At 47.2% G+C, this 72,089-nt stretch overlaps 1 protein-coding gene across 1 annotated transcript; it reads left to right on the top strand.

Moving 5' to 3' along the window:
* The first annotated feature begins 28,606 nt into the window (after positions 1-28,606).
* LOC122920466 (fatty acyl-CoA hydrolase precursor, medium chain-like) lies at positions 28,607-51,818 on the top strand. Its single transcript, XM_044269985.1, has 13 exons — positions 28,607-28,723; positions 43,249-43,453; positions 43,541-43,679; positions 43,848-43,981; positions 44,172-44,325; positions 44,410-44,523; positions 44,782-44,877; positions 48,852-48,992; positions 49,074-49,151; positions 50,002-50,149; positions 50,274-50,423; positions 50,740-50,812; positions 51,040-51,818. Exons 1-13 carry the CDS (start codon positions 28,663-28,665, stop codon positions 51,215-51,217), a joined length of 1,671 nt encoding a protein of 556 aa, XP_044125920.1. The 5' UTR covers positions 28,607-28,662; the 3' UTR covers positions 51,218-51,818.
* The last annotated feature ends 20,271 nt before the right edge of the window (positions 51,819-72,089 follow it).

The following is a 72,089-nucleotide window of genomic DNA, read 5'->3' as shown; positions in this document are numbered from 1 at the left end:
TCTATTGCCCCCTGTTATCAGCCATTTCAGGGGAGAGGATGACTGTAGGACAGGAGAATACAGTCTATTGCCCCCTGTTATCAGCCATTTCAGGGGAGAGGATGACTGTAGGACAGGAGAATACAGTCTATTGCCCCCTGTTATCAGCCATTTCAGGGGAGAGGATGACTGTAGGACAGGAGAATACAGTCTATTGCCTCCTGTTATCAGCCATTTCAGGGGAGAGGATGACTGTAGGACAGGAGAATACAGTCTATTGCCCCCTGTTATCAGCCATTTCAGGGAGAGGATGACTGTAGGACAGGAGAATACAGTCTATTGCCCCCTGTTATCAGCCATTTCAGGGGGAGGATGACTGTAGGACAGGAGAATACAGTCTATTGCTCCCTGTTATCAGCCATTTCAGGGAGAGGATGACTGTAGGACAGGAGAATACAGTCTATTGCCTCCCTGTATCAGCCATTTCAGGGGAGAGGATGACTGTAGGACAGGAGAATACAGTCTATTGCCTCCTGTTATCAGCCATTTCAGGGGAGAGGATGACTGTAGGACAGGAGAATACAGTCTATTGCCCCCTGTTATCAGCCATTTCAGGGAGAGGATGACTGTAGGACAGGAGAATACAGTCTATTGCCCCCTGTTATCAGCCATTTCAGGGGAGAGGATGTACCTGTAGACAGGAGAATACAGTCTATTGCCTCCTGTTATCAGCCATTTCAGGGGAGAGGATGACTGTAGGACAGGAGAATACAATCTATTGCCCCTGTTATCAGCCATTTCAGGGGAGAGGATGACTGTAGGACAGGAGAATACAGTCTATTGCCCCCTGTTATCAGCCATTTCAGGGGAGAGGATGACTGTAGGACAGGAGAATACAGTCTATTGCTCCATTTATCAGCATTTCAGGGGAGAGGATGACTGTAGGACAGGAGAAGAACGTCTCTTGCCTCTGTTATCCAGCCATTTCAGGGAGAGGATGACTGTAGGACAGGAGAATACAGTCTATTGCCCCCTGTTATCAGCCATTTCAGGGGAGAGGATGACTGGTAGGACAGGAGAATACAGTCTATTGCTCCCTGTTATCAGCCATTTCAGGGGAGAGGATGACGGTAGTACAGGAGAATACAATCTATTGCTCCCTTTATCAGCCATTTCAGGGGAGAGGATGACTGTAGGACAGGAGAATACAGTCTATTGCCCCTGTTATCAGCCATTTCAGGGAGAGGATGACTGTAGGACAGGAGAATACAGTCTATTGCCCCTGTTATCAGCCATTTCAGGGGAGAGGATGACTGTAGGACAGGAGAATACAGTCTATTGCCCCTGTTATCAGCCATTTCAGGGGAGAGGATGACTGTAGGACAGGAGAATACAGTCTATTGCCCCCTGTTATCAGCCATTTCAGGGGAGAGGATGACTGTAGGACAGGAGAATACAGTCTATTGCCTCCTGTTATCAGCCATTTCAGGGGAGAGGATGACTGTAGGACAGGAGAATACAGTCTATTGCCTCCTGTTATCAGCCATTTCAGGGGAGAGGATGACTGTAGGACAGGAGAATACAGTCTATTGCCCCTGTTATCAGCCATTTCAGGGGAGAGGATGACTGTAGGACAGGAGAATACAGTCTATTGCTCCCTGTTATCAGCCATTTCAGGGGAGAGGATGACTGTAGGACAGGAGAATACAATCTATTGCCCCCTGTTATCAGCCATTTCAGGGGAGAGGATGACTGTAGGACAGGAGAATACAGTCTATTGCTCCCTGTTATCAGCCATTTCAGGGGAGAGGATGACTGTAGGACAGGAGAATACAAGTCTATTGCTCCCTGGTATCAGCCATTTCAGGGGAGAGGATGACTGGAGGACAGGAGAATACAATCTATTGCCCCCTGTTATCAGCCATTTCAGGGGAGAGGATGACTGTAGGACAGGAGAATACAGTCTATTGCTCCCTGTTATCAGCCATTTCAGGGAGAGGATGACTGTAGACAGGAGAATACAATCTATTGCCCCCTATTATCAGCCATTCAGGGGAGAGGATGACTGTAGGACAGGAGAATACAGTCTATTGCCCCTGTTATCAGCCATTTCAGGGGAGAGGATGACTGTAGGACAGGAGAATACAGTCTATTGCTCCCTGTTATCAGCCATTTCAGGGAGAGGATGACTGTAGGACAGGAGAATACAGTCTATTGCCTCCTGTTATCAGCCATTTCAGGGGAGAGGATGACTGTAGGACAGGAGAATACAGTCTATTGCCCCTGTTATCAGCCATTTCATGGGAGAGGATGACTGTAGGACAGGAGAAATACAATCTATTGCTCCTGTTATCAGCCATTTCAGGGGAGAGGATGACTGTAGGACAGGAGAATACAGTCTATTGCCCCTGTTATCAGCCATTTCAGGGGAGAGGATGACTGTAGGACAGGAGAATACAGTCTATTGCCCCCTGTTATCAGCCATTTCAGGGGAGAGGATGACTGTAGGACAGGAGAATACAGTCTATTGCCCCTGTTATCAGCCATTTCAGGGGAGAGGATGACTGTAGGACAGGAGAATACAGTCTATTGCCCCCTGTTATCAGCCATTTCAGGGGAGAGGATGACTGTAGGACAGGAGAATACAGTCTATTGCCCCTGTTATCAGCCATTTCAGGGAGAGGATGACTGTAGGACAGGAGAATACAGTCTATTGCCCCTGTTATCAGCCATTTCAGGGGAGAGGATGACTGTAGGACAGGAGAATACAGTCTATTGCCCCTGTTATCAGCCATTTCAGGGAGAGGATGACTGTAGGACAGGAGAATACAGTCTATTGCCCCCTGTTATCAGCCATTTCAGGGGAGAGGATGACTGTAGGACAGGAGAATACAGTCTATTGCCCCTGTTATCAGCCATTTCAGGGGAGAGGATGACTGTAGGACAGGAGAATACAATCTATTGCCCCCTGTTATCAGCCATTTCAGGGGAGAGGATGACTGTAGGACAGGAGAATACAGTCTATTGCTCCCTGTTATCAGCCATTTCAGGGGAGAGGATGACTGTAGGACAGGAGAATACAATCTATTGCTCCCTGTTATCAGCCATTTCAGGGGAGAGGATGACTGTAGGACAGGAGAATACAGTCTATTGCCTCCTGTTATCAGCCATTTCAGGGGAGAGGATGACTGTAGGACAGGAGAATACAGTCTATTGCTCCCTGTTATCAGCCATTTCAGGGGAGAGGATGACTGTAGGACAGGAGAATACAGTCTATTGCTCCTGTTATCAGCCATTTCAGGGGAGAGGATGACTGTAGGACAGGAGAATACAGTCTATTGCTCCCTGTTATCAGCCATTTCAGGGGAGAGGATGACTGTAGGACAGGAGAATACAATCTATTGCCCCCTGTTATCAGCCATTTCAGGGGAGAGGATGACTGTAGGACAGGAGAATACAAGTCTATTGCTCCCTGTTATCAGCCATTTCAGGGGAGAGGATGACTGTAGGAACAGGAGAATACAATCTATTGCTCCCTGTTATCAGCCATTTCAGGGGAGAGGATGACTGTAGGACAGGAGAATACAGTCTATTGCTCCCTGTTATCAGCCATTTCATGGGAGAGGATGACTGTAGGACAGGAGAATACAATCTATTGCTCCCTGTTATCAGCCATTTCAGGGAGAGGATGACTGTAGGACAGGAGAATACAGTCTATTGCCTCCTGTTATCAGCCATTTCAGGGGAGAGGATGACTGTAGGACAGGAGAATACAGTCTATTGCCTCCTGTTATCAGCCATTTCAGGGGAGAGGATGACTGTAGGACAGGAGAATACAGTCTATTGCTCCCTGTTATCAGCCATTTCAGGGGAGAGGATGACTGTAGGACAGGAGAATACAATCTATTGCCCCCTGTTATCAGCCATTTCAGGGGAGAGGATGACTGTAGGACAGGAGAATACAGTCTATTGCTCCCTGTTATCAGCCATTTCATGGGAGAAGGATGACTGTAGGACAGGAGAATACAATCTATTGCCTCCTGTTATCAGCCATTTTTAGAGGACGAGGATGACTGTAGGACAGGAGAATACAGTCTATTGCCTCTGTTATCAGCCATTTTAGAGGACAGGATGACTGTAGGACAGGAGAATACAGTCTATTGCTCTCTGTTATCAGCCATTTCAGGGGAGAGGATGACTGTAGGACAGGAGAATACAGTCCATTGCTCCCCTGTTATCAGCCATTTCAGGGGAGAGGATGACTGTAGTACAGGAGAATACAGTCTATTGCCCCCTGTTATCAGCCATTTCAGGGGAGAGGATGACTGTAGTACAGGAGAATACAGTCTATTGCCCTCTGTTATCAGCCATTTCAAGGGGAGAGGATGACTGTTAGGACAGGAGAATACAGTCTATTGCCCCTGTTATCAGCCATTTCAGGGGAGAGGATGACTGTAGGACAGGAGAATACAGTCTATTGCTCCCTGTTATCAGCCATTTCATGGGAGAGGATGACTGTAGGACAGGAGAATACAATCTATTGCCTCCTGTTATCAGCCTTTTTAGAGGAGAGGATGACTGTAGGACAGGAGAATACAGTCTATTGCCTCCTGTTATCAGCCATTTTAGAGGACAGGATGACTGTAGGACAGGAGAATACAATCTATTGCTCTCTGTTATCAGCCATTTCAGGGGAGAGGATGACTGTAGGACAGGAGAATACAGTCTATTGCTCCCTGTTATCAGCCATTTCAGGGGAGAGGATGACTGTAGGACAGGAGAATACAGTCTATTGCTCCCTGTTATCAGCCATTTCAGGGGAGAGGATGACTGTAGTACAGGAGAATACAGTCTATTGCCCCCTGTTATCAGCCATTTCAGGGGAGAGGATGACTGTAGTACAGGAGAATACAGTCTATTGCCCTCTATTATCAGCCATTTCAAGGGGAGAGGATGACTGTAGGACAGGAGAATACAGTCTATTGCCCCCTGTTATCAGCCATTTCAGGGGAGAGGATGACTGTAGGACAGGAGAATACAGTCTATTGCTCCCTGTTATCAGCCATTTCAGGGGAGAGGATGACTGTAGGACAGGAGAATACAGTCTATTGCTCCCTGTTATCAGCCATTTCAGGGGAGAGGATGACTGTAGGACAGGAGAATACAATCTATTGCTCCCTGTTATCAGCCATTTCAGGGGAGAGGATGACTGTAGTGTTGTAAATACAATGTGCATTGTTCTCTGTTGTCAGCAGGTGCAGATAGTGACCATCCATCAGTGAGCACCAGGTACGGGGGGCTTCGTGGGATACTGGTACCAGTAAGAAAATACAGAATCGCCCACACCTTCCATGGTGTTCCATATGCCAAACCTTTGGTTGGTCACTTACAATTCTCAGGCCCAGAACTCCCTGAGGCTGCGGAACATCCACCTATTTATGTTAAGTGGATACAAGGTTTGGGGTATCATTGGTTTAATACACAGAGATCCCCAAACTCAGTCACCTTAAATAAACCACCTGACCTGTCAGAGAAGGGTGCAGGCTATTACTCCCTGTCAGTAGCCACATCAGGGCTCAGCCCGGATATATAATCTAATATATAAAGCTGAGTGTATGTCTGTGTATGTGTGTGAGTCCGCTAAAGGAATCTGCACTGTCGCATTTACAATCAAAAAAATGTGGCACACAGGTACATCAGGTGTCCGGGAAGGTTTTATACCAGGTCTCAGCTCTCTAGGACGTACCGTTCCTAAAGTATTCCCCAAAAATGCATTAGGCAATAGAAGCTTGGTCACATGACCCTTATCAGCCAATAGAAGCTTGCAGGCCGTAAGACCAGGTTTCCATAACAACCCAGCCATTTTTCTTCACTGCTGTAGGAGAGCTTTAAAGGAAACTGTCACCAAGATAATCGCTATTGAAGTAAAGCCATGGCCTAATAGCACTTAGTACCTTATTTCTAGATGTGCCTTTGTTCCAGCAATAGATGTTTTTATCCTCTGAAAATCCAGTTTATTTGGTATGCAAATGAGCCAGTAAGGTGCTCAGAGGGGCGTCACTCTTGCAGGAAGGAGCCCAGACACGCCCCCTGCCACAATGTGTCCACCCTCAAAAGACGAACATAAAACCCCGAAAAAATTAAGTAAAAAATCAACTTCTGTCAGCTGCAGGGGTGGGAGGGAGGGTGACTTTCTCCCTGCAGCTCACACTTAGACAGCACAGTGCTGCTACATGAGAGTGAGCTGTTCAAAAGAACATCCTTGTGTCTGTTCAGGTCCTGTGCCAGAGAGAGGACAGGGAGTCTGAAAGCCGGACTGTCCGGCCTAAAACCGGACCTCTGGCCACCCTGGGGCACGCTGCTGTGGAGGTCACAGTTAAGGGGATGGTCCGCTATGGAGGTCAGTGTTAAGGGGCAGATTGCTGTAAAGGCCACTGTAAAGGGGGTGGGCCCCTGTGGAGGTCACTGTTAAGGGGGTGGTGTGCCTGTTAAAGGGGCAGGCTGCTGTGAAGGTCAAAGTGAAGGGGGTGGACTGCTGTGGGGGTTCAATTTTAAGGGATAGGGCACTGTGGGGGGTCAGTGCTAAGGGGTGGGGGGCTGTGGAGATCACTGTTATAGTGGATAGTGTTGATATCTTTTAACAACACGCAGTGGCGTAGCATGGGTTGCCAGCCCCCGGGGCAAGTCATGTATTGCGCCCCACCTGTGGACAAGGCCCGTTTTTACTGATAATGTAGTAGATGTCACCTGCAGTCCTATGTAACACCACAGATAACACACAGATAATGTAGTAGATGGGTGTGAGCCCCCAGAATTCAGAACACGCACATTGTGACCTGAAGTCTAGGGCCAGGATGCGGCAGGGTGGGCCATATTCTCAATCAACCCCCCAACCCTACCGTGAAAAAATATGTGACTGGACATTATTATATACAGTACATTACAGCAGCACATACCTGTTACATCCAGTCACGTCTCCTGTCATGTAGACTTTCCTCAACGTCTTCATTCAGAGATAAGACCGCCATGACACCTTCTTTCAGCCGCATCTCATCTCTGCAGAGTTTAACAGAAAACATTCTTAGATTCCTCACTTTACTATCATCCTCTACTATCATTATACAGAGGGGGCCATTATATATACTAATAATACAGAGGGACCATTATATATACTAATAATACAGAGGGGCCATTATATATACTAATAATACAGAGGGGGCATTATATACACTAATAATACAGAGGGGGCCATTATATACACTAATAATACAGAGGGGCCATTATATACACTAATAATACAGAGGGGGCCATTATATACACTAATAATACAGAGGGGGCCATTATATACACTAATAATACAGAGGGGCCATTATATATACTAATAATACAGAGGGGCCATTATATACACTAATAATACAGAGGGGGCATTATATATAGGGAAAATTCTTACCTGGGATTTTACTTTCCTTGAGTCCGTAGGCAGCACAGAATGGGTTAACTTTGTTCTCATCCGATCCCCGGACCGCCCACCTAGATAAAAGGTACAGATTAAAATAATTAACTCATTATCAGTGACCAATAAAAGGCTACCTCCTCAGAACCTCCTTGTGTTAATACAAATAGACTCAGACCAAGAATTATGCCAAGAAGAAATTTATTAGGGAGGGTATACTTGTGCTGCCTACGGACTCAAGGAAAGTAAAATCCCAGGTAAGAATTTTCCCTTTCCCATTTCGTCCTACGGCAGCACAGAATGGGATTTTCATAGATCACAAGGGGGGGTCTCTTCATTGAGAGCTGCAGACAGAACCCCGGTACCAAAGGCTGAGCTCCTAGCGTTAACATCCAAACGATAATGCTTGACGAAGGTCAAGGATGAGGACCAGGATGCTGCATTGCAGATTTCCTCCATCGAGACTTGTGCGACCTCTGCCCAAGAAGTAGCCGTGGCCCTGGTGGAATGCGCTCTCACTGGAAACGGAGGAGGTATGTCTTCCAGAGAATAAGCTTCTAATATTGTGGTCTTGATCCATCTTGCCAACGTATCCTTAGAAGGAGAAGAACCCTTCCTAGGCCCAGAGAAGAGGACAAAAAGGTTCTCCACTGTTCTGAAATCCCTTGTCCTTTGTAAATAGATAAGCAGGGCTCTTCTAACGTCCAACGTATGCAAGAGCTTCTGGTTCTCATCCAGAGGCTCAGGAAAGAACACTGGGGGGAATGATTCTCTATTCTTGTTTGCTGCTGAAGGGATCTTAGGCAAAAAAGCTGGCATAGTACGGAGTAGAACCCCATCTGGCAGAAAACGTAGGTACGGAAACTTTGAAGATAAAGCCTGGAGCTCGCCCAGTCTTTTGGCAGACGTAATTGCTGTCAGGAACAGAGTCTTGCAGGAGAGCCATTTGTAGTCCACTTCCTGTAAAGGCTCAAACGGGGGAGCTGCAAGCCTTCTTAGTACCAGAGAAAGATCCCAGACCGGAACCGGGTCTCTATGAACAGGTTTGAGCCTCTTTATCGCCTTAAAAAAACGGAATATCAAGGGATGATGAAGGAATTCATTCTCTGTTACCGAGTTTATTGCCGTCATATGGGATCTTAATGTATTCGGCTTGAGCCCTTTCTGGAATCCGTCTTGGAGGAACTGCAAGATGGAAGAAATATTGATGGTCTCATGGCCGTTCTGCGACATCCAGGATAGAAATTTCCGCCAAACTTTAGCGTACTTCCTGTTGGTAGAGTCCTTCCTAGATGCCAGCAGGGTGTCAATCACCGATTGTGACAGGCCCCTTCTCTCCAGTCTGCTTCTTTCAGCCTCCAGGCCGTAAGATGTAGATGCTGCAGACTCTGATGATACAGGTTGTCCTGTAGCAGGAGATCCGGCCGCAGGGGAAGTCTCCAGAAGTTCCCCCTGGACAGGTGAAGCAGAAGGGGAAACCACGACCTTCTTGGCCAGAAAGGTGCGATCACAATGGCCTGAGGCTTCTCCTCTGCTATCTTCCGAAGAACCCTCGGGATGAGAGGTATCGGGGGAAATATATAGATGAACAGGCGTTCCCAGCTCATGGAGAAGGCATCCACCACTGTTGGATTGTCGAAGCTGTTCAGTGAACAAAACTGGCTCAATTTCCTGTTCCCCGCTGTTGCCATTAGATCCCAAGCAGGAGAGCCCCACTTCTCCGTAATCTGGTGGAAAACGGACTGATTGAGCTCCCATTCGGCTTGGTTCACCATTCTCCTGCTCAGACGATCCGCTTGCATATTGCAGCAGCCCCTGATATGCGCTGCTCTTAGTTCCAGCAGGTGTGATTCCGCCCAGCTGAAGATAGTCTTGCACAGCTCCAGAAGAAGTCCGCTCCTCGTACCTCCCTGTTTGTTCAGGTAGAACACGGTAGTCAAGTTGTCCGACCGGATCAGAACTGATTTCTCCAGAATATCGGCCTTGAAGTGGCGAAGAGCCAACAGAACTGCCTTCAGCTCTTTGTAGTTTGACGACTTCCCCCTGTCCTCGTGCGACCAGAGGCCCTGTGTCCACTTGTCCAGAAGATGGGCTCCCCATCCCTGACCGGAGGCATCCGTAGTAATGATGACTGGGGACAGGAACCGGAAGTTCTTTCCTCTGACTAAGTTTTCCGTGCGTAACCACCATTTGAGGGACCGAATTGTCGCTGGTTCCAGCCTGATCCTGGCGTCTAATCTGAGTCTGGAGAGTCGCCAAGCCCGTAGCATATTCAACTGGAGATCCCTGCTGTGGATATTCGCCCAAGGGACAGCCTCTGAAACTGATGTCATATGACCCAGAGTCTTCATAACCCTTCGTACTGAAGGGGAGTGGAGGGACATCAGGGTTCTCATCTCCTTCTTCAATGCTTCCACCTTTGGCATAGGAAGATAGAGCTTCATGGCGACAGTGTCTACTAGAAACCCCAGGAAGATTTTGGATGTTGCTGGGACCGTATCCGATTTCTCCCAATTTATCAGGAAACCTACAGATTGTAGGAGGCTCACTGTCTGCTCCAGATGTTGATGCAGAAGCTTCTCCGTAGCGGCCACCAACAACCAGTCGTCTAAGTATGGGAAGATCTGAATCCCCCTGAGGCGAAGTTCCACTGCAATGAATACCGCCATCTTCGTGAATATCCTCGGGGCTGAACATAACCCGAAAGGAAGAGCTCTGAACTGGTACCGCAGAATGGTTCCACCTCTCTTGATGGCAACTCTCAGAAACCTTCTTGACTGTGGGTTTATCGGAATATGCAAGTAGGCGTCTTTGAGGTCTAAAGAAGCCATGAATAGGTTTTTTCTGAGGACAGCAGTAATGGACCTTATAGTCTCCATCTTGAAATGGATCTTTCTTAGGTGACGGTTCAAGTAGCGCAGGTCTATAATTAGTCGACTCTTCCCATTTCCTTTGGGAACGCAAAAAATTCTGGAGTAGATCCCAGAGTCCTTTGAATCGTCTGGAACTGGCTCCAAAGCTCCTTTTTCTATGAACTCTCTTAATAAAAGGAAGATCTGAGGGTCTCTCGGTTTGTTTATAGTGAACCTGTCCCTTGGTGCGTGATGGAACTCCAGACTGTAGCCATTTCGAATGATGCCCAGCGCCCAGCTGTCTGATGTGATTTGGAGCCAGCTCTGGTAAAAACGGGATAAACGACCTCCTACTCCTACAATTCTGGCGTCAGAATTCCTGTTTCTGAGGCCTACTGTCCTCAGTCTTCTTCTTAGTTTTCTCCGAGGAACCCCAAGTTCTACGGTCAGGTCTTCCTCGGTTTGAGCGACCTCTAAATCCTGATCTTCTGGGATCCTGCCTGTAGGAACGAAAACTCCTGGGTTTCTCCTTCCGTTTGGTGTGAGGAAAATTCAATACTTTATCCTCCATATTTGCTTCTAATAGCTTATTCAGGTGAGACCCGAACAATTCTCCTGGCTCAAAAGGGAGGGAACATAAATTGTTCTTCGAAGATGGATCCCCAGACCAGAGTTTCAACCAGAGCGATCTTCGTATGGAGTTGGTGAGAGCCATATTCTTCGCCGTAAACCTAATCGTATCCACTGGGAAATCACAGAGGAACTCTGCTGCCAGCTTCAGGCTAGGTATCTGTTTCAGGAGTTCCTCTCTGGAGACACCGTCTTCAATGTCCCTACCAAGATGGCTTAACCATACTCTGAGGGCCCGAGCCACTGGGACTGATGCCATGGCAGCTTTATTAAGGGATGCAAGGTAGGTGTGTGATCTCTTAAGGAGGCCATCCGCCTTCCTCTCCATGGGGTCTTTTAACAAGGCCGAGTCGTCAGATGGAAAAAAGGATTTCCTGGCTAACCTCGCCACCGCCGGGTCTACCCTAGCAGGGCCTTCCCAGCTTGAGGATTCTGCTGGATCCGTCTTATACACTGCTCTGAATCTGGAGCCTAGGTTCAGCCTTGCCACCGGATGTTCCCACTCCTTACGCATCACCGAATCCAGAACAGGGTGACCTGGAAACACAGACGCCTTCTTCTTCGGGAAGTAGAAGAGATTATCTTCATCATGGCTACTGGCCTTTTCTTTACTGGTCTCCATGATACCTTTCACTTCTTTAATTAGATGATTCGCATCAGACTTGTTGAAAAGAAAGTTATCTTCTAAAACAGGAGCCTCAGAACTAGAGGAGATCTCGCCTTCCGATCTTGATTCCACTGAAGAAGAAGACGGAGACTGACGTCTCCTCTTTTTTGATGACTTCTTAGACTTAGCTTGTTTAAGGAAGGCCTTAAATAGGGACATCATCTCGGCAGTGTCGTCCTCCGACGCTTCACCTGGATGGGAGCATTGCTCACAGATGTTAGAAGTATGATCCCCCAGAAGTGGCTGTAAACAGGAGATGCAGCGTGCAGATTCAGTTCTCTGCTTCTTCTTTGCAGGTACCGGTTCCTGTGTGTCCTGGAAACACCTGAGGCAGAGATCCTGCAGGAAGTCATCAGGGAGAGGTTGTTCACAACCCTGACACAATCTGTGTCTGCTCTTACGAGCCCTCTTGCTGGATGTGGAGGACATCTAGGGAAACAGAAGAAGGGCATAAGTCACTCAAGCAGAGTACAAGGCAGTCAGGGGGTTAAGTGCCTGGCAATAGGACAGGTGATACCTTAAAACCGCTAGAGCTCAGCTGCCTAAGGACCAGGGCAACTGAGCTCTGCAAAAACCCGCTTTTTATACCTCAGAATTAGAATTTGGCGCCCAAGGAGCAGGGGCGCGTACCTATGACGTCAGACGCATCGCGTCTGCGTTCCACGATGCGTTCCAGGAGGAAACCGGAAGTCACTCCTCTGATACAGCGGTACAGCGATCCACAACCAACGCAATGGCCGGACGCTGGAGAACGCAGGGGGAGGTAAGCAGGACGAGAGTGAAGCCAGGAAACATACATGGCTGCAGGAACACTCTCTGGCCTCGACCTGGAAGAACCAGGTACAAACGGCCATCTCCAAGAGGATCATAGGTGGGCTTCATCCTTCCGATGAGGACAATAAAAAAACACAAGGAGGTTCTGAGGAGGTAGCCTTTTATTGGTCACTGATAATGAGTTAATTATTTTAATCTGTACCTTTTATCTAGGTGGGCGGTCCGGGGATCGGATGAGAACAAAGTTAACCCATTCTGTGCTGCCGTAGGACGAAATGGGAAACTAATAATACAGAGGGGGCCATTATATACACTAATAATACAGAGGGGCCATTATATATACTAATAATACAGAGGGGCCATTATATACACTAATAATACAGAGGGGCCATTATATACACTAATAATACAGAGGGGGCTATTATATATACTAATAATACAGAGGGGGCCATTATATATACTAATAATACAGAGGGGTCATTATATATACTAATAATACAGAGGGGGCCGTTATATATACTAATAATACAGAGGGGGCTATTATATATACAAAAAATACAGAGGGGCCATTATATATTATAATAATACAGAGGGGCCATTATATATTATAATAATACAGAGGGGGCTATTATATATTATAATTATAAAGAGGGGCCATTATTCATGGCCCCTCTGTACAATTAAAATATATAATGGCCCTTTTGTAAAATTAGTATATATACTAGCCTGTATAATGTGGCCCCTCTGCATAATATATAATGTGGCCCCTCTGTATAATATATAATGTGGCCCCTCTGTGTAATATATAATGTGGCCCCTCTGCGTAATATATAATGTGGCCCCTCTGTGTAATATATAATGTGGCCCCTCTGCGTAATATATAATGTGGCCCCTCTGCATAATATATAATGTGGCCCCTCTGTATAATATATAATGTGGCCCCTCTGTGTAATATATAATGTGGCCCCTCTGCGTAATATATAATGTGGCCCCTCTGTGTAATATATAATGTGGCCCCTCTGCATTGTGGCCCCTCTGCATAATATATAATGTGGCCCCTCTGCATAATATATAATGTGGCCCCTCTGTATAATATATAACTGCCTTCTTTGTTTTTTCTGCTATTTAAACTGATAATGCCCCCCACCTCCATAGTGCCCCCAGAATGGTATGCCTTAGGGCAGTTACACCCAAAAAAAAATTAAAAATATATAACTTTAGGACATGAATCCAAATCTTCAGAGAACTTCTCTTGCAGTTTATATGTAGACTTAAATCTAGCGCCAAGATCTCTTTCTTTTCTCTGGCTTATCCCAGTCTTTTCTCAGCTTCTCAACAAGGACTGGGTGACCCGGCAGCGACCAGACCTCGGTAGGAGGAAAATAGAATAATATAGATTTTGGACTAGGAGACCTTGTCAGGAGACGGACGCTGCAGGCAGGCTTCAGATGTGAGCTCATCAGGTAAAGGCCGACCACAGCTGATACATAATCTGGGCCTGCTGAGAGCAAGGCATCTATAGGAAAGAGAAAATACCATCAGTATGTGTTGTAGCAGCTAGAAAACATAGGAAACAAAGGGTTAATCAAGGCCGCGTACTCTGCTACAGCAGATTAACACATATAGAGCAGTAAACGAGATAAACAAGAATATAGAGCTGTTAAATTGAACGTCAATCAAATAGTACCGACAGGAAGGAGTTAATCTTTCAAAGATATGTAGTAGTTAAGTCTGCATACACCTTAAGGCCTCCTGCACACAGCCTTTGTGTTTGATCTCTAAAAGCAGACATATAATCAGGACAGGAAGGAGTTAATTCTTCAGGTATAACTCTGCAAACAGCAATGGAGCTTGTGTTCTATAAGCAGACATGTAATAGTGACAGGACGGATCCTTCACTTCCAGCAGAAAGGCTCAGTAAGGAGGCAGATAACAGCACATTGCAAAGGGTTAACCCCTGAGAAGTACCAGCGAGCTCCAGCAGACAGCAGGGCCATAAGACTGGAGACAAGGCATCACAGGCCGGCGGCCATACTTACTCTGACAGGCAGAGGGTTGAGCGGTCTGGCAGAGTTCATCTGCGGATTGAATCTGCCGGTAAGATTTAATCTACACTTCCTGTCACATGACCGCTGGGCTTCCATGCCGGGCCTTCATGCTGGGCTTCCATGCCGGGCCTTCATGCTGGGCTTCCATGCCGGGCCTTCATGCTGGGCTTCCATGCCGGGCCTTCATGCTGGGCTTCCATGCTGGGCCTTCATGCTGGGCTTCCATGCTGGGCTTCCATGCCGGGCCTTCATGCTGGGCTTCCATGCTGGGCTTCCATGCCGGGCCTTCATGCTGGGCTTCCATGCCGAGCCTTCATGCCGGGCTTCCATGCCGGGCCTTCATGCCGTGCCTTCATGCTGGGCTTTCATGCCGTGCCTTCATGCTAGGCTTCCATGCCGGGCCTTCATGCTGGGCTTCCACGCCGGGCCTTCATGCTGGGCTTCCACGCGGGGCCTTCATGCTGGGCTTCCATGCCGGGCCTTCATGCTGGTCTTCCATGCCGGGCCTTCATGCTGGGCTTCCATGCCGGGCCTTCATTCTGGGCTTCCATGCCGAGCCTTCATGCCGGGCTTCCATGCCGGGCCTTCATGCCGTGCCTTCATGCTGGGCTTCCACGCCGGCCCTTCATGCTGGGCTTCCACGCCGGCCCTTCATGCTGGGCTTCCACGCCGGCCCTTCATGCTGGGCTTCCATGCTGGGCTAAACAGCGCATGCACCAGGGTCCCTGCAGTTGCCAGGCAATGCCCGCTCTCAGTCTGGCATGTGTGCACAAACTATGGAGCCTCATACACCGAGGAGGAGGTTAGTGATAGCGCAGTGCGGCGAGGGACATGCCCTGTGTAAAAGATGTGCGGTGGATTACCACCCAGGGAAAGGCGCCATATTCGTACACCTTAAAGCTGAGGGACAGAGAACGCTCCCTGTATACAGCTTGGAAAGTTCTAGATCCTCCAGGACGCAACATCTGTCTCTTCTGAACCTGAGAGAAAGAAGAAATACAAGGATTCTCTGGTGTCAGGGTTTTATGGGTGAACCTGGCGTGTGATTGGTTGATTAATTTAGTTTTATCTAAGCTTGTTAACCTGTTGTACCTAGGGGCGTCTAAGTCATCAGATGCAGAGACTTTCCTCTGACTCTCATATTTATGTGCAGGTTGGATTTCCTCAAACACAGAGTTTAGTTTGTTTTTACACCAAGAAAACCTGGAGCAGAACAGACTGAGGAGACCTTGTCAGGAGACGGACGCTGCAGGCAGGCTTCAGATGTGAGCTCATCAGGTAAAGGCCGACCACAGCTGATACATAATCTGGGCCTGCTGAGAGCAAGGCATCTATAGGAAAGAGAAAATACCATCAGTATGTGTTGTAGCAGCTAGTAAACGTAGAAAACAAAGGGTTAATCAAGGCCGCGTACTCTGCTACAGCAGATTAACACATATAGAGCAGTAAACGAGATAAACAAGAATATAGAGCTGTTAAATTGAACGTCAATCAAATAGTACCGACAGGAAGGAGTTAATCTTTCAAAGATATGTAGTAGTTAAGTCTGCATACACCTTAAGGCCTCCTGCACACAGCCTTTGTGTTTGAGCTCTATAAGCAGACATATAATCAGGACAGGAAGGAGTTAATTCTTCAGGTATAACTCTGCAAACAGCAATGGAGCTTGTGTTCTATAAGCAGACATATAATAGTGACAGGACGGATCCTTCACTTCCAGCAGAAAGGCTCAGTAAGGAGGCAGATAACAGCACATTGCAAAGGGTTAACCCCTGAGAAGTACCAGCGAGCTCCAGCAGACAGCAGGGCCATAAGACTGGAGACAAGGCATCACAGGCCGGCGGCCATACTTACTCTGACAGGCAGAGGGTTGAGCGGTCTGGCAGAGTTCATCTGCGGATTGAATCTGCCGGTAAGATTTAATCTACACTTCCTGTCACATGACCGCTGGGCTTCCATGCCGGGCCTTCATGCTGGGCTTCCATGCCGGGCCTTCATGCTGGGCTTCCATGCCGGGCCTTCATGCTGGGCTTCCATGCCGGGCCTTCATGCTGGGCTTCCATGCTGGGCTTCCATGCCGGGCCTTCATGCTGGGCTTCCATGCCGAGCCTTCATGCCGGGCTTCCATGCCGGGCCTTCATGCCGTGCCTTCATGCTGGGCTTTCATGCTGGGCTTCCATGCCGGGCCTTCATGCTGGGCTTCCACGCCGGGCCTTCATGCTGGGCTTCCATGCCGGGCCTTCATGCTGGGCTTCCATGCCGGGCCTTCATGCTGGGCTTCCATGCTGGGCTTCCATGCCGGGCCTTCATGCTGGGCTTCCATGCCGGGCCTTCATGCTGGGCTTCCATGCTGGGCTTCCATGCCGGGCCTTCATGCTGGGCTTCCATGCCGAGCCTTCATGCCGGGCTTCCATGCCGGGCCTTCATGCCGTGCCTTCATGCTGGGCTTCCACGCCGGGCCTTCATGCTGGGCTTCCACGCCGGCCCTTCATGCTGGGCTTCCACGCCGGGCCTTCATGCTGGGCTTCCATGCTGGGCTAAACAGCGCATGCACCAGGGTCCCTGCAGTTGCCAGGCAATGCCCGCTCTCAGTGCGGCGAGGGACATGCCCTGTGTAAAAGATGTGCGGTGGATTACCACCCAGGGAAAGGCGCCATATTCGTACACCTTAAAGCTGAGGGACAGAGAACGCTCCCTGTATACAGCTTGGAAAGTTCTAGATCCTCCAGGACGCAACATCTGTCTCTTCTGAACCTGAGAGAAAGAAGAAATACAAGGATTCTCTGGTGTCAGGGTTTTATGGGTGAACCTGGCGTGTGATTGGTTGATTAATTTAGTTTTATCTAAGCTTGTTAACCTGTCTCTTCTGGTTGTACCTAGGGACGTCCAGGAAACCGGTATATACACAGCACCATACACTGATATATACACAGCACCATACACTGGTATATACACAGCACCATACACTGATATACACACAGCACCATACACTGATATATACACAGCACCATACACTGATATATACACACAGCACCATACACTGATATATACACAGCATTATACACTGGTATATACACAGCACCATACACTGATATATACACAGCACCATACACTGGTATATACACAGCACCATACACTGATATATACACAGCACCATACACTGATATATACACAGCACCATACACTGGTATATACAGAGCACCATACACTGATATATACACAGCACCATACACTGGTATATACAGAGCACCATACACTGATATATACACAGCACCATACACTGATATACACACAGCACCATACACTGATATATACACAGCACCATACACTGATATATACACAGCACCATACACTGGTATATACACAGCACCATACACTGATATACACACAGCACCATACACTGGTATATACACAGCACCATACACTGATATACACACAGCACCATACACTGATATATACACAGCACCATACACTGATATACACACAGCACTATACACTGATATATACACAGCACCATACACTGATATACACACAGCACTATACACTGATATATACACAGCACCATACACTGATATATACACAGCACCATACACTGATATATACACAGCACCATACACTGGTATATACACAGCACCATACACTGATATATACACAGCACCATACACTGGTATATACACAGCACCATACACTGGTATATACACAGCACCATACACTGGTATTTCCCTCTTCGTCCTCCGGCAGCACACCACCATGGGTTAATCCGACCTCATCAGATCCCAGGACCGCCCACCTAGTTAGACAATTAGAGATAGTTAGTTAGTACCTATATAGGAGGTCCTCTAGCCGCATCCCCTTGTGTTTTTTTTATGTCCTCAGCAGACTGGCCGTCATTCGTGTGGCCAGCTAGGACCGTGCCCGCCTGATTGAAGCTTCTTCTGTGCGCCATGTATGTTCCCTGGCGCGTTTTTTCCATGTTCCAGCGGCGCCCCGGCAGTAACGAAGGGACCGGAAGTCTTGTCCCTAACTTCCGGTGCAGTGGAACGCACCATGTGGAACGCAGGCGCTGGGCGTCTGACGTCACAGGAAGTTCCGGTTTGGGCGCCAAATTTGAATTATATAAGCTGGGTAAGCCTCTAGCTCACTGCCCTTGTGCCTGGCAGCAGAGCTTTTGCGGTTTTAAGGTAAATTGCCTGTCTTGTGTCAGGCAGCCTTCTCCTCCTGCAATTTTAAGACTATAATTTATTTCTTTTTTGCAGATGTCCAGCTCCAGCAGTAAGAGGTCTAGGAAGACCAAACACAGGCTCTGCCGTGCTTGTGAACAACCCCTTCCTGATAGGTACTTGGAAGATGTGTGCCCCGACTGCCTGGAGAGCTCCCCTTTAAGGTCCGCAAAAAAACCTAAGAAGCAGGTTCTATGCATTTCCTGTATCCAGCCGCTCCCTGAGGATGCTGTGTCTAACATCTGCAAGAACTGCGCTCATTCTGATGATGTATCGGATTCCGATACCAGAAAGCTGATGTACTTACTCAAGGCCTTTTTAGAAAAGTCCAGTAAGAAGAAGCTGAAATCAAAGCGTTATGTTTCTCCAGCTTCCTCTGATCAAACTTCCCGGTCTGAAGGAGAAGTATCGTCAGATTCAGATCCAGAATTGCCGGTATAAGAGGACAACTTCTTGTTTAATAAAAATGATGCCAACCTCCTTATTAAAGAGGTCAAGAACATCATGGAGTCTAAAAAAGAGAAGCCCTCTGAACAGAATGAAGAGAACCTCTTCTACTTTCCTAAAAAGAAAGCTACGGTTTTTCCCAGCCATCCAGTGCTGAACACTATTATGCACAAGGAATGGGAACATCCTGTCGGTAAAATCAACCTAGGATCCAGATTCAGGGCCGCTTATAAAACGGATCCGGCCGAATCCACAAGCTGGGAAGCCCCTGCTAGAGTAGATCCTTCTGTTACAAGGCTGGCTAAGAAATCCTTCTTTCCTAGTGATGACTCTTCCTTACTAAAGGACCCTATGGATAAGAAGGCGGATGGCCTCCTGAAGAGACTGCATACTTATATGGCCTCCCTGAATAAGGCAGCTATGGCCACGGTTCCAGTGGCACGTGCACTGCGCGTTTGGCTGAGTCACCTTGGAAGGGATATTGAGGATGGAGTTTCCCGTGACGAATTACTCCAACAATTGCCGACTTTAAAACTAGCTGCGGAATTCTTATGCGATTTCCCTGTTGATTCCCTGAGGCTGACAGCAAAAAATATGGCCTTAGCCAACTCCGTAAGAAGAGCCACATGGCTGAAGTTGTGGTCTGGTGACCCTGCGTCTAAGAGCAACTTGTGTTCCTTGCCCTTTGAGCCTGGCAAGCTTTTTGGTTCCCATCTGGACAAGCTCCTGGAGTCCAACACTGAGGATAAGGTCCTCAACTTCCCTCAAATTAAGAAGAAAGAAAAAGCTAAGTTTTTTCGTCCCTATAGGAGCCAGGATTATAGAAGATCCAGCTTCAGAGGACGCCCTCACAGGGGAAGATCAAGCAATAGGCCGGGTGCAGAGGGTTATAGGAAGAAGTCGGATGACCCCAAGCAGCCCAAAACCGAGTTCTGACGCCAAAAGTCAAGTAGGAGGCCGATTGTCCCATTTTTATTCAGAATGGAAACAAATAACGTCAGACAGCTGGTCTCTCCAGATAGTAAAGGAGGGATACGATTTAGAATTCTGCCGGTCCCCTCGAGATCGTTTCGTCCTGAACGAAAAAAATCAATGTCTCTTCCATCTTCTGCAGGAGTTCCTGGAAAAGGGCGCTCTAGAACCAGTACCCTTCAATCAAAAAGGGAAAGGAGTATACTCCAGAATATTCGCTGTCCCCAAAGCGGACGGGGCAAACAGGCTGATTATAGACCTACGGTACCTGAACCATCACATGAAGAAGATACACTTCAAGATGGAAACAATAAGGTCCATCACAGCAGTACTCAGACGGAATCAATTCTTGGGGTCCTTGGACCTCAAGGACGCATATCTCCATATACCAATAAAGAACTCGGCGAGAAGATTCTTGAGGGTGGCAATCCAGGTCAAGAGGAAAACCCTTCACTTTCAGTTCAAGGCACTTCCGTTTGGTCTGTGTTCTGCACCAAGAGTATTTACAAAGATGGCAGTCGTCATAACAGCAGAGTTACGCCTTCAGGGAATCCTCGTCTTTCCCTACCTGGACGATTGGCTCATTGCAGCAGATTCCAGAGACATTCTGCAAGTGCATCTCAAGACAGCAATAGAGCTTCTTCAATCCCTGGGCTTCTTGATAAACTGGAAGAAGTCGGACATCACCCCCTCTACCTTCAAAAAGTTCCTCGGTCTCCTAATAGATACGAACTCCATGATGTTATACTTAACTCCGGCGAGGGTAGAAGTCTTGAGAAAAGAAATAAAGACTCTAATGACCCTACGTTCCCCCTCTGTCCACAGGGTTATGAAGACCTTAGGCCATATGACCGCGACATCGGATGCGGTACCATGGGCCTTGATACACGCCAGAGACCTTCAGCAGGATATGTTGAGAACCTGGCATTACACTCGGCACAATCTAGAAGCGAGAGTAAATATAAGAACCTCAACCGTACAAGGTCTAAAGTGGTGGCTTTCATCCAAGAATCTCTCCCGGGGGAAAGTATTCCTATTCAGGTCTCCGGTGGAAATCACCACGGATGCCTCCAGCAGTGGTTGGGGAGCACACTTTCAGGACAAATGGATCCAGGGAGAATGGTCGACGCTTCAGAAGAAGCGTTCTTCAAACTACAGAGAACTGAAGGCAATATTTCTTGCCCTGCTCCACTTCCAGCCGTTCATCGAGAGAAAATATGTGATGATCCGTTCAGACAATCTTCCAGCGGTGTTCTACCTGAACAAACAAGGAGGTACAAGGAATGCTGCGCTTCTGAATCTATGCAAGGAGATCTTCCGTTGGGCAGAAGTACATCTCTCAGAATTAAGAGCGACGCATATAAAAGGTTGCTTGAATACTCGAGCGGATCTCTTGAGTCGGAAGAAGATCAGTCAGTCGGAATGGGAATTGAATCCTGTTATATTCCAACAAATCGTAAGCAGATGGGGGTGTCCGGATTGGGATCTCATGGCATCCAAGGAAAACCGGAAGTTGACCAACTACTGCTCCCTAAACAGGAGGGATCGGCCCACAGTGGTGGATGCGTTCTCCATCAGTTGGAAGCACCTATTCGTCTATCTCTTCCCACCTGTTCCTCTCATCATCAGGGTTCTGAGGAAGATCCTGCTGGAGAAACCCCAAGCCATCCTAATAGCCCCATTCTGGCCCAGAAGGTCCTGGTTCCCTCTCCTGCTTCAGATGTCGAAGAGAGAATACTGGAAGCTACCGCTAGTTCCCAACTTACTTCTTCAGAACGGCCTGTACCATCAACATCTGGACAGGCTACACCTTACGGCTTGGAGACTGAGAGAGCCAGACTAGAACGGGAAGGTCTTACCGAATCAGTGATTTCTATCCTACTGTGCTCTCGCAAAAATTCCACTAATATGAAATATGCAAGAATCTGGAAAAAGTTTGTGGCCTGGTCAACAGAATCTAACTATCCAGAAGTTACAGTCAAGTCCATTCTACAATTCCTCCAAGAGGGTTTCCAGAAGGGTTTTAGGCCCAATACCCTAAAGGCTCATATGACAGCGATCAACGTGATGACAGAGAATAAATTTCTTAATCACCCTTTCATATCCAGATTCTTCAAAGCCATAAGGAAACTGAAGCCAACTTTGAGAGAACCTGTCCCTGTCTGGGATCTCTCCCTGGTCCTTAGGAAGTTGTTGACTCCGCCTTTTGAGCCCCTTCAAGATACAGACCTTAAATGGTTGTCTTATAAAGTTTTATTTCTGGTGGCTATTACCTCAGCAAAGCGCCTAGGAGAGCTACAAGCCTTATCCTCGAGACATCCCTATCTTAGATTCCTGCCCGACGGTGTATTGTTGCGTACTATGCCCTCCTTTATACCGAAGATCTCTTCCACGGACAATGTGAATAGAGAAGCTTTCCTACCTGTATTTATGCCTGACCCTGCTAACGATCAGGAGGAACGCTTACATACTCTAGATGTTAAAAGAGCCATTGAAATCTATTTGGAGAGAACAGCAGATTTCAGGAATGCAGAAAGCCTATTTGTGTCCTTTTCGGGATCAAGAAAGGGTCATCAGCCATCTAAAGACACTCTGGCTAGATGGATAAAGTCTACGATTATGGAAGCTTACGAATTAGAAGGTCTCTCTTCTCCGTTCCCTCTAAGAGCACATTCAACAAGAGCTACCGCGGTCTCCTGGGCAGAACAAGCGCAAGTCTCTATCCAAGACATCTGTAACGCTGCGTCCTGGTCCAAGTCTCTCACCTTTGTCAAGCACTATCGGCTGGACATCAACGCTAAAAGCTCAGCCTTCGGCACTGGAGTGTTAAATGCAGCCTTGCAGATTGATGCCCCCCCTTCGTGATCTATAAAAATCCCATGGTGTGCTGCCGGAGGATGAAGAGGGAAAGGAAAAATACGTACCTGGGATTTTACTTTCCTTGAGTCCGGAGGCAGCACATATATACCCTCCCAAATAAAGATCTTTCATTAGCATGAGTTTTTTGTCTGAATCTATTTTTTAAAACACAAGGGGATGCGGCTAGAGGACCTCCTATATAGGTACTAACTAACTATCTCTAATTGTCTAACTAGGTGGGCGGTCCTGGGATCTGATGAGGTCGGATTAACCCATGGTGGTGTGCTGCCTCCGGACTCAAGGAAAGTAAAATCCCAGGTACGTATTTTTCCTATACACAGCACCATACACTGATATATACACAGCACCATACACTGATATATACACAGCACCATACACAGATATATACACAGCACCATACACTGATATATACACAGCACCATACACAGATATATACACAGCACCATACACTGATATATACACAGCACCATACACTGGTATATACACAGCACCATACACTGATATATACACAGCACCATACACTGGTATATACACAGCACCATACACTGATATATACACAGCACCATACACTGGTATATACACAGCACCATACACTGATATATACACAGCACCATACACTGGTATATACAGAGCACCATACACTGATATATACACAGCACCATACACTGATATATACACAGCACCATACACTGATATATACACAGCACCATACACTGGTATATACAGAGCACCATACACTGATATATACACAGCACCATACACTGATATATACACAGCACCATACACTGGTATATACAGAGCACCATACACTGATATATACACAGCACCATACACTGGTATATACACAGCACCATACACTGATATATACACAGCACCATACACTGATATATATACACAGCACCATACACTGGTATATACACAGCACCATACACTGGTATATACACAGCACCATACACTGATATATACACAGCACCATACACTGATATATACACAGCACCATACACTGGTATATACAGAGCACCATACACTGATATATACACAGCACCATACACTGATATATACACAGCACCATACACTGATATATACACAGCACCATACACTGGTATATACAGAGCACCATACACTGATATATACACAGCACCATACACTGGTATATACACAGCACCATACACTGATATATACACAGCACCATACACTGATATATACACAGCACCATACACTGGTATATACACAGCACCATACACTGGTATATACACAGCACCATACACTGATATATACACAGCACCATACACTGGTATATACAGAGCACCATACACTGGTATATACAGAGCACCATACACTGATATATACACAGCACCATACACTGATATATACACAGCACCATACACTGATATATACACAGCACCATACACTGATATATACACAGCACCATACACTGGTATATACACAGCACCATACACTGATATATACACAGCACCATACACTGATATATACACAGCACCATACACTGATATATACACAGCACCATACACTGATATATACACAGCACCATACAATGATATATACACAGCACTATACACTGATATATACACAGCACCATACACTGGTATATACACAGCACCATACACTGATATATACAGAGCACCATACACTGATATATACACAGCACCATACACTGATATATACACAGCACCATACACTGATATACACAACACCATACACTGATATATACACAGCACCATACACTGATATATACACAGCACCATACACTGATATATACAGAGCACCATACACTGATATATACACAGCACCATACACTGATATACACAGCACCATATACTGATATATACACAGCACCATACACTGATATATACAGAGCACCATACACTGATATATACACAGCACCATACACTGATATACACAACACCATACACTGATATATACACAGCACCATACACTGATATATACACAGCACCATACACTGATATATACAGAGCACCATACACTGATATATACACAGCACCATACACTGATATACACACAGCACCATACACTGATATACGCAGCACCATATACTGATATATACACAACACCATACACTGATATATACACAGCACCATACACTGATATACACACAGCACCATACACTGGTATATACACAGCACCATACACTGATATATACACAGTACCATACACTGATATACACACAGCACCATACACTGATATATACACAGCACCATACAATGATATATACACAGCACCATACACTGATATATACACAGCACCATACACTGATATATACAGAGCACCATACACTGATATACACACAGCACCATACACTGATATATACAGAGCACCATACACTGATATATACACAGCACCATATACTGATATACACACAGAACCATACAATGATATACACACAGCACCATACACTGATATACACACAGAACCATACACTGGTATACACACAGCACCATACACTGATATATACACAGCACCATACACTGATATATACAGAGCACCATACACTGATATATACAGAGCACCATATACTGATATACACACAGAACCATACAATGATATACACACAGCACCATACACTGATATACACACAGAACCATACACTGGTATACACACAGCACCATACACTGATATACACAGCACCATACACTGATATATACACAGCACCATACACTGATATATACACAGCACCATACACTGATATATACACAGCACCATATACTGATATACACACAGAACCATACAATGATATACACACAGCACCATACACTGGTATATACACAGCACCATACACTGGTATACACACAGCACCATACACTGATATATACACAGCACCATACACTGATATATACAGAGCACCATACACTGATATATACAGAGCACTATACACTGATATATACACAGCACCATACACTGATATATACACAGCACCATACACTGATATATACACAGCACCATACACTGATATATACACAGCACCATACACTGATATATACACAGCACCATACACTGATATATACAGAGTACCATACACTGATATACAAACAGCACCATACACTGATATATACACAGCACCATACACTGATATATACACAGCACCATACAATGATATATACACAGCACCATACACTGATATATACACAGCACCATACACTGATATATACAGAGCACCATACACTGATATACACACAGCACCATACACTGATATATACAGAGCACCATACACTGATATATACACAGCACCATATACTGATATACACACAGAACCATACAATGATATACACACAGCACCATACACTGATATACACACAGAACCATACACTGGTATACACACAGCACCATACACTGATATATACACAGCACCATACACTGATATATACAGAGCACCATACACTGATATATACAGAGCACCATATACTGATATACACACAGAACCATACAATGATATACACACAGCACCATACACTGATATACACACAGAACCATACACTGGTATACACACAGCACCATACACTGATATATACACAGCACCATACACTGATATATACACAGCACCATACACTGATATATACACAGCACCATATACTGATATACACACAGAACCATACAATGATATACACACAGCACCATACACTGATATATACACAGCACCATACACTGGTATACACACAGCACCATACACTGATATATACACAGCACCATACACTGATATATACAGAGCACCATACACTGATATATACAGAGCACTATACACTGATATATACACAGCACCATACACTGATATATACACAGCACCATACACTGATATATACACAGCACCATACACTGATATATACACAGCACCATACACTGATATATACAGAGCACCATACACTGATATATACACAGCACCATACACTGGTATATACACAGCACCATACACTGATATATACACAGCACCATACACTGATATATACAGAGTACCATACACTGATATACACACAGCACCATACACTGATATATACACAGCACCATACACTGATATACACACAGCACTATACACTGGTATATACACAGCACCATACACTGGTATATACACAGCACCATACACTGATATATACACAGCACCATACACTGATATATACACAGCACCATACACTGATATATACAGAGCACCATACACTGATATATACACAGCACCATACACTGATATATACACAGCACCATACACTGATATATACAGAGCACCATACACTGATATATACACAGCACCATACACTGATATACACACAGCACCATACACTGATATATACACAGCACCATACACTGATATATACACAGCACCATACACTGATATATACACAGCACTATACACTGATATATACACAGCACTATACACTGATATATACACAGCACCATACACTGATATATACACAGCACCATACACTGATATATACACAGCACTATACACTGATATATACACAGCACCATACACTGGTATACACACAGCACCATACACTGATACACACACATTTACATCCAGCGATCTCCTCCACAGTATAGGTAGCAGTGATCACTAACATTCTCGCTCGTCCCTATACTGACTCGTTTGCCAGCGGCAGTTGTGTGTTTACACAGCACGATCAGCCGCCGGCAAACAACGATTTTTGTGTACGCACAAACGATCAGATTACCTAATGAACTAATGTTTAAATTGTACAAGGCGTGAAATATTGGGAGGGGGGCGCCCACTTGGTCAGCAAATTATGGACACCTTGCAATATTTTTCTCACTCCCGTTACTAGAAATGTCTATTCTTGTCCGTAACACAGAATAAGAATTGGGCGCGTTCTACAATTTGCAGCACGGACGCACGGATCGAGTGTTGTAGCACTTGAAGGGTGGTGGGATTCATGGGAACAAGGGGGCGTCTCAGGTTACAAGAACAGGCGCACCATAAGCAGGCAATCATTCAGCGCTCCTCATCCGGTCCCAGTCATTGGCGAATTCCGTCATCACTGAAATCCTCCAAACATCGTGAAGCTGCTGTGACCATAAGAAATGTCAGAGAGCACAGGTGAGCGCAGCGCAGGTACCGGCGCCTGCACCTCACAGAAACGTTACTACAACACGCTGGGGCATCCATGTAGGTTATTTTACAACACGCGCAGGGAGTCCATGGTATCTGAGTCGTGAATAAAACGCCTGTACTACAGTAAACACTGACACACAATCCAGCCTCCAAAGCCTGCTCTGCAGAGTGAGCCTGTGTAACACTAGGGCTATCTGTGGCACCAAAATCACAGGTCAAGTACTGATTGGAACGTGGTTTGGGTACAACGTGGCAAGATGCCATCGCTACAAGATGCCACAACAGTCCCAAAAAAAAATCCAGTACCCACCGGATATTTGGTCACAAATTGCATACAGTTCAGTGTAAGTCGTGTGCACTACAGATCCCAGCCATACTGTACCCTAAAATAATTAAGTGACGTCAGCAGCAAGTCACACACCTCGTCAGGACACTTATATGTAATTTCATGTCGTCAGACCAAAGTCGCGGCACGATCCTGATCTCATAGATGATACTTCTCCGCACCTACAGATACAGGCTGGGCCATCCCACCGTGATTGACACCCCCAGCAGCCAATCACAAGACTAGGGCTGGCCCTGCCCCTCCTCAATGCACTCAGCCCAGGCAACTGCCTTATTCAGAGCTCTGCACATTCTACACCGATGGAGGCTCTGATGAGGGTAGTTGTGCTGTGCATCCTGGCTCTGGGGGTCCTGGCATCAGGTGAGGAGACATTACAATGAGGGGGTAACAATACACTGGACAGAACACAGACGGTTAATTGTGCAATGAGCTGTTTCATAATGACACATTACAATGAGAGCAGGAAGAGCGGCAGAAGTGGTTGTTAGGCTCCTCTCTCTCCTGTAGAGTGTAAGCTCTTATGGTCAGTGGGGTCCTCTCTCTTCTGTAGAGTGTAAGCTCTTATGGTCAGTGAGGTCCTCTCTCTCCTGTAGAGTGTAAGCTCTTATGGTCAGTGAGGTCCTCTCTCTCCTGTAGAGTGTAAGCTCTTATGGTCAGCGGGGTCCTCTCTCTCCTGTAGAGTGTAAGCTCTTATGGTCAGCGGGGTCCTCTCTCTCCTGTAGAGTGTAAGCTCTTATGGTCAGAGGGGTCCTCTCTCTTCTGTAGAGTGTAAGCTCTTATGGTCAGTGAGGTCCTCTCTCTCCTGTAGAGTGTAAGCTCTTATGGTCAGCAGTGTCCTCTCTCTCCTGTAGAGTGTAAGCTCTTATGGTCAGCGTCCTTTCTCTCCTGTAGAGTGTAAGCTCTTATGGTCAGAGGGGTCCTCTCTCTCCTGTAGAGTGTAAGCTCTTATGGTCAGTGAGGTCCTCTCTCTCCTGTAGAGTGTAAGCTGTTATGGTCAGTGAGGTCCTCTCTCTCCTGTAGAGTGTAAGCTCTTATGGTCAGTGAGGTCCTCTCTCTCCTGTAGAGTGTAAGCTCCGAAGGTCAGTGAGATTTTCCCAGCTTTTGCAGTACGATCAGATGTTGCTCAGTATACTGGTGACTCTGGCTGTACAGCTCTATGGACTATGTTAGTGCTTTCTAACTAGAGGTGTAATGCAGCATACGGGTAGGCTACCCGACACTGCTAGATTTGAATGTGTAGTTCCCTTTAAGCCAGTCAGGCCGGTTACCGGCAATCCTTATCACAGCCAGCAGAGGGAGCCCCCAGTTCAGTATAAATAAGCTAGGGCCTAGCTCAGGAGAGTAGAAGTTTCCAGACTCAGTGCAGAGAGGGTTCCCCTCCTGAGTCCGTATGCATAGAAGTCAGAAGGGCATAGCTAAACAGCCTGAAGACACAGAATACCACAGAGGCCGATCAGATAAAGCAAGAGGTACTCAAGAGAACAGAGGAGGTACTAGATAATGACAGCTTCAAGGATACGCCAGCTATAGGGCATTAGACCTTGTAGAATAAGTCACATGTTTCAGGACCAGTCAGGAATAGTGTGCAAGCCGCCTGTACTGCATCTCCTGTAATTAACACTCTGTAAAGAACATTGCTAAGACCGGCCATTCTGTACTTCTAAGAGCCACCTGTATTCAAATAGAAACCAACTGTCTTTCATGGAACGGCGCTTCCAACTGCGTCCATGTATGATTATCACTGACATTCAGTAAAGTTCCAGTTTTTGGTTGGCTATCCTGTGCTTGCTTCATTCTTCTACATTACTATACACGGCGTGTCACCGTTTAATTGACACTGGCGTCACGAACTTTTAATCACCTGCCTGTTCCAGCATTTGCCCTGCTTGAAGACGACAGTGGATCCCAGGTTAGTGGGTTGATCTGCACTACCAAGCCCAGCATACACTACTGACCCCCTGGGACACTGCATCGCCCTTTTTGGCGTCACGAACAGGATCCGCATACTTCTGAAGTGCAGAGAAGTGTGAACTGTGTGCTTTAACTATTCCACCACCGTATTGCGAGGACTGTACCCTTTATTTCCCAGCCGGTGGGTTAAAATTGTGCCTGGGAGGAATCAGAGGCGCTGTACTGTGTTGCGCTACCCCCAGAGGGAAAATCGTATTTGTGGACTGTGATTTATTGGACTTGTCATCACCCTGCTTGCTGTCAGGGAATCGCGGTCAAGATGGCCACCAGCCGCCTGGAGTAAAGTTTCCCGCGCTGCTGAGGACCTTCGTGGGCGGATCCCTTCAAGGACACTGAAAAGCCCGCCCCTCTTCATCATCGCACCGCCGCTGCCCTGTTTCCTCTACGTCACCGCGGTCGCAGGAAGTCCGGAGTCTCTCGAGATTTGGCCTGCGCACACCCGGCGAAACCGGTAAGAACTTGTATCCGGAGGGAAGGGGATTGTTCCGGCCCCTTTAGTCACCAGCGGCCACCTCGTAATAAGGTAACATGTCAGATCCGGGAGTTGCCGAGCGGCCGGACCCGGGAGAGCTCGCGGCTCCTAATCATCCTATAGCCCCCAGCATGATGCCCTTTACCATGCCTTACTATTTTGGGGCCCCATGGTTTCCCCGCTACAACGGAGAGGCCCATACCCTGAGAGACTTTAAAGAAAAGTTGCTGGCCTTATTCAAACTATACCCCATAAATGCCGATCAGCAAATGGAAATCTTGCTAGCGCAACTGGAGGGGGCTGCCCGCAGAGAGGTGTTATCCTGGCCTGCTGCGGAACGGAGTACTCTAGAGCAGATATTCACCCGCCTCAGGGCCACTTTTGAAACGAGGACTGCCTCAGAGATAAAGATGCACTTCTTTGGCAAGAAACAGAAGTCCGGTGAGTCCCTCCGTGACTATGCCCTATCACTTCAGGAGGCTTTGGGGGCTGTAATTCAGATAGATCCCAAGGAAGCTGATAACCAGGATCAGACCCTGAGGGAACAATTTATTACCGGAGTGTCTAGTGAGCAAATAAGGACCCAATTAAAGATGCTGTCCGCCCAACACCCTAACAGTACCTTTCTGGACTTTAAAGAACTGGCTATAAAAATTCTGGGGTCAGCAGTATCCACAGAGTTGAGCACCCCACCTGAGTTATCAGCCTGCAGGTCAAAACCGCTTATCATTAACCGAGCTGAGGCCAGTCAAGCTGTTCAAGCTACAGCTACCGATACTATCGCCATGCTGACAGAGCAAGTAAATCACCTCACTAAAAGCCTAGAGAGAGTGTGCAGAAAAATGGAGGAATGGGAAAAACCCATAATGTCAGAAGAAGAGTTCCTGTCACCCTCTAAGCCGTTCCCACCTCCATACCAAGAGACTCACCCCAGGGATCCTGGGAGGCGCAATAGGGGTCGCAAGCGGCCCGTGTGTACATACTGCAAAAAGGTGGGACACACAGAATCCACTTGCTGGCAGTTAAATGGGCAACCCCTGAGGCTGAGGACCACCCCTCGGGAGGTAGAACACTAGGTCCAAAAGATCCAAATTGGATGCCACGGTATGTAGGATCCCATCCTAAAATCAATGTAGAGATTAACGGGGTCCCCTTTGAAGCCCTATTAGATACTGGGTCTCAGGTCACTACTATTCAGCTGCCCGCCTTTGAAAGATTCTGGGACACCAACCAATTGACCCAGCCGCCTGAATCCTGGGTAGAGATTATCGCCAGCAATAAAAAACCGGTAAAGATCCATGGATACTGGGAACCCACCCTGCAGGTGGGAGAAGTAACCTTGCCTCAACAGGGGGTGATAGTAGTACAGGCTGGCGACAGAGGAGGACATCCTGTCATTCTAGGCACCAATGTCTTCAAAAACTGTTATGCAGAAATCCTTGCCGTATTACACCAGACTCTGCCCACCGCTTCCTCTGCATCCAAGAGGGTGATTCAAAAGACTATCACTGTGTTAAGTGCCCAGCAGAGGTTTGCTAACGGGAAAGGAGAAATTTGTACTGCCAAGATTCGTGATAATAAGCCTGTGACTTTGCCTCCTAATTCCCAAACTCTCTTATGGTGTCGTGCTGTCCTGGGAGTCCAAGGCCAAGATTATCCAGCCCTGGTGGAACCAATCCAGATGGAGAACTACCCTTATGTGAGAGCTGCCAAGTGCCTGGTGAACGTCTCCCAAGGTAAAGTACCTGTCCGTCTGATTAACCTGAGTGATCATCCTGTTGCGCTTACTAAGCATTACCCTGTTGCCCAGCTTTCTCAGGTGTTCTTCCAAGACATCATCCGTCTTCCAGTGACAGAAAAGCCGCCAGCTGCAGTCAGCGGATGTCCGCCGGTGCCCCAGTCACAAGTGCCCTGGTGGGAAGAGCTACATGTCGGGGACGAGACTACACCCCAACATCAACAAGAAGGGATACTACAGCTTGTCAAAGAGCACCACCAGGCCTTCAGTAAACATGCTGCTGATTATGGAGAGGTTAGTGCCATACAACACACCATACCTACTGGCTCTCATCCTCCTATCAAGGAGAGATACCGACCCTTACCGCCTACTTCATATCAGACTGTAAAAGAAATGATCCAAGAGATGAAAGACTCTAATGTAATCCGGGACAGTCGTAGCCCGTGGGCGGCACCCCTGGTCCTTGTAAAGAAGAAGGATGGTGGTATCCGTTTCTGCGTGGACTATAGAAAAATTAACCAAATAACCCACAAAGACGCGTACCCACTACCCCGCATTGAAGAGTCACTAACTGCTCTGGGCTCCGCTGCCTATTTCTCCACATTGGACTTGACCAGTGGCTACTGGCAAGTACCCATGGCCCCGGCAGATAGGGAAAAGACTGCTTTCACCACTCCCATGGGCCTGTTCGAATTCAATTGTATGCCGTTCGGGTTATGTAATGCCCCAGGAACTTTCCAGAGACTAATGGAGCGGTGTTTGGGTCACAAAAACTTCGAAACAGTGCTGCTGTATCTAGATGACGTCATTGTGTACTCAAAAACATATGAAGACCATCTGAAACACTTAGCAGAGGTCTTTGAAATCCTTGTCAAATATGGCCTGAAGGTAAAGCCATCTAAATGCCACCTGCTCAAACCTGCGGTAAAATACCTGGGGCATGTGGTAAGCGGAGAGGGCGTACAACCTGACCCTGATAAGTTAGCGGCTGTCCGTAACTGGCCGGTCCCCACTACCGTCAAAGAGGTGAGGGGTTTCCTTGGTTTTGCCGGCTACTATAGACGTTTCATCCCTCATTTTGCTCAAATAGACGATCCTATCCAGGAACTCTTGAGGGGGCAGCCCAAGAAAAGTCCTAGAACTCCAGTGCTCATTGAGTGGAATGAAGAAAGAGAGATAGCGTTCCAGTTGTTAAAAAAAAAACTGACCGAGCCTCCCGTGTTAGGTTATCCAGACTACAGCAAGCCCTTCCATCTGTATACTGATGCTAGCAAGCGAGGCCTGGGGGCTGTGTTAGCCCAGATTCAAGAGGGAAAAGAAAGAGTGATAGCTTATGCAAGCCGCTCCCTGAAAGGAGCTGAGAAAAATGACCAGAATTATAGTTCCTTCAAACTAGAGTTCCTGGCATTAGTGTGGGCAGTGACGGAAAAATTCAAAGATTATCTAGCCGCTACCCCATTCATTGCATTCACTGATAATAACCCTCTGGCACATCTAAATACAGCTAAATTGGGGGCTTTGGAGCAAAGATGGGCCTCTCGTCTCGCCAACTATGATTTCTCTGTAAAATATCGCGCTGGACGTACTAATGACAATGCTGATGCTTTATCCAGACTTCCCACAGAGACAGCTCCTGATGATGGGCGAGATGCTTGGGAAGATGTAGAAATGCCGGCCTTCTACCATAAATTTGCTCAACAGGATCAGGCTCGGGCTACCAGTAACAGAGCTGCAGTTCCTTCACCCTCCAGTAGGCCTGAACTCAAAGAAGAAAGGTGGGTGAAACTACAGTCTGAAAGTAGAGTGCTGGGTGAATTGTTGGACTTCATTACCAGTGGCAGAGCCCCTGAGAGGATTCGGCGTAAGAGTACAGATCCTGAGCTCATCAAACTGTGGAGACAGCGCCATCAACTCTTCATACAAAAGGGCCTGTTGCTACGGAGAAGCCTAGACCCAGTGTCCAACGAAAGAGTGCATCAAATTCTCATACCCCGACGAGATGCAGGTATGGTGTTGGAGATGTACCACAATCAATCCGGTCACTTTGGGGTCCAAAAGACTGAGGCAAATATCCGCCAGCGGTTTTACTGGGTGGGCATGAGAGAAGACATGGAGAAGTGGTGTCGGGAGTGTGTAGCCTGTGCCTTGAAACGAGGTGAACACCATGATCAGAGGGCACCACTGAGACCCATTGTAAGTACTCGTCCTCTTGAACTTGTCGCCATCGACCATGTGAAACTGGAGCCTAGTCGCTCAGGGTATGTGTACGCTATGACTATTATTGACCATTTCACTAAGTTTGTTGTAGCGGTGCCTGTGAGAGACCAGACGGCCAAGACTACAGCCGAACTGTTCTGGAAACACTTCCTCCTGCCCTACGGTTGTCCAGAAAAGATCCTCACCGATCAAGGTCCTGCTTTTGAGTCCCATCTGTTCCATGAACTGTGCCGCCTGCATAACTGTAAGAAGATCCGGACGACGGCCTACCATCCGCAAGGTAATGGATTATGTGAAAAAATGAATCAGACCTTGATAGAGATGCTGAGGACCGTGCCTCCTGAAACCAGGGGAGATTGGCCTAATCTGTTGCCACAGCTCATGTTCACGTATAATCATACCATACACTGTTCCACCGGGTATACCCCCTTTTATTTGATGTTTGGGCGCCAAGGGTTATTGCCTGCTGACCACTCCTTGGACGTACTCGTACCTGATTGCATCAACCCATTACCTAATACCGACTGGGTTGCTGAACACCAAAGGCGATTGAATACGGCCCAAGCTATTGTTCAGGAACGTATGGACTATGCTAGAGACCGGCAGCAGAGAGACTATGACCAAGCAGCCCATGCAGAACCCCTGAAGATAGGGGCTGTGGTATGGTTAAAAAATAACCGCCGTACCAGTAAACTGGACAGTAAATGGGAGCAAAGTCCTTACGTTGTCACTGCAATCCCAAATGTTGGAACTCACACTTATGAGATCACCCGGGAGGGCAGGGGATCCCAAATTGTACACCGAAACCGGTTAAAGCTCTGCCTGACACCAGGACCCAGTGCCGAGAGTTCTATATCTGAACCCCCTGTGTCAGAGTCATCGATACAGCCCGAGGATCCTATGCAGGCTGTCCGTAATCTAAGGTATGACGCTGATCCCATGCATTGGCTTCTGACACCATGGTTGAACTTGTTGGTGCCCGCTCCGGCACCTACTGTACCTTTACTTCCAGAAGAGCCGGTTCAAGATGCCCCGGATCCAGCTCCCCCTCTAGTGGATCCTGTTGTTCCTGACCAAGGTCTCACGGATGGAGATCCTCCTGTTGCTCCTCTCTCTTCTACCTCGGTGCTAAGGGAAGAGGAAACCCCTGTGTTAAGAAGGTCCACCCGGATGACCAGGGGACGTCCGCCAGTCCATTTAGGAGACTTTGACTATGCTGGTGGTGTCTCCTCCCGAACAGTTACTATCGGAAATAGCCTGCTTGATGTTTGTGCGCAAGAATGGACTCCTCCACGTGAGCCCTTGCCTGTCCTACACCCACGGGGAAACCCTGTGTAGTTCCTTATTATACTTCAGTCAAGAAAAATAGACTAACCTGGTTCACCTTAAGTCCGCTGTGCCAGGTCAGCGGCCGTGCCTAAGAAGAAAGAAGACGCCCCTTTTTCTTGCGTCATTTGTTGCAAATGTTATATTTTTGTGTGAAATAGTTGTTTATCATATTTATAATGTCATGTTTAAATTATGCATCAGCTTATGTTGGTTCAGGCATGTGTGTGAGTACGAGGCCTTACTCACGTTAAAGTCTGGGGGTGTGCAGCATACGGGTAGGCTACCCGACACTGCTAGATTTGAATGTGTAGTTCCCTTTAAGCCAGTCAGGCCGGTTACCGGCAATCCTTATCACAGCCAGCAGAGGGAGCCCCCAGTTCAGTATAAATAAGCTAGGGCCTAGCTCAGGAGAGTAGAAGTTTCCAGACTCAGTGCAGAGAGGGTTTCCCTCCTGAGTCCGTATTCATAGAAGTCAGAAGGGCATAGCTAAACAGCCTGAAGACACAGAATACCACAGAGGCCGATCAGATAAAGCAAGAGGTACTCAAGATAACAGAGGAGGTACTAGATAAAGACAGCTCCAAGGGTACGCCAGCTATAGGGCATTAGACCTTGGAGAATAAGTCACATGTTTCAGGACCAGTCAGGAATAGTGTGCAAGCCGCCTGTACTGCAACTCCTGTAATTAACACTCTGTAAAGAACATTGCTAAGACCGGCCAGTCTGTACTTCTAAGAACCACCTGTATTCAAATAGAAACCAACTGTCTTTCATGGAACGGCGCTTCCAACTGCGTCCATGTATGATTATCACTGACATTCAGTAAAGTTCCAGTTTTTGGTTGGCTATCCTGTGGTTGCTTCATTCTTCTACATTGCTATACACGGCGTGTCACCGTTTAATTGACACTGGCGTCACGAACTTTTAATCACCTGCCTGTTCCAGCATTTGCCCTGCTTGAAGACGACAGTGGATCCCAGATTAGTGGGTTGATCTGCACTACCAAGCCCAGCATACACTACTGACCCCTGGGACACTGCAGTAACATTGTCCCCGGGGCCCTTGATAACCGGCTGCTGACACTGCTGTGCTTTATGGGGTGGCTATAAAGGTTGATGAGGGTTCAGCAGGTGATGTCTCCCGCTCCAGGTCACCGGTCAAGTCCATGGACTTTAGATGAGGATTTCTCATGTGATGAACGGTCTCGTATTGTTCGGAAATCTCACAAAACCCCCTTCTGTGTATTTTTAATTTTAGAGCTTGTTACATTGTATCCATTGAAGAGAATGTAATCTTTACTGATGACAAATTACTTATCCCCTTCCCTGCCACTGCCCAGATCTCTTGCTAATATCCCCGTCTACGTAACAGATTTCATAAGGTGAGCTCAGCCACCACCTGCGGGGTCTTTGGGGTCTTATTGGGGGGGTCGTGGTCAGGTGGTCTTCCTGTTGTGTCGCAGAGGCGTTGGGTGATTGTATAGTGAGGTGGAGCATACTACATTGTATTCTGGTCACGACTGAGGCCACTGGGTGGACAGACCTGTTCTCTGATCCCATACAGGATAACGTCGCTCCGTCTGTAAATGATCTACGGGGAGCTGAGACCATATAAAGGCCTGTAGACATAGAAAGTCAAATGGCAGCGCTCACCTGCGTATCGTATCGGAGGCGCGGATGTGGCCGGGACAGTTTTGCAATCTTTTCATAATTTTGAATGGTGCGATGCTTTCACATGGATTACAGCTGATGTGGTCTCATTAGATACGAATATTCCTCATAATTTGGCGATCTCTGCCCTCAAATGGATTTTGGGAAGTTATAGCAACTATACTGTAGAGCTGCAAGATTCCATCTGTATTTCAGTAGATTTTTTTTTTATTAAACACATTTTTTTTATGTTTGATTGCAGTTATTTTCTCCAGGTTTCCGGTGTTTCTATGGGGGTGAAATTTTCAGCGTCCATAGCAAACATCTTTATGGCATGGTGGGAGAGCAAATTTTTGTTTGATATTATTATTAATCCCTTTTTCCTAACATAAGGTGCTATGGACATTATATCGATGACCTGCTCTGTGTATGGTCAGATGATACAGCGGACACCACTTTTTGGAGATTATCTTGATGGCAACTTGGATTCATAGAATTTTGTTCTACACCTGATCCATTTACTATTGCATTTTTAGATCTGCATTTATATGTAGATGGTGCAAAAACAAAGGTTTCCTCTGTTACTTACAGAAAAGAAACCGCGGGGATCCCCACACTGCTAGCAAATGTCATCCTACACATGTAACGAAAAATATACCATAAGGAGAAATGGTGAGAGCGCGACGTAATCGCTCCACCGCCCAATCTCCTGCTGCTATCAGCTCTAGGTTACACTCCAGGCTATACACTACACAGTCCATTCGGAAAGCCGGACAATGGGCGTTAACATCGGATAGAAATAGACTTGTTTTTCCCGGAAAACCTATGACCGAAACAAATACCCAAGAAAAAATTAAATCCGTTACTTTTACCACACAGGGCCTAGTGGCAGATCCAGAGCCTGGTCTCGGGAGGGGCACTTCCCGGGCAATAGGAGATTATGGGGCCCCTGTGTCCCCGCCCACCATCAAGCCACACCCACACACAGCCCCACCCATATATCGCGCCCATACCTCTTACATCCCGTGACGTCTCATTTGAGGTACATGTTCTCTGTCCTCATCTTCTCCATTCAGACCAGACCACCATGATGATTTCTTTCAGCCATCTCTCATCTCTGCAGAGTTTGACAGACAGAGAGACATCTTAGTTTCCTACTTTTCCTCCCACCTTCTCAACATCCCATCATGCACCCCCAATACTGAGACGCTGCGCCCCCCAAAACTATACTGCAGAAACAGATAAACCCACTGAAAATACTAGTTACACACAGATAGCGCCCCCTTCAATAATTATTGGAACCAATGCTTTAAAAAATAACTGCACCCAGCAAATAGTGCCCCTGACACTAATAGGGTAACCATAATGTCCCCCAAAAATAACTGTGCTAAGCTGATACGGTGCCAAGGTGCCCCCACAGTAATAGTGCTCCCGAAAATCCCAGCAATAGTAATAATTCTGTACCAGAGTGCACTTAGGAGTAATATTGCTCCTACAGTGCCCCCAACAGTAATTGTGTCCCAGAAGTAATAATGCTCCCATAGTCCCTGTGAGGAATATGGATTAATATTTACTGTCAGCCATGTCCTCACACCCCCATCTGCTGACAGATAGCTCCACAGGAGGGCCCTGGTTCAAAGCCCCAGCCCTGATTGTAATTTGATGCACCTCTTGGCATGTTCAGTGTACATGCAAAATAAGTTTCCACCCCTCCCCAGCCACCTGAGTGTCAGTTGGCCAGGAAGAAAGCCCCCAGGGGGTCCAAGCTTCAAGGAGAAGGTCACACCTCAGTGCACCAGTTTGGAGCCACCTGAATCCGGCAGGAAAACCCTCAGCATGGGGTATCCGCCCTTGCCCAGGATCAATGAGACCTCCCAGACATGTTGGCACCTACCTTTCATAAGGAATTTTAAATCGCCTGGCCATCGCAGGCGCAAACCTGATACATATTTGTGTCCCGGTGGCCACGAGGTACGTTCCCATGGTCTTTGTTTACTGGGACGAGGTCAGGGTAGGGAGCTATCCATATCTCCCCATAGAAACCACATAACGGTACCAGGTTTGGGCTCTACTTGTAGCCGGAACCCAGGCAGGTCCATTGGTCCCAGAACCATCTCCCTGTGACCCTCTGGTCTGGAGCTATGAACCCTAAAGGGTTTTGTGGGTCATTTGTTGCCAGCCCAGAAGAGGGGGAGTGGACCCTCCCTGAGGCCGGGAGGGGAGGGGCCGGCTACAGGTTAAAAGTCTGTTGCCAGCAAGTAGGGGCGTCTTTCTCTGAAGAGGGGTCACATCCTAAAAATGTGTTTAGAGGGACCCAGGAAATAGCTGAGCTCACGGCCCTTCATGTGGACTCCAGCAAAGAACATCTCAAAGGAACTTTCATCATACTCGGTAACTGACTTTTACACTGCTTAACCCTGTTGTAACCATATAACCTGTAATCTGTAACCTCAGACCACTGTATATATTGTCTGTGTATATTGTGTTATATCTAGTGTGCTCTTACGGCGATTAAATCTATAATTTAATCTTGTGCTATTTTGTATCTCGATCACGAATCCCCACGTCCGTGTTTTGGCCTAGTTATAAGTTACCGCGGGTTGGTTTCTGACCCTATATAATCCCGTTAGCGGACCGGGCTTATATCAAACGAGAACTGGTGGCAGTTACCCGGGCTGAGGGCGTGCTGTTTTCACTGCGGCAGTGAAAAGGCTCTCTCAGCTTGTTGCCTCTCTGTGCCCGCGTGGACAGGAGGTGTGTGTGTAAACTGTACCAACCTGACCTTACGTGCTCCTCTGGAGGGCATAACTTTACGTTTTTGGTGGCCCCGTGACCATACCAGGTCTCGTGAGCTCGACGTAGTTGACCTCAAGCGGGCACGAGGTGTGGAATTCATCACAGTCCCCCAGTTGTAACAAAGCCCCCTTATAATGTGCGCCAATACAAAAAATACCCTGTTGTGTGGCAGTAAAAAAAACAAAAAACCTCGCTGGCCACTGGAGGACCTTTCATGGGTCCATACTTTAGTAACTAAGTAGCAGGACATGTAGGGCATACATGGGGGATGTCCCTGCACTTATTATTATTTCTGGGCGCCGCTGTGGCCCCCGTTACATTCTCCAGCGCTGTATGCTAAGTAACAGCATCGGAACACCAGAGAGGAAACATCAGCTTTCCTTCTCCCTGTCCAATCGCGGCGTAGAACGTCACAGCCAGGGAGAAGGAACGCCCACAGAGAAGAGCTGATGTCTCCTCCCTGGTGTTCCGATGCATGGAGAATATAACGGGGGCCACAGAGGCGCAACAGAGAGGTGCCCAGAAATAATAGTAAGTGCAGGGACATCCCCCATGTATGCCCTACATGTCCTGCTACTTAGTTAATAAAGTATGGACCCATAAATGCGGCAGCGGCTCTTCTGTTCTCCCTCTTGCCCAGGGTCCAATCAATATTAAAGACGGGCCTGCCGCTGCTGGAAAGGTCAGTCCGCCCCTGGCTCTCACTATATTTTAGGGTGGGGGGCCCTACTTTGGGTCATAGGATCAGTCCCAGCCTTTTCTGTGACCGCCCGAAGGCCAAACCAGTGTGGCTTTCATATCAGGGTAGCTATAAATGCGGCCACAGAAAATACACATGATGTGAACATATGTCCGTTAGTCAAACAGTCACGTCCACAGTAAATGGGTAGAAGTGACAAAATAAAACAATATACACTCACCTAAAGAATTATTAGGAACACCATACTAATACGGTGTTGGACCCCCTTTTGCCTTCAGAACTGCCTTAATTCTACGTGGCATTGATTCCACAAGGTGCTGATAGCATCTTTAGAAATGTTGGCCCATATTGATAGGATGGCATCTTCCAGTTGATGCAGATTTGAGGGATGCACATCCAGGGCACGAAGCTCCCGTTCCACCACATCCCAAAGATGCTCTATTGGGTTGAGATCTGGTCACTGTGGGGCCATTTTAGTACAGTGAACTCATTGTCATGTTCAAGAAACCATTTTTCCAGTCTTCAACAGTCCAATTTTGGTGGAGCTCGTGCAAATTGTAGCCTCTTTTTCCTATTTGTAGTGGAGATGAGTGGTACCCGGTGGGGTCTTTTGCTGTTGTAGCCCATCCGCCTCAAGGTTGTGCGTGTTGTGGCTTCACAAATGCTTTGCTGCATACCTCGGGTGTAACGAGTGGTTATTTCAGTCAACGTTGCTCTTCTATCAGCTTGAATCAGTCGGCCCATTCTCCTCTGACCTCCAGCATCAACAAGGCATTTTCGCCCACAGGACGGCCGCATACTGGAGGTTTTTCCCTTTTCACACCATTCTTTGTAAACCCTAGAAATGGTTGTGCGTGAAAATCCCAGTAACTGAGCAGATTGTGAAATACTCAGACCGGCCCGTCTGGCACCAACAACCATGCCACGCTCAAAATTGCTTAAATCACCTTTCTTTCCCATTCTGACATTCAGTTTGGAGTTCAGGAGATTGTCTTGACCAGGACCACAACCCGACATTGGTTGACTAGATAATCGCATTAATGAGACATAGAACAGGTGTTCCTAATAATTCTTTAGGTGAGTGTATTAACTGCAACGCTGAGTTTGTGGTTTATTTAATTACATGTGTTGAATGCTCTATGCAATATATAGGATGTACCACCAAACAGATCAAATCCAGAATATGGAGACATTATCTGACAGACCTCACTATCCAACACGCAATGCTTCTTCTGCCACTTTGCACTTTCCCATTCTACAGAAGGGTAATACAAAAAGTTTTAGAATTCAGGGTGTGGAGAGGGCAACGCTCCCAGTTAAGGGGGGGGGGGGTGACCATAGACGCAAACTACTAAGTAGAGAGGCATATTGGATGTTCGAACTTGGTAGTTACTTCCCTACAGGAATGAACAACAAAAAATTACTTCATTTCACAGTATCAATAAATTTGTAACGTTTTTAAGTTTTTCTGCACATGTTGGATTTGTCATTCCGTGTTTTGTGATTCGCCCACACCTGATCATCATGTGATGTTGTTTCTATACATGTGATTGGAGGATGTGTGTTTATATGGGAGAGTCACAGACGGCATTTCATATCACGAGTAAGGATCGTTAACTTGAGATCCGAAACGCGCCAATTTTGCATCTGTCTTGTTTCGTATGGATTTTACCGCATTGAATAAAGGATATCCTTTTATCAGACGCTGGACCCCTCTACTTTTTACTATACAGATATAATGGCCTGTAGAGCGGAGGGTGTCAGGCTGATCATGTACAGCCGGGGGTGCTGTTATTGGAAACAGTCAGTAAGACAGAAACTCGGCTCCTATAATGCAGGGGAGGGCAGTGATTTTCCTCCATCAGATGACGGCACATTGTGTCCGGTGCAAACACAACAAATCACCAGAGCCGGCAGTGAGCAGAGTCTGAATGAGCAGGGGATGCCGGCAGTTTGTACTATAAGGCAGGCACTTTTCTGCATGCAGTAATCTACTGCTTTCTGTGACTTTAGCGCAGGCGGATGACCAACCTCAAGTGGAAACACGGTACGGCAAGCTGCGGGGGAAGACCGCGTCTGCAAAGGGAACAGACAGGACTGTCCACACCTTCTATGGAGTCCCCTTCGCCAAACCTCCAGTTGGTTCATTGAGATTTGCCGCCCCAGAACCCCCCACAGCATGGAGCTCAGTGAGGGAGGCCTCAGACTATGCTCCAATGTAAGTGGACGTGGAGGTTGGTGGCAGTGCTCAGCACACATTCATACTGTATCGTCACGTGAAGTGCACGTATTTTATATATTACAGATGTCTACAGAATGTTGACATGATGGAGATGATGGCAAAGGCATTTAAAGCGAAGATCATCATACCTCCAACGTCGGAGGACTGCCTATATCTGAACATCTTCACCCCAGCAGATCGAGTGAAGGAGAAGATGCTGCCCGTGAGTGTTTTGTGTACTTACCTGTATATAAAGAGGTGAATTCAGACCTCCTGGTTGTGGGGTTGACACCGTGCCCATGGCAGTTCCCTTGTGGTGTTGATGTTAGTTTTAGAACACTGTCATCCCATTTTTTCTGACCAGTAATAGACGCTTCCTCTCCTTGTGCAGGTCATGGTGTTCATACACGGAGGAGGTCTGGTGATGGGGGGATCCATGATGTTTGAGGGTTCTGTATTAAGCGCCTATGAAAAAGTTGTACTTGTATCCATCCAGTACCGGCTGGGGCTGCTCGGCTTCATGAGGTAATCAGTACGGTTTCTGTGACTCTCATGCTTGTACATACAAGGCCACATGCTGACACCTGCTTTGCACAATGCTCGACTCAGAGTCCAGGTTTGAGGTCTTTTCGCACCACATCTGCTATCAATGTCGCCCCAATATATCACATCACCCCAGTAAAGGTAACATGAATTACGTGTTTCTTCATCCTAGCACTGGAGATGATAAAGCTCCTGGGAACTATGGCTTGTTGGACCAGGTTCAAGCTCTTCGGTGGGTTCAGGAGAACATTGCAGATTTCGGAGGTGACCCCAACTCTGTGACTATATTTGGGGTGTCTGCGGGGGGACTCAGCGTCTCTGCACTGGTGAGTTGTGGTGAGGCTGATATTTGGGTTCTGATATTGGATAAGTGCACTCCTAATCTCCTGCTGTGTATCTGCTATATCCAGGTGGCGTCTCCCTTGGCAAAGGGCTTATTCCACAGAGCTATTGCCGAGAGTGGGGTAGCCATAATGCCGGGATTGGTGGCCACATCTACTGAAGAAGTTGTGTTCATCAGAAATGTAAGTGACAGAGTGAGGCCGTGGACCGCAGAATATGGGCAGAACACAAGAGGGTTAATACACATACATAGCCTCACAACATGATTACATGAGAGGGGGGGGGGGCAGGGACAGGATCATCACACTACTCTCCTGAAACACTCTGTGCTGCTTGTGTGGCTAGACAACATTTCCTACAGCCCAGTGCATTTTGTGTGCACATATAGCTGAATATCCGGAGTTCATCCCATAATCAGATTTTATGCTTCACCTTTGCAGATTGTGGCCAATATTTCGGGCTGCGGTGTGGACACACTGTTGGACTGTCTGAAGGTGAAGTCTGAGGAAGAGATCCTGTCTATCGGAGCTTCTATGGTACGATCAGCAGGGCGGTATTTGCAAGGCACATAAGGGCACGTGCCTAGGGCATCAGAAAGGAGGGGACGCACTGCATAGAAAAAAAAACCATCTGTGTTGCTTGGTTCACCTTCCTGCTGCTTCTCGGGTCTACAGCTTATGTAACAGCAAATCTCTTCAGAAAGGGGGTGTGAGGGTTAAATCCCCTGATTGTAGCTGCAAGAAACAAAAGCGATGAGGAGACATCAGGGCAGTCAGATGAGGAGACATCAGGGCAGTCAGATGAGGAGACATCAGGGCAGTCAGATGAGGAGACATCAGGGCAGTCAGATGAGGAGACATCAGGGCAGTCAGATGAGGAGACATCAGGGCAGTCAGATGAGGAGAAAGGTGAGGCCGGTGTATGGCCTGTCTGTACAGTATAAGAAATAGTGAATAGAGAGGTCTAATATGGTTCACTGGAAAGTGGACCAAGTTAGACTAGTCAAAAAATTTAACCCCCATGAGAAGCGCCAAATCCCAAAGTGTTCCAGAAAAGGCCACCTCAGAGCTGTTTGTCTACATTAAAGAAGCCAAAGTCTTCATTAATACTACTGAAGTGAAGCCTTTCATACTGGGCAACTATCAGCACTGAAGACTCTACAGGCGCTCCTGGCCGGTGTCTTGAGTTTATCCCCCCCGTGAAGTGAGTTAGGCTACTTTCACACTAGCGTTCGATCGGATCCGTTCTGAACGGATCCGCTCATATTAATGCAGACGGTGGCTCCGTTCAAAACGGATCCGTCTGCACTATATTGGCAAAAAATGGCTAAGTTTGAAATTAGCCTGAGCGGATCCGTCCAGACTTTTACATTGAAAGTCAATGGGGGACGGATCCGTTTGAAGATTGAGCCATATTGTGGCATCTTCAAACGGATCCGTCCCCATTGACTTACATTGTAAGTCTGGACGGATCCGCACGCCTCCGCACGGCCAGGCGGACACCTGAACGCTGCAAGCAGCGTTCGGGTGTCCGCCTGCTGAGCGGAGCGGAGGCTGAACGCCGCCAGACTGATGCAGTCTGAGCAGATCCGCATCCATTCAGACTGCATCAGGGCTGGACGGAAGCGTTCGGGTCCGCTCGTGAGCCCCTTCAAGCTCACGAGCGGACAGCCGAACGCTAGTGTTAAACTAGCCTTAATTACTATCTTTGGCTATTCCAGTTTATATATATATACAGTATATATGGTTAGTCTATGTGAATATATTTCACCAACTGATCTTATAGGTGATACTCTATTAGGGAGTCTACTGTGTGGTTTACAAATTACCCCCTATTCTTGGGTCACCTCTAATAGGGTGGTCACCTCACACTCACATCTACCAGCTAACTCTCTTTTGATCACTTTGCTGGCCATTTCTGGAACATTTTGGGATTTGGCGCTTCTCATGGGGGTTACATTTTTTGACTAGTCTAGCTTGGTCCACTTTCCAGTGAACCATATTAGACCTCTCTGGTCACTATTTACACACCGTTCTCTTTCAGCGTGAACACCCTCTTAGCTGCCTCCCCTGCTATATTTTTCTCTATCCTCCATCCGCTGGCGCCTCCAATTATATCCTATCTCTTGGAGTTCTCCACTAGATTGGCTTTACACCCTGTCTGTACACTGCCTGTCACACCGCAGACCATGGCAATACATGGCATATATATATATATTATAAACCTTAATGCAATAACAATACAAGACTAGAGATAAGCCGAGGCCTGTTTATTTAAACTCAAACCAACTTTAATAGATTAACCATATAAATACCATGAGCCTAGTCATAAACTCAGACTCATTTAAACCATAATACAATCCCGGGATGACTATATCAACCACCCTGCACAGACCTCGACTTTACAAACAAAATGGGGCGGGGGGTGGGGGGGCCAAATTGGTCCAGGCTCCCAGGGTAGGTGAGGCAAACAGGCAAACCAGCCGGCGGAGCCTGGACACTTATAGCCCCCAACCCCACTAATCCACCAATGATTGACTGTCACCAGGGCCCAGGTAAACTTTGCCCGATCCCAGCGACATCATAGGTCAGTGATGGCGAACCTGTTAGAGACCAGGTGCCCAAACTGCAGCCCAAAACCCACTTATTTATCGCAGAGTGCCAACACAGCAATTCATCCTGAATACTACAGTCCAGTATAGTATATTTTCCATGTACTTTATCATTTGAGTATAATGACCTGCCTACATTCAATGTGCTGTTCATAGTGACCACACCGCCTGTCCTCTGCTCCAGTGTCCCCATGACCACACCGCCTGTCCTCTGCTCCAGTGTCCCCATGACCACACTGCCTATCCTCTGCTCCAGTGTCCCCATGACCACACCGCCTGTCCTCTGCTCCAGTGTCCCCATGACCACACTGCCTGTCCTCTGCTCCAGTGTCCCCATGACCACACCGCCTGTCCTCTGCTCCAGTGTCCCCATGACCACACTGCCTGTCCTCTGCTCCAGTGTCCCCATGACCACACTGCCTGTCCTCTGCTCCAGTGTCCCCATGACCACACTACATGTCCTCTGCTCCAGTGTCCCCATGACCACACTGCCTGTCCTCTGCTCCAGTGTCCCCATGACCACACTACATGTCCTCTGCTCCAGTGTCCCCATGACCACACCGCCTGTCCTCTGCTCCAGTGTCCCCATGACCACACTGCCTGTCCTCTGCTCCAGTGTCCCCATGACCACACCGCCTGTCCTCTGCTCCAGTGTCCCCATGACCACACCGCCTGTCCTCTGCTCCAGTGTCCCCATGACCACACCGCCTGTCCTCTGCTCCAGTGTCCCCATGACCACACCGCCTGTCCTCTGCTCCAGTGTCCCCATGACCACACCGCCTGTCCTCTGCTCCAGTGTCCCCATGACCACACCGCCTGTCCTCTGCTCCAGTGTCCCCATGACCACACCGCCTGTCCTCTGCTCCATTGTCCCCATGACCACACCGCCTGTCCTCTGTTCCAGTGTCCCCATGACCACACCGCCTGTCCTCTGCTCCAGTGTCCCCATGACCACACTGCCTGTCCTCTGCTCCAGTGTCCCCATGACCACACTGCCTGTCCTCTGCTCCAGTGTCCCCATGACCACACCGCCTGTCCTCTGCTCCAGTGTCCCCATGAACACACTGCCTGTCCTCTGCTCCAGTGACCCCATGACCACACCACCTGTCCTCTGCTCCAGTGTCCCCATGACCACACTGCCTGTCCTCTGCTCCAGTGTCCCCATGACCACACCGCCTGTCCTCTGTTCCAGTGTCCCCATGACCACACCGCCTGTCCTCTGCTCCAGTGTCCCCATGACCACACCGCCTGTCCTCTGCTCCAGTGTCCCCATGACCACACCGCCTGTCCTCTGCTCCAGTGTCCCCATGACCACACCGCCTGTCCTCTGCTCCAGTGTCCCCATGACCACACCGCCTATCCTCTGCTCCAGTGTCCCCATGACCACACCGCCTGTCCTCTGTTCCAGTGTCCCCATGACCACACCGCCTGTCCTCTGCTCCAGTGTCCCCATGACCACACCGCCTGTCCTCTGCTCCAGTGTCCCCATGACCACACCGCCTGTCCTCTGCTCCAGTGTCCCCATGACCACACTGCCTGTCCTCTGCTCCAGTGTCCCCATGACCACACTGCCTGTCCTCTGCTCCAGTGTCCCCATGACCACACCGCCTGTCCTCTGCTCCAGTGTCCCCATGACCACACCGCCTGTCCTCTGCTCCAGTGTCCCCATGACCACACTGCCTGTCCTCTGCTCCAGTGTCCCCATGACCACACTGCCTGTCCTCTGCTCCAGTGTCCCCATGACCACACTGCCTGTCCTCTGCTCTGGCAGTTCATCCTTGTCACAGGGATCCAAATTGCCTTGACTGCCGCTTTGGGGGTGTAGTCTCACATGCGCACAGGCTTATGGGCAGCTTCCATGGTGTCCACTGCTCACCAGTCACTTTTCTCTACCTGCAGCACTTCATGCCTCTGCCTGCGAGCATCGATGGGGCGTTCTTCCCTAAACCTGTGGAACAGATTCTGGCTGATAAAGAGGTGAACCCTGTGCCATTTATGACTGGAGTCAATAACCAGGAGTGTGGATGGAACATGCTGTCGGTAAGAATGACACAGGAGGACATCCTCGGATAATCCTAATGATCTCCACAATGATGAGAGTTCTACTTCTTTCATTCCCAGGCTCTGAACATCACAGGAATAAGAGAAGGAATGGAGCGAGAAATGGTGCACGAAATCCTGAAGAACTTCCCAATTATGGTAGGTGACCGCGGGTGGATGGGGGTATGGGGTATGGAAAGTCAGCCTTCTTATTATGATTGTGGACAAGACTGTGATAATAAAGACGGCACTTTTTGTACCTTACGGACTGGATTTCTATTGGAGAATTGCCCTTTATATGAATTATTGGAGGACGGTTTGGCGGAGTGGAGTGAGGCTCTACTGTGGGCAATGGCTGAAGTTTATCCATGTGTGGACTCAATTGAGCATCGGGAACTATTTGTATCTCAACTCAACACATGAGAACACACTGCCAAAGCGAATGCCCCAACCTCACATAACAGAGCCTACTAGCCAAGTCAACCTACCTTCTGTACACACCCCTGTTGGCTCCAGTAAAGCATTGGGCACAGGCTGCGATATTTGCACTGGTGCATGTCTTAATGCCCCGCGGCCCCTCGCTGCCCAATGCCACCAAGCTCTGAGGCCTCTGCCACCATCACCCAGCTCTGCGGCCTCTGCCACCATCACCCAGCTCTGTGGCCTCAGCCACCATCAACCAGCTCTGCGGCCTCGGCCACCATCAACCAGCTCTGCGGCCTCTGCCACCATCACCCAGCTCTGCAGCCTCTGCCACCATTACCCAGCTCTGTGGCCTCTGCCACCATCACCCAGCTCTGTGGCGTCTGCCACCATCACCAAGCTCTGTGGCCTCTGCCACCATCACCCAGCTCTGTGGCCTCTGCCACCATCACCCAGCTCTGTGGCCTCTGCCACCATCACCCAGCTCTGCCACCATTACCCAGCTCTGCGGCCTCTGCCACCATCACCCAGCTCTGTGGCGTCTGCCACCATCACCAAGCTCTGAGAACGTCTTCATATATTTCAGGGTATATTCTCTGGCGCCATCAGTCTCCTGCTAGACGAGTATGTCGGAGATGAGACTGACCCTGCTGAAATCCGGAACCGCTTCCTAGATCTGGTCGGAGACCTCGTCTTTGTCATGCCGGCGCTGAGAGCGGCCAAGTATCACAGAGGTATGTGGCACAAGAATGACCTCCTCGTGTATACTGTCCCTGGTACACTGGTCTCAGGGCATTTCACCCTGTTATGTCCCGTGCAGAGCATCGCTCCTGTGACACTAACCTTCTCTCATTGTAGATTCTGGCCATCCCACCTACTTCTACGAGTTCCAGCACCGTCCATCTTTGTTTGCAGACTCTAAGCCGGACTTTGTAAAGGCCGATCACGGGGACGAGTTGTTCTTTGTGATAGGAGGTCCATTTTTGGAGGGCGACATTTTGTTCACAGGTGATGCACTTAGAGAATGGTCGGAGGTCTCCTTTATTACGAACCCTCATGCAGTTTGTACTTTCCTCTATGTTTTGTCCTTATTTTCCACAATGACGCGCCATCATGACACAGGGCTGTAGCACTTTTGGGGCTCAGTGTCCTGTATAATATCACAATATGACCAGCTCGGTTTGGTCACAGTCGGTTCCCCCTTTATGGTGCCTGTTATTATAATGTGCTGACTTCATGCCGTGCCCTGGGTGGTTGTCAGCTCCGGTGTCTTGTACACTTATCCACCACGTTGTTTGGTCTGACTTTCTGGTTTTATTCACAGGAGCCTTCACAAAGGAAGAGGAGGATCTGAGCAGGACCTTCATGAGATACTGGGCCAACTTTGCCCGCACTGGGTATGAGACTAGAGCTGTGTCAGGTGGCGTGTGTGGGTGACGGGCAGATCCTATATGTGGTGTATCGGCTGTAGTGGTGGGTCCACACTGTATCTGATGCACAACGCCCCATGCAGTAGTCCGTGCACCCCCAGACTCCTCCACGGCACCTCCTCGAGCATCAGTCATCGATCACTGTACATTCTCCTTGGTCTGGATGATGCTAATCCATTTCTCCTCTTCCACAGTGATCCTAATGGGCCGGGCCTGGTCCACTGGCCACAGTACGACCACGATGAAGACTTCCTGGAGATTGACTTGGAGCAGAAAGCTTCCAAGCTACTGAAGGCTGCAAAGTACGAATTCTGGTCCAAAGACCTTCCTCAAAAGATGGCGGAGGAAAAGGCAGAGCACACAGAGCTGTAAACGTCTCCAAAGACCAGATCCGGGAGGAAGGACTGTGCCCCGATATGTCCCCACAAACCACGGGTGTGGCAGTAAGGGGGTCACCCCTCACCTCCAATGTTTATTTTCTAAGTGAACAACCAATTGGCCAGAAGTCCACGATGAGGACACGGACTCCTATACCAAAGCCAGCTGTAAGACCGCCCTGCTGACAAATCTTACGTGTCAGCCACATGCGCCCCCCCAGAGGGTACAGAGCACCTTCTGAACCCCAATATATAGAATGAATGGACGTTACTTATACTAAATCACAACAACTTGGCTGAATTCCTGTAATGCAGGGGGGCACAGAGCCAGCTGAAAAGATCACACCGAACCAGAAGGGAATGCAGTGAGATTTCAGCTCTGAGGCTCCAGATTAGAGGGTGCAGCTATGGAGAATAATTGCTGGGGTTACTGTACATTACTCTCTATAAATTGTGTAATGTGGAGAGCAGGGACGCCGCTGTTCTGCACAGCTAGATCTGTCTATGCTGGGAGTTGTAGTCTCACAGCAGCCGAACACCATTGTACCAGCGACTGATCTTCTGATTTGCCATTAAATTAAGGTCCGTATTTGCCACCTGGTCTCTGATGTCGCAGACGCCGACACCTCTTGAGTGCAGAGTTATTCTTGTCATCAAAACCAAGCGATGCGGCCACAAATGTGAACACAGCCTGAGGGTATGCCCGCGTGGCCAAAAACACACTCCAGAAAAATACAACATGTATTCACCACGGAATCTGTGGCAGAAATCCAAGACCCCCGTACAGAGACACGTCTCTGTGTCACCAGACCCCTCTGTCCCCAAGTTATGTCCCAAAAACAAAGGGACTGGGTATGTTCTCTTCTGCTGGCTGCAGGTCCTCATACACGCACTGATTACCGCTGTCGGGGGATCTGGTGTGAAGCCGGGGCCAGGACTCAGTCTGCTGCCCCTGCACCAAGAAGACCTACAGACCGGTCTGACAGGGACACACATACAGGGGTACACAAGGATACCGGGGGATTCAGAGATACAGGGGTACACAGAGATATAGGGATAAGCAAAGAAAGAAGCATACACAAATAAAAGGGTACACAGAGAGGGACGCAGAGATACAGGGGACACAGCTCAGCAGTTACTCATCACCCCAGCGATTATTTGGATGCGCCCACAATCGTTATCGGGATGCACCCCCCACCCACAGTTAACAGAATGCGCCCCACACAGTTATCAGGATGTCCTCCCCCCCCCCCCCCCCCTATACTTGGAGCATGTCATTGTGTATTTCCATAGCACAGCACCTCTCCTCATGTTCCGGGCGATCATCGCCCCCTCCCCCCACTCGTTGGCACATGTTCAGGTTGCACAATGCCAGTTTAATAACAGGGCAGGCAGTGCACGGGCAGCTAGATAGGACACAGTCCAGCTCTCCAGTGGTAAAGGTGCTCTGCACGGATCCGGGCTGTGTTCACACCCAACGTAGACTGCCAAGAAATGTAACCTTGAAAAAACCTGAAAAAAACACAAAGACACCTTCTTTTGTTGGGTGAGAGTTGGTCACAGCTTTATTTAACTATTTATTTTCAACACCAACTTTTCGCTCTCCAAAACATATTAAAACACGGAGTAACAAGAAGCAGTATGCCCTCCGTAGGGAAGTCTGCCTTCTTCTCCATCTCCTTTAATTTGCACCGACCTCCTACACGGCGCTCCGGCCCCCGCCCAACAAGAATAACGCTTGCTTTACACTATCCTGTAAACCTGACAAAAATATATCTAGGCCGATATCATTCAGGTGTACCCCATCCGGCCTCATTAGGCGTATGCTGTCCCCTTCCAGCTGGCGATGCCTCCCCCGCCATGGATCCAATAAATTGTGAAATCCTGGTATTGACCGTTCTCCTCGCGCGTTCTATTGCCTGCGAATCCCTAGCTCCTTGCCACGTGACTCTGGGGTTAATTTCCGACCACACAATTATCACTTCATGAAAGAAAGCAGGTATACATTCTAAATCTGCTCTGATGAGGGCAATGAGCTCCGCCATTTTTAATAGGCAGAGGTCATTCCCCCCCCCTTCATGAATGACCAATATAATAGGAGAGCGAACTGTCCTACTGAGCTCCTCTGGAAGGACCTGTGACCAGCGCAGCCTCCGGACATCGCGCCAGACGACCTGAACATTCCTGAACCCGAGGCTACGGCCGCCAGGCCTGTGTTCAGCTCTTTGTCCTGCCCAGAAAATATAAGAGTGTCCAATGAAGCAGGTGGTGGGCTGGGTGAAATCTGTGTGGGAATAAGTGTGGGCGGATATAGGAGGCAGAACGCGCAGATCTCCATCTGCCAATACGTTGTACTTCTGATTCTGGCAACCCGGCCCTTGCTGCTTCAGTAGCCGCGCCTATTCGGAAAGAATGTGTGCCAGACACTGGGAGGTCTAACGCCAATAGACAGGGGTGGAAAATTGATTTAAATTGAAAACTCGTTACTGGGCGGCTGTCAGTGTGTAGCAGGAAAGCTGGGCCTTGGGCGCGGGTGCGCATCCACTCTGAGACCACCACATGCGGGCATATAGGGCCCTCCACCTTATGTAAAGGAAGCCAAGAACCACGCGCCATTACATCCGTCTTGGAGCGACGAATGAGTACCCTAAACCTAAAGGAAGACTCAGCGATGAAAACATCGCCTGCGCCTAAACCGCCTAAACAGGAGCGAGACGGGCTAACTAGTTCACCGATTCAGAGTGCAGCAAAAAATGCTAAGCAGAACGCGGCCTTGAACAGTAAGGTTTAATATGCAGAAGCGCAAACAGCGGGCAATGCATTGCAAAGGGAGTAAGATACTGGGCGCCTGCGCTCGCGGCACTTGTGCTCTTTGCGCCAGCCCTTAATAGCTTGACGGATTAAGAAATGTTTTGTAACGTCCGGCTAGCCCCGCAGCTTGAGGTAAAAGCTCACTCCTGCTAGCCGCCGCTGCGCAGCCACAGCAGAAACCCCTTCATCTCTTAGCTGTAATAGATAAGAGATCGTCACCTGTAAACTATCCGCCGGCAAAGTCCCTATGGTAGTACTTCCCGCCCGCGCACACCATTCAGCCCATGCATTACCATGTCCTGACTAAGTAGATGGCGTAACGGACGCCCTCACCAGTGACATAAGACGTTCATCAGCAAGTCCCATAGCAGTGGCGGACAGGGAAGGCCTTCCTTGATTACTCCCGGCATGATACTCCAGAACTCCTGCCAGTGGAAACGAGAAAGTGCATCAGCGGCCGAACTATGTACGCCTGAGACATGGCGAGCGCGGAACCAGATGTTTAGCTCTAAACAGCGGAGAACTAAATGCCGCAGTAAAGCAAGTACAGGAGGGGATAAAGAGGTTAGCTTATTTATACTAAAGACCACGGCCATGTTATCTGTCCAAAAACATACGCGAATTTGTGTCCCCATAAGCTTACTGCTCGAGGAGTGTAATATTGGAGCAGAAACCAGAGGAACGCCAATCATCCAGCCAAGGAGCGGAGCACCACTCGCTGCCAAATATTGCCCAAAAACCAGTAGAACCAGCTGCATCAGTGAATGATGCCAAATCTGGCGTTGATATTTCAGGGCCTAGATAACACGTGTGGCCGTTATATGAATCCAAAAATTTATTCCACACCTGCAAATCCACTTTCATTTGTTTTGTCAAGCGGTTGTGGTGATCTGGTTTGGCAACACCGCGGGTAGACAGGGATAAACGACGTGAAAAAACCTCGACCCTTGGGCATAATTCTGCAAGCAAAAACTAGTAGGCCTAACAGGGACTGCAGTTGTCGCAACGTGGCTGATTTAGTTGAGCGGAAACCTTGAATTAAACTGACTGAGGGAGGCGAAAAACCATGGATACAATATCAATTTCAATACCTAGGAATGTAATAGTAGTAGCGGGGCCGCAAAATTTCTCTTCCGATAGGGATACACAGAACTTAAAGAAACTGAATGTGTTAAGGAGGTATCGGCATTGGTTTGTATTGCCCGGGGACACAAATAGGAAATCATCCAACTAGTGCGTTATAGACAACGAACCAGTCTCATATTTGATCACACATTCCAGAAAGGTACTAAATAGCTAAAAAAAATGGCACGAGGTGGAGCAACCCATCGGCAGACAGGTGTCGTAATAGAACAAAGTGTCTACCATACAACCCAGTAGGTGATAACAGTCTGGGTGTACTGGGAGTAAGCGGAACGCCGCCTCAATGTCTGCCTTAGCTAACAGCGCCCTTTGGCCCGCACTTCTGACCAAACTCACCGCTCTATCGAAAGGCGCGTAGGACACGGAAGAATCATCCTTTGAAATGCCATCGTTAACCGACATGCCCTTAGGGAAGGACAAGTGGTGGATCTGCCTGAATTTACCTGGGTCTTTCTTTGGAATGAGGCCTAATGGTGACATACGGATGTTATAAAAGGGGGGTGAGGAAAATGGGCCCACTATCCTGCTTAAGGAAACTTTCTTTGCAATTTTTTCTCGCAACAGAGCCGGGTTATCTAGCGCTGATTTAAAAGTTTTTTAAAAATGTAGGTGACCAAGAGTAGGTAAAAGGGCTAAAAAAAAGTAAAACCGAAACGTATTTGTGCCGCAGCTTCCTTACTGGGGTAATTATTTAGCCAATGAGACATCGCGGAGATGCTCACTGGGGTCTTTCCTGCCAGTGGCCGGTGTGACTTTTGGAACCAGGAGGTTACGCAGGCAGCGGACTGCTGAGTGGGGTCCTCCACAAACTGAGCACTCGTGCTTGTATCTGCACAATGCAAAAAATGTACAATGCCCTTCATATACAGCCAACAGGCTCCGGGTCTGCGGACGGCCACTGGCCCCTGCGCGGTTGTTGAGGAACCAGTGGCCGCGGAAGGAAAGAAGCAGCTTGAATGACTTGAGGAACCGCGCTAGCTGGATCAGCCTCGCGGGACAACCGGGTGGCAGCCTGTCTATGATCACGCCTCCTACTGGTTCTTGACCTGCCAGAACTGGAACCGCAGGAGCTCAACTCAGATGAAGACAGCGACCGCCACCTGGAGGACCAGGAGCGGGTTGTTCTGCGACTCTGACGGGATGCTCTGGACCTGTTCTGCGCCGGTGACGCCGGTCAGGGACTGCAGCTGGTGACCTGGACCTAGCCGTGGAGCGGCAGGTAGGTGGTAGCATTGGTGGGACTGAAGATGGCTGCTCTGATATATGAGCCAGAGGTTCAGCCACAGTAAAGTGTGCGGAAGAGGGGGGGTTAATTGGGGGGGGTGATCAGACACTTGTGGATGGGTACTGGGCAGCAGGAATTGGGAATGGGGGGGCATTGGCAAACTAGGCTCCTCAGCAGAGGAGTTATTGCTGGGGCGGTTACCCATGATGGCAGACGTGAGCAGGAGCGCGCTGTGGAGGAGATCGCTGTTCTCCTGTATAGCCGCAGCAACTGCAGAGACGGGGGGGGGGGGGGGGGGCGTGGCTAAGGGACGCTCGGCCGGAAGCGCTGAGGCTTGTCCTACTGGCGCTCTAGCTGTGGCTCTCCCCCGTCCATTTCTTCGCTGGGATCTAACAGGTAAGGGCAGGGGGGGGGGGTGAGCGCAGGCGAGCGGGTGGGCGGGTCCTTCTGGCGGTACTCCTGCCACCCACTCTTGCCAGAGATGATGAGGGAGCAGTGGCAGGGAGGGGGGGACTGCGCAGGGGCTTGCAAACCCGCCAGCAGGCGAGATATAAAAGCCGGCCCTTCCGTTTGAATGCGGGCTGCGAGCGCAGCCATAATCTCTTGTTCCGCCTGTAGCAGTGAAGCTGTTAGGTGTCGGAGAAAAGAGGCAAAGCTAAAAGCAACCGCCCTTCTTATGACACTGGCCAAAACCATTTAACTGCAGCCAATCAGGACAAGGGGAGGGTGTACTGCTCTCCCAGCCAAATAGACATAGACACTCATGAAAAACCCCTGCGGGCTATACCATAGTTTATTAGCTGCTCTCGCTTTATTAACCCTATGCTCCCTGAACTTCTCAGCAGTCAAAGATGTCGCCGTTTATCCTTGGCGTCAAATAGATGCAGCAAAAAAGTCCAAATGGACCCAGAGAGTAAAATCACAGACACAGATAATGTACTAGATGTCACCTGCAGTCCTATGTAACACCACAGATAACACAGTGATAACTGAGTACAGATAATGTAGTAGATGTCACCTGCAGTCCTATGTAACACCACAGATAACACAGTGATAACTCTCTGAGTACAGATAATGTAATAGATGTCACCTGCAGTCCTACGTAACACCTAAGATAACACAGTGATAACTGAGTACAGATAATGTAGTATATGTCACCTGCAGTCCTATGTAACACCACAGATAAACAGTGATAACTGAGTACAGATAATGTAGTAGATGTCACCTGCAGTCCTATGTAACACCCCAGATAAACAGTGATAACTGAGTACAGATAATGTAGTAGATGTCACCTGCAGTCCTATGTAACACCACAGATAACACACAGATAATGTAGTACAGGGATGCTCAACCTCCAGCTGTTGCAAAACTACAACTCCCAGCATGGACTAGTAGCTGTAGGCTATCCAGGCATGCTGGGAGTTGTAGTTTTGCAACAGCTGGAGGGTCGCAGGTTGGGCATGCCTGATGTAGTAGATGGGTGTGAGGCCCCAGAATTCAGAACACGCACAGTGTGACCTGAAGTCTGGGGCCAGGATGCGGCAGGGTGGGCCATATTCTCAATCAACCCCCCAACCCTATCATGAAACAAATATGTGGATGGACATTATTATATACAGTACAATACAGCAGCACATACCTGTTACATCCAGTCCCGTCTCCTCTGATGTAGACTCTTTCCTCAACGTCTTCATTCAGAGATAAGACCCCCATGACACCTTCTTTCAGCTGCGTCTCATCTCTGCAGAGTTTAACAGAAAACATTCTTAGATTCCTCACTTTACTATCATCCTCTACTATCATTATACACAGGGGGCCATTATATATACTAATAATACACAGGGGGCCATTATATATAGATATGTATGAAGACCGATATGGCCTGTATTTGTGGGAGCGGTGTCAGCAGCGCTTATATACCAGGCAGGCGCCTCCCTTGGGTGTGACGACGGTGCTGTGTACTGTTTCGCCACGAAGCTGATGTTTGGCTCCAAGAGCAGCCCCTGGTTATTTGACCAGTTTGCGCAGGCCCTGCATTGGAGCCAGGGCCGGTGCAAGGATTTTTGCCAACACAAGCGAAGCTTCCCCCCCCTCGCAGCTCACCTGGCCCTGGTCCCGTCTGCAGCAGCTGGCTTCTCCTCTGTGTGGTCCTGGTATCTTCTCTCTGCTTCAGACAATCGCTGGTTTGAGGACTGTAGTTTTCACCTTTTAAGACACACCTAGGTTTTAGAGGAGGGTAATAAGAAAAATATATTTTCCATTACACCTCAGGTCAGACCAGCAATCAGACCCCCAATGTTAATCAGACCTCAGCTCACAGCCGCAATCAGACCCTCAATGTTAATCAGACCTCAATGTCAGCCATCATGTCAGCCATTAGCCCCCCATGTCAGCCATCATCCCCCATCCATCAGACCCCCATGTCAGACATCAGCCCCCTATGTCAGCCATCATGCCGCCATGTCAGCCATTAGCCCCCCCATGTCACCCATCAGCCCCCATGTCAGCCATCAGCCCCCATGTCAGCCATCAGCCCCCATGTCACATTTTTCCGCCCTCTCCCAGTGTGCGCCCTAAGGCAGCCGCTTGGTCTGCCTTATGGTAGCACCGGCCCTGATTGGAGCTTGGAAGTCGAGTTCCGCTGCGAACATGTCATCCACTACCTGGAGGATTTTTGCTGATTGAACGTCCAGGACGTACACCTCAGGGGCTTGAAACCTTACGAGCAGTGAAGGCCCATCTACGGTACTCACGTTCCTGGGCATCGTGTTAGACTCAGGGAATATGCTAGCTAGGCTACCAGAAGACAAACTGCTGAGGATCAGGGAAGTCATCCACAGGTTCACAGTAGTGAGAGTGTCCACGAAAGCTGATTTACAGTCATTACCGGGGATGTTACACTTTGCTATGCGCATTATCCCGCAGGGCAGGTCATTCATTTCCCGTCTGTTGGCCCTTCTTCCCGCGGCACCACAACAGGATAGTCCAGTACCGCTAGATGGTCAGGCAGTGGCAGATCTACTCTTGTGGGACCAGTTTCTGAGCCACTGGAACAGGATTTCTTTTTTCATCCCCGCTGCTACTAGTTCCTCTCCCTAAGGCCTCATGCACACGACCGTTGTGTGCATCCGTGGCCGTTGTGCCGTTTTCCGTTTTTTTTCGCGGACCCATTGACTTTCAATGGGTCCGTGGAAAAATCGGAAAATGCACCGTTTTGCAGCCGAGGCCGTGATCCGTGTATCCTGTCCGTCAAAAAAATATGACCTGTCCTATTTTTTTGACGGACAACGGTTCACGGACCCATTCAAGTCAATGGGTCCGTGAAAGAACACGGATGCACACAAGATTGGCATCCGTGTCCGTGATCCGTGGCCGTAGGTTGCTTTCATACAGACGGATCCGAAGATCCGTCTGCATAAAAGCTTTTTCAGAGGTGAGTTTTCACTTCGCGAAAACTCAGATCCGACAGTATATTCTAACACAGAGGCGTTCCCATGGTGATGGGGACGCTTCAGGTTAGAATATACTGAAAAACTGTGTACATGACTGCCCCCTGCTGCCTGGCAGGTGCTGCCAGGCAGCAGGGGGCAGACCCCCCCCCCCCCCCCTGTTTTTAACTCATTGGTGGCCAGTGCGGCCGCCCCCCCCCCCTCCCTCCCCTGTAGTTAACTTCTTGGTAGCCAGCCCCCCCTCCCTCCCCTGTAGTTAACTAATTGGTGTCCAGTGGGCCCCCCCTCCGTCCGCTATAGATAACTCATTGGTGTCCAGTGGGCCCCCCCTCCGTCCGCTATAGATAACTCATTGGTGGCCAGTGGGCCCTCTCCCCTCCCACCCCCTCCTAATTAAAATCGCCCCCCTATCATTGGTGGCAGTGGTGAGTACCGATCGGAGTCCCAGTGTAATCGCTGGGGCTCCGATCGGTAACCATGGCAACCGGGACGCTACTGCAGTCCCGGTTGCCATGGTAGCTTAGCAATTTGTAGAAGCTTTATACTTACCTGAAGAGCAGCGATGTCTGTGACCGGCCGGGAGCTCCTCCTACTGGTAAGTGACAGGTCTGTGCTATAAGCAATGCGCCGCACAGACCTTTCACTTACCAGTAGGAGGAGCTCCCGGCCGGTCACAGACATCGCAGCTCTTCAGGTAAGTATGAAGCTTCTACAAATTGCTAAGCTACCATGGCAACCGGGACTGCAGTAGCGTCCCGGTTGCCATGGTTACCGATCGGAGCCCCAGCGATTACACTGGGACTCCGATCGGTACTCACCACTGCCACCAATGATAGGGGGGCGATTTTAATTAGGAGGGGGAGGGAGGGGAGAGGGCCCACTGGCCACCAACGAGTTATCTACAGCGGAGGGAGGGGGGGCCCACTGGACACCAAAGAGTTATCTATAGCGGACGGAGGGGGGGCCCACTGGACACCAATGAGTTATCTATAGCGGACGGAGGGGGGGCCCACTGGCCACCAACGAGTTAACTACAGGGGAGGGAGGGGGGCCCACTGGACACCAACGAGTTTACTACAGGGGAGGGAGGGGGGGGGCGGCCGCACAGGGGAGGGAGGGGGGGGGGGGGGGGGGGCGGCCGCACTGGCCACCAATGAGTTAACTACAGGGGAGGGAGGGGGGCGGCCGCACTGGCCACCAATGAGTTAAAAACAGGGGGGGGGGGGTCTGCCCCCTGCTGCCTGGCAGCACCTGCCAGGCAGCAGGGGGCAGTCATGTACACAGTTTTTCAGTATATTCTAACCTGAAGCGTCCCCATCACCATGGGAACGCCTCTGTGTTAGAATATACTGTCGGATCTGATTTTCACGATGTAGCTCATATCCGACAGTATATTCTAACATAGAGGCGTTCCCATGGTGATGGGGACGCTTCAAGTTAAAATATACCATCGGATTGGAGAAAACTCCAATCCGATGGTATAAAAGAACTCCAGACTTTACATTGAAAGTCAATGGGGACGGATCCGTTTGAAATGGCACCATATTGTGTCAACTTCAAACGGATCCGTCCCTATTGACTTGCATTGTAAGGCTACTTTCACACTTGCGTTAGGAGCGGATCCGTCTGGTGTCTGCACAGACGGATCCGCTCCTATAATGCAAACGCTTGCATCCGTTCAGAACGGATCCGTTTGCATAACTGTTTATTTCAGATCTGATTTTTCACTTCGGAAAACTCAGATCCGACAGTATATTCTAAACACAGAAGCGTTCCCATGGTGATGGGGACGCTTCATGTTAGAATATACTGAGAACCGTGTACACGACTGCCCCCTGCTGCCTGGCAGATGCTGCCAGGCAGCAGGGGGCAGACCCCCCCCCCCCCCTCCTGTATTTAACTTATTGGTGGCCAGTGCGGCCCCCCCTCCCTCCCCAGTATTAAATATGACCAGTGCGGCCTCCCCCTCCCTCCCTCCCCAGTATTAAATATGACCAGTGCGGCCCCCTCCCTCTATATTTATTGGTGGCCGGGCCAGTGCGGATTCCAAGTATTGTGAGCAGTGCGGCCTCCCCTCTCCCCCCCTAATTAAAATCCCCCCCCCCCCATCATTGGTGGCAGCGGAGAGTACCGATCGGAGTCCCAGTTTAAATCGCTGGGGCTCCGATCGGTTACCATGGCAACCAAGACGCTATTGCAGTCTTGGCTGCCATGGTTACTTGGCAATAAATACAAGCATTATACTTACCTGAAGAGCTGCGATGTCTGTGACCAGCCGGGAGCTCCTCCTACTGGTAAGTGAAAGGTCTGTGCGGCGCATTGCCTATAGCACAGACCTGTCACTTACCAGTAGGAGGAGCGCCCGGCCGGTCAGACATCGCAGCTCTTCAGGTAAGTATAATGCTTGTATTTATTGCCAAGTAACCATGGCAGCCAAGACTGCAATAGCGTCTTGGTTGCCATGGTAACCGATCGGAGCCCCAGCGATTTAAACTGGGACTCCGATCGGTACTCTCCGCTGCCACCAATGATGGGGGGGGGGGGGGATTTTAATTAGGGGGGGAGAGGGGAGGCCGCACTGCTCACAATACTTGGAATCCGCACTGGCCCGGCCACCAATAAATATAGAGGGAGGGGGCCGCACTGGTAATATTTAATACTGGGGAGGGAGGGGGAGGCCGCACTGGTCATATTTAATACTGGGGAGGGAGGGAGGGGGAGGCCGCCGCACTGGTAATATTTAATACTGGGGAGGGAGGGGGAGGCCGCACTGATCATATTTAATACTGGGGAGGGAGGGAGGGGGAGGCCGCCGCACTGGTAATATTTAATACTGGGGAGGGAGGGGGGCCCGCACTGGCCACCAATAAGTTAATTACAGGAGGAGGGGGGGGGTCTGTACACAGTTCTCAGTATATTCTAACATGAAGCGTCCCCATCACCATGGGAACGCCTCTGTGTTAGAATATACTGTCGGATCTGAGGTTTACGATGTAACTCAAATCCGATGGTATATTCTAACATACAGGCGTTCCCATGTTGATGGGGACGCTTCAAGTTAAAATATACCATCGGATCGGAGAAAACTCCGATCTGATGGGGACTCCTGACTTTGCATTGAAAGTCAATGGGGGACGGATCCGTTTGAAATTGCACCATATTGTGTCAACGTCAAACGGATCCGTCCCCATTGACTTGCATTGTAAGTCTGGACGGATCCGTTTGGCTCCGCACGGCCAGGCGGACACGAAAACGCTGCAAGCAGCGTTCAGGTGTCCGCCTGCTGAGCGGAGCGGAGGCCAAACGGTGCCAAACTGATGCATTCTGAGCGGATCCGCATCCACTCAGAATGCATTGGGGCAGTACGGATCCGTTCGGGGCCGCTTGTGAGAGCCTTCAAACGGAACTCACAAGCGGAGCCCCGAACGCTAGTGTGAAAGTAGCCTAATTCAGGACGGATCCGTTTGGCTCCGCACGGCCAGGCGGACGCCAAAACGACTTTTTTTTCATGTCCGTGGATCCTCCAAAAATCAAGGAAGACCCACGGACAAAAAAAACGGGAACGGATCACGGACCCACGGACCCAGTTTTTGCGGGCCGTGAAAAAAAACTGTCGTGTGCATGAGGCCTTAGGCCTCTTTCACACTACAGTATGTCCATTTCAGTGTTTTGCGGTCCGTTTTTCACGGATCCGTTGTTCCATTTTTTTGCTTACGTTGTGGTTCCGTTTCCGTTCCGTTTTTCCGTATGGCATATACAGTATACAGTAATTACATTGAAAAAATTGGGCTGGGCATAACATTTTCAATAGATGGTTCCGCAAAAAACGGAACGGATACAGAAGACATATGGATGCATTTCCGTATGTGTTCCGTTTTTTTGCGGACCCATTGACTTGAATGGAGCCACGGACCGTGATTTGCGGCCAAATATAGGACATGTTCTATCTTTCAACGGAACGGAAAAACGGAAATATGGAAACGGAATGCATACGGAACACATTCAGTTTTTTTTGCGGAACCATTGAAATGAATGGTTCCGTATACGGAACGCAAAAAACGGACCGCAAAACGGAAAAAAAAACGGTAGTGTGAAAGAGGCCTTAGTCTTTTCTGATGCTTCCACTGGCACTGGTTTTGCTGCCATCTTTGGCACCCACTGGATGGCCAGGACGTGGCCCGGAGAAGTTAGACAGATCCTGAGTTTTCTTCAGACTTCCGCCTTGTTCTAACTGTACCCCATAGTGGCTGCTGCACACGTGTGGGGTAGTTCATGGGCCAATTCCTCAGTTACGATCATTTCAGACAATTCAGCAACAGTGGACATCTCACGTCACGTATTTTGCAAGAAGACTAGTTTGGCTCTCGTTACAATACAACTTTCACTACTGCTGTCTCCATGTCCGAGGTGCACAGAACGTGGCGGCTGACGCTTTGTCACGGGCTAACTTCTCCCTCTTTTCACAGGTCATGCCAGAAGCAGACGACACGGGGGCCTCCATTCCTCCTTACTCAGCGTTAATTCTGGATTCACAGCCCGGTAGCCAGGTCACTGTCATCTAACACGACCAGGAGTTACAACACAGGCTGGAACACGTTCATTAGGTTTAAGGCAAAATATCCCTAAGCGGATACTAGTTTCATAGATTACGTATTGGCGTTTATAGGTTTCTGTCACTCAGATTTGAGGCTTTCTCACAACACCGTTAGATCCTACCTGGCAGGGGTACAACGCTTTTCTGCCATAAACAATCCTGAGCTGAGGTCCCTATTTTCTGCTCATGTTATCAAGGCAGCTTTGAAGGGTAGGTGCAAATGCCGTGCGGAAGACCAGCCACGCAGACAGGCCATCACTGGAGAAATCTTTAGGGACTTGACAAACATGCTAGATGGAGCCCCTTTTGGTGTACTCCCCAGTCTAGTGCTTAAAGCCGCTATCTACTTAGGGTTTTACGGGTTTTTGAGGCCAGGCGACTTCACGTGCACTTCCGCCAATAGCAGTTTTGTCAGCCTCACCCAGTTGAGCCCGAGTTCTGACGGTTAGACGCTGTCCTTACCAGTCACCAAAACATCTCAAACAGGACCCCCAACACAAATCATTTTCTTTCCGACATCACATTCATGGTGCCCGGTCCGTGCCTTTCAGCAGTTCCTGGCAGCACTAACAGACCGAGACCCAGAGAGTCCTCTCACCGCCTCTCAGTCTGTGTGTCATGTCCGTACGCTGGTGTCCCATTTAGGGTTGAACCCGGCAGCTACATCGGGCCATTCCTTCAGGATCAAAGACAATCAAAGACAAGATTTAATATTGCATTATTAGATGTATCCTCTTCTCTTGTCCTTTAGGAACAGTTCTTGCATGGAAGGAAAAGAGAACATTAAATAAAATAAAAAATTTCTCTTCTTCTCATGCAGTTCTGTTCCTGTGTCTCAGTGGTATATGCTGTGGGTGAGGTGAAAGCAGTTTAATTGCCAATTACTAATCCACAGCTGGATCACTGCTTTTACTCTGTATGTAAGAGTTGTCAGTCTTATTCTCTGCGTCATGAGGAAGGATCTGTAATATATGTTGATCCGAAACATGTTGATGAAATGGGCCTGATGTTTGGTTTTTGAGCACGTTTCCTAATGAAATACGCACTGCGAGGAGAAGCTGGACAATCCACTTTTTTCGCTATTCCTTCAGGATAGGTGCAGCATCTGCGGCCTCTAGGAACAAAGTTCCGGCTCATATTATCCGGAAATTAGGTCGATGGCGCTCCTCATGTTCTAGTAGCTACATTCCTCAACCTATTTGCGAGATGTTTCTCACATTTGAGAAGTTGGTCATGTAAGTGTTGTTTGCAATAAACTGTTATATATCAGTTAGTTGTGGTGTTTTGCCCTCTTTAGGCATTCCTCCTACACGGCGGTTACGGCCCAATTCAAGCCGCTTAGTTTAGTTAGGCAGGTAGATGGTAGCGTGACATGTAGCCTTACGCGTCACAGGTAGCCATGACCACAAATATATATATATACACTAATAATACAGAGGGGCCATTATATATACTAATAATACAGAGGGGCCATTATATATACTAATAATACACAGGGGGCATTATATACACTAATAATACAGAGGGGCCATTATATACACTAATAATACAGAGGGGGCATTATATATACTAATAATACAGAGGGGCCATTATATATACTAATAATACAGAGGGGCCATTATATACACTAATAATACAGAGGGGGCATTATATACACTAATAATACAGAGGGGCCATTATATACACTAATAATACAGAGGGGCCATTATATATACTAATAATACAGAGGGGCCATTATATACACTAATAATACAGAGGGGGCCATTATATACACTAATAATACAGAGGGGGCCATTATATACACTAATAATACAGAGGGGGCATTATACACTAATACAGAGGGGGCATTATATACACTAATATACAGAGGGGGCCATTATATATACTAATAATACACAGGGGGCCATTATATATACTAATAATACAGAGGGGGCCATTATATATACTAATAATACAGAGGGGGCCATTATATATACTAATAATACAGAGGGGCCATTATATACACTAATAATACAGAGGGGCCATTATATACACTAATAATACAGAGGGGGCCATTATATACACTAATAATACAGAGGGGGCCATTATATACACTAATAATACAGAGGGGGCATTATATATACTAATAATACAGAGGGGGCCATTATATATACTAATAATACAGAGGGGGCATTATATACACTAATAATACAGAGGGGCCATTATATACACTAATAATACAGAGGGGCCATTATATACACTAATAATACAGAGGGGGCATTATATACACTAATAATACAGAGGGGGCCATTATATATACTAATAATACAGAGGGGGCCATTATATACTAATAATACAGAGGGGCCATTATATATACTAATAATACAGAGGGGGCCATTATATACACTAATAATACAGAGGGGCCATTATATACACTAATAATACAGAGGGGCCATTATATATACTAATAATACAGAGGGGCCATTATATATACTAATAATACAGAGGGGCCATTATATACACTAATAATACAGAGGAGCCATTATATACACTAATAATACAGAGGAGCCATTATATATACTAATAATACAGAGGGGGCATTATATACACTAATAATACAGAGGGGGCCATTATATACACTAATAATACAGAGGGGCTATTATATATACTAATAATACAGAGGGGCCATTATATATACTAATAATACAGAGGGGCCATTATATACACTAATAATACAGAGGGGCCATTATATATACTAATAATACAGAGGGGCCATTATATATACTAATAATACAGAGGGGCCATTATATACACCTAATAATACAGAGGGGCCATTATATATACTAATAATACAGAGGAGGCCATTATATACACTAATAATACAGAGGGGCCATTATATACTACTATATAATACAGAGGGAGCCATTATATACACTAATAATACAGAGGAGCCATTATCTACACACTCAATAATACAGATGGGGCATTATATACACTAATACATCGCAGAGGAGGGCCATTATATACTACTAATAATACAGAAGGGGCTCATTATATACTACTAATAATACAGAGGGGCCATTATATACTACTAATAATACAGAGGGGCCAGTATATACACTAATAATACAGAGGAGCCCTTATATATCACTAATAATACAGACGGGGGGCCATTATATATCCTTAATAATACAGAGGGGCCATTTATCTACTACTAATAATACAGATGGGCCTTATATATACAATAATAAGGGCCTTATTACACTAATAATACAGAGGGGAGCCATTATTATCATAATAATACAGAGGGGGCCATTTATATAACTAAAGGACCATATATCCACAATACAGAGGGGCCATTATATACACTAATACATTACAGAGGGGCCATTATATACCTACTAATAATACAGAGGGGCCATTATATACACTAATAATACAGAGGGGCATTATATATACTAATAATACAGAGGGGCCATTATATAAACTAATAATACAGAGGGGCCATTATATACCTATAATACAGAGGGGCCATTATATACACTATAATACAGAGGAGGCCATTATATACACTAATAATACAGAGGGGCATTATATACTACTAATAATACAGAGGGGCCATTATATACTATAATAATACAGAGGGGCCATTATATACACTAATAATACAGAGGGGCCATTATATACACTAATAATACAGAGGGGGCCATTATATACACTAATAATACAGAGGGGCCATTATATACACTAATATACAGAGGGGCCATTTATATACACTAATAATACAGAGGGGCCATTATATACACTAATAATACAGAGGGGCCATTATATACACTAATAATACAGAGGGGCCATTATATACACTAATAATACAGAGGGGGCATTATATATAACTAATAATACAGAGGGGCCTATTATATATACTAATAATACAGAGGGGCCATTATTAATACTAATAATACAGAGGGGCCATTATATACACTAATAATACAGAGGGGCCATTATATACACTAATAATACAGAGGGGGCATTATATATAACTAATAATACAGAGGGGCCATTATATACACTAATATACAGAGGGCCATTATATATACTAATAATACAGAGGGGCATTATATACACTAATAATACAGAGGGGCCATTATATACACTAATAATACAGAGGAGCATATATACCTATAATACAGAGGGGCCATTATATACACTAATAATACAGAGGGGACCATTATATATACTAATAATACAGAGGGGCATTATATATACTAATAATACAGAGGGGCCATTATATACACTAATAATACAGAGGGGCCATTATATAACACTAATAATAACAGAGGGGGCCATTATATATACTAATAATACAGAGGGGCCATTATATACACTAATAATACAGAGGGGGCCATTAATATACACTAATAATACCGAGGGGCCATTATATACACTAATAATACAGAGGGGCCATTATATACACTATAATACAGAGGGGGCATTATATACACTAATAATACAGAGGGGCCATTATATACACTAATAATACAGAGGGGCCATTATATACACTAATAATACAGAGGGGCCATTATATACACTAATAATACAGAGGGGCCATTATATACACTAATAATACAGAGGGGCATTATATACACTAATAATACAGAGGGGCCATTATATACACTAATAATACAGAGGGGCATTATATACACTAATAATACAGAGGGGCCATTATATATACTAATAATACAGAGGGGCATTATATATACTAATAATACAGAGGGGCCATTATATACACTAATAATACAGAGGGGCCATTATATACTAATAATACAGAGGGGCCATTATATATACTAATAATACAGGGGGCATTATATACACTAATAATACAGAGGGGCCATTATATACACTAATAATACAGAGGGGCCATTATATACACTAATAATACAGAGGGGCCATTATATACACTAATAATACAGAGGGGCATTATATACACTAATAATACAGAGGGGCCATTATATACACTAATAATACAGAGGGGGCATTATATACACTAATAATACAGAGGGGCCATTATATATACTAATAATACAGAGGGGCCATTATATATACTAATAATACAGAGGGGCCATTATATACACTAATAATACAGAGGGGCCATTATATACACTAATAATACAGAGGGGCCATTATATATACTAATAATACTGAGGGGGCATTATATACACTAATAATACAGAGGGGCCATTATATACACTAATAATACAGAGGGGCCATTATATATACTAATAATACAGAGGGGGCATTATATACACTAATAATACTGAGGGGCCATTATATATACTAATAATACTGAGGGGCCATTATATACACTAATAATACAGAGGGGGCCATTATATACACTAATAATACAGAGGGGGTTATTATATATACTAATAATACAGAGGGGCCATTATATACACTAATAATACTGAGGGGCTATTATATACACTAATAATACAGAGGGGCCATTATATACACTAATAATACAGAGGGGCCATTATATACACTAATAATACAGAGGGGCCATTATATACACTAATAATACAGAGGAGCCATTATATACACTAATAATACAGAGGGGCATTATATACACTAATAATACAGAGGGGGCATTATATACACTAATAATACTGAGGGGCCATTATATACACTAATAATACAGAGGGGCATTATATACACTAATAATACAGAGGGGGCATTATATACACTAATAATACAGAGGGGCCATTATATATACTAATAATACAGAGGGGCCATTATATATACTAATAATACAGAGGGGCCAATTATATACACTAATAATACAGAGGGGCATTATATACACTAATAATACAGAGGGGCCATTATATACACTAATAATACAGAGGAGCCATTATATACACTAATAATACAGAGGGGCATTATATACACTAATAATACAGAGGGGGCCATTATATATACTAATAATACAGAGGGGCCATTATATACACTAATAATACAGAGGGGCCATTATATACACTAATAATACAGAGGGGCCATTATATACACTAATAGTACAGAGGGGCCATTATATACACTAATAATACTGAGGGGCTATTATATACACTAATAATACAGAGGGGCCATTATATACACTAATAATACAGAGGGGCCATTATATATACTAATAATACAGAGGGGCTATTATATACACTAATAATACAGAGGGGGCATTATATATACTAATAATACAGAGGGGGCCATTATATATACTAATAATACAGAGGGGGCCATTATATACACTAATAATACAGAGGGGCCATTATATACACTAATAATACAGAGGGGCCATTATATATACTAATAATACAGAGGGGGGCATTATATATAATAATCTACAGAGGGGGCCATTATATACACTAATAATACAGATGGGCCATATATACACTAATAATACAGAGGGGGCATTATATACACTAATAATACAAGCGGGGCATTATATACACTAATAATACAGAGGGGGCCATTATATACACTAATAATACAGAGGGGCCATTATATACACTAATAATACAGAGGGGCCATTATATATACTAATATCCAGAAGGGGGCATTCTATACACTAATAATACAGAGGGGCCATTATATACACTATAATACAGAGGGGCCATTATATACACTAATAATACAGAGGGGGCCATTATATACACTAATAATACAGAGGGGGTTATTATATACACTAATAATACAGATGGGCCATTATATACACTAATAATACAGAGGGGGCATTATATACACTAATAATACAGAGGGGCCATTATATACACTAATAATACAGAGGGGGCCATTATATACACTAATAATACAGAGGGGGTTATTATATACACTAATAATACAGAGGGGGCATTATATACACTAATAATACAGAGGGGCCATTATATACACTAATAATACAGAGGGGCCATTATATACACTAATAATACAGAGGGGGCCATTATATACACTAATAATACAGAGGGGGTTATTATATACACTAATAATACAGATGGGCCATTATATACACTAATAATACAGAGGGGGCATTATATACACTAATAATACAGAGGGGCCATTATATACACTAATAATACAGAGGGGGCATTATATACACTAATAATACAGAGGGGCCATTATATACACTAATAATACAGAGGGGCATTATATACACTAATAATACAGAGGGGGCTATTATATATACTAATAATACAGAGGGGCCATTATATATACTAATAATACAGAGGGGGCCATTATATATACTAATAATACAGAGGGGCTATTATATACACTAATAATACAGAGGGGCCATTATATATACTAATAATACAGAGGGGCCATTATATACACTAATAATACAGAGGGGCCATTATATACACTAATAATACAGAGGGGCCATTATATATACTAATAATACAGAGGGGCCATTATATATACTAATAATACAGAGGGGCCATTATATACACTAATAATACAGAGGGGCCATTATATACACTAATAATACAGAGGGGCCATTATATATACTAATAATACAGAGGAGCCATTATATACACTAATAATACAGAGGGGCCATTATATACACTAATAATACAGAGGGGCCATTATATACACTAATAATACAGAGGGGGCTATTATATATACT

The sequence above is a fragment of the Bufo gargarizans genome, chromosome 10 (assembly GCF_014858855.1).
Source record: "Bufo gargarizans isolate SCDJY-AF-19 chromosome 10, ASM1485885v1, whole genome shotgun sequence".
Taxonomy (NCBI): domain Eukaryota; kingdom Metazoa; phylum Chordata; class Amphibia; order Anura; family Bufonidae; genus Bufo; species Bufo gargarizans.
The sequence above is the reverse complement of the archived record's forward strand: the minus strand, read 5'-3'. Positions and strand labels throughout refer to the sequence as shown.

Excerpts from the sequence above, each read along its gene's own strand:
- LOC122920466 (XM_044269985.1), top strand. The coding sequence starts at position 28,663 with ATGGAGGCTCTGATGAGGGTAGTTGTGCTGTGCATCCTGGCTCTGGGG. Across the intron at positions 28,724-43,248 it reads TCTGGGGGTCCTGGCATCAG|CGCAGGCGGATGACCAACCT; the intron begins GTGAGGAGACAT and ends CTGTGACTTTAG. Across the intron at positions 50,424-50,739 it reads GGGCGACATTTTGTTCACAG|GAGCCTTCACAAAGGAAGAG; the intron begins GTGATGCACTTA and ends TTTTATTCACAG.